At 39.8% G+C, this 72,089-nt stretch overlaps 2 protein-coding genes and 2 pseudogenes across 2 annotated transcripts; 1 reads left to right on the forward strand and 3 right to left on the reverse strand.

Annotated features, from left to right (window-relative positions):
* Positions 1-24,131: 24,131 nt before the first annotated feature.
* Positions 24,132-24,932, reverse strand: LOC148020396 (uncharacterized; annotated as a pseudogene).
* Positions 24,933-33,070: 8,138 nt separating this feature from the next.
* On the reverse strand, positions 33,071-33,730 carry LOC148020397 (uncharacterized; annotated as a pseudogene).
* Positions 33,617-35,006, reverse strand: LOC148020398 (uncharacterized). Its single transcript, XM_087699688.1, has 2 exons — positions 34,074-35,006; positions 33,617-33,878 (listed from the first exon to the last, which is right to left on the reverse strand). Exons 1-2 carry the CDS (start codon positions 34,904-34,906, stop codon positions 33,617-33,619), a joined length of 1,095 nt encoding a protein of 364 aa, XP_087555814.1. The 5' UTR covers positions 34,907-35,006.
* An 11,586-nt stretch (positions 35,007-46,592) lies between these two features.
* On the forward strand, positions 46,593-49,183 carry LOC148020399 (uncharacterized). The gene is made up of 2 exons (XM_087700962.1): positions 46,593-47,319; positions 48,794-49,183. The coding sequence occupies exons 1-2, from the start codon at positions 46,720-46,722 to the stop codon at positions 48,992-48,994; spliced, it is 801 nt and encodes a 266-aa protein (XP_087557088.1). The 5' UTR covers positions 46,593-46,719; the 3' UTR covers positions 48,995-49,183.
* The last annotated feature ends 22,906 nt before the right edge of the window (positions 49,184-72,089 follow it).

Below are 72,089 nucleotides of genomic sequence, written 5' to 3' on the forward strand. Positions count from 1 at the left end.
GAAGTAGCTACCTGATTCGAAAGGTAAAAAATAAGTGACAGAGGCCAAGGTAATAGATTTTGATGCTAATGTAAAGAGATGCAGGATCTAGAGCATGGGAAATGCTATGGTGGATGGAAGATGAAGATTAAGATCACGATGACATAGACAAAGACTTGACCTGTTATACAAGTGAATTAGGTTCCAAGATTAAGACTTGGACTCATAAACACAATCTTGTGTATAAGACTGACAATGACCAAGACATTAACTAAAATCAGAAAGCATCATGATATTGCATTCATCATCTATGAAAGTAACAACCAAGTACAATGTTATATAGAGATGGCTAGGTGCTAGTCTTTCTCTCTATGCCTATGGGATTCCTAGAGTTTGCATGTCCTCAGCCCATCTACTCTTAAAAAAGAGGCAGCATGGATGTGATTGCAAATCTCAACACCTGTCCTCAATCACAACCAGAAAGTACAAAGTGTGTAGAGGCTTTAGTGAAAGCAACACCTGCAAAGTATGGGCACACCATAAGCATGGTAGACATCCAAAGGTTGTAACAGGGGCCTCACAAAGTGTACAGAGGCTGTAGTACAAGGCTATCCTTCTCATGGTGGTCTTCTTATTCTTCTTCTTCTTTCTTTGCCCCATGGTCTTCTTCTTCTTTAACTATAGCTAGGCCTTTTGGGACCTTTTTTTGGTGTGGCAGAACTTCTCGGTGTGTGCCATCCTTTTGCAAAAATCACAGAAAAGCTGGTCCTTCTTGCCTTTGTACCTATTGCCACCATATAATGCTTGTTCATCTCTAGAGGTGCTTGGTTCTTCCTTGGTTTTTTGCTTCTTTTCCTCCTCTAACAATGATGCCTGGATATCAACAATCTTAGGGTTTGGCATATTGATTAAGGTTGTTGATACATTATTATATTCAGGAGGCAAACTTTTAAGCAAAACACCAATGCAAACATCTTCTTCCAATTTAATGTTGATTCCTGTAGGCTGGGTTAGGAGTTTGAAAAATTCAAGCCTAAAAAATGCAATCAAGAGACCATACTTTGATGACTTAGACTGTGCACCAAACAAAGTGTCAAGTCTCTTCCATGTATCATGTGAAGTATCACAGTTATCCACATGATGGATATAGTCATCGTCTAGCTCCAATTTGATAATGGCATGAGCCTTATCATCATTCTTTTGCCGAGTGACTGCTAGGTCTGCATCACGAGGCACTTTTCTTTGCCACTTGTGATGGCCTAGAGACCCTTCTTCATTAGGATAACCCTGATGCGAGTCTGCCATGTATGAAACCCGACCCCTTTTAACTTGACGATGCGAGAGTCTTTTCCCATGTTGGAGTTGCAAAGGCAGCAGCAAATCAGCTCCAAGAGTTCTAAGTTTTTACCTCAAAGGTTGATCTTGAGTGTGCACAAGTGTCAAGAGACACTAGATGAGTAGTATCAAGAGATACTAGTTATGACAAACTGAGTGTTGTTTGCCTTGTTGGACTTGAGGTCTTCAAGAACCTTCAAAAATCTACTCCAATCTCCTCCAAATATTCCAAATCCCCTCCTTGATTTGATGTTGGTCTAGTTTGGTAGTAGATTCGAGTGACAAGGTGAAAAAACAAGCTTATGAAGGGCTATGCTTCAAAAGATTTGCAAGAAAAAATCTCCAAAATATTCCCTCCTCAATGGTTTGAGGATAAATATTGCTGGAGTCTTCAATGGGTTAGTAAACCAGAGTGACAATGTCTTAATCCAAGTGGTAGGAGAGAAAATGAAAAAGAGGAAAAAGCTTGAGTACTCTTGGCTATGGAGGACTAAGTTAGGGTTTCAGAGAGCAGCCTGGTTTTTTACTTAGTGTGTATTGTTCACTCAACCATTTCAAGAAATTTTTATATGAGAATGAATCTTGGTTAATGGGCTTCCAAAGCCCTATGATCCTGGGCAAGATCACAGCATAATGCAAGTACAATTGATGAGAATGACTGATGGAATGAGTGTGAGGATGAGTGCCTTTTATAGGCTTACAGTAGGTGGTATTGGTAGGTGGAAAAAGGTGGAAAGGGACCATGGTAATCACCAACTGTGATTTTAATAAACCATGCATACATAACCTAGTCTAAGGCTTTATTTGAAATATGTTTATTTGCCTTATTTTTTCCATACAAAGAGGCTATGGTGGATGTGATTGCATATTTCTCAACACCCCTCCTCAATCACAACCAAGAACGACACTGAGCATACAAAGGCTATCATGAGTAGAACCTTGCTAAGTGTAGACATGGAAAAAACCAACCATACAAAGCTAGATGTTGTTACAAGGCCTCACTAAGTGTGTAGAGGTTGTAGTGTGCAGAGGTTACATGAGGAGTATAGAATCTTATGGTGGGAACATTAGGCAAGTCCACATTTTAAACTTTAAAAAGTCTATCAAAAAATGAGCTACAAAAGAGGGACTGGTGAGTCCTATCCTTTTGTTCTTGGGGTTCTTCATCATCTTCTTCTTCTTCATTGTTGTCTTCATCTTCTTTGACTATAGCAAGATATGCTCTTTGAGACCTTTTCTTAGCATAGCAAAATTTCTCAATATGCCCAGTTTTTTTACAGAAGCCATAGACTATGCTCTTCTTCCCTTTCACATAGAGGAGTTGTTGGTCTCCTCTTGGGATGCTTGTTTCTCCCTTGTTCTTGTCTTCTTTTCCTCTTCCAGGAGAGAGGCTTTGATATCCACAAGCTTCGGCTTTGGCATGTTAATTAATGTGGTAGACACATTATCAAACTCAGGTGGAAGACTCTTGATAAGCACTCCAATGCAAATGTCTTCATCCATCTTCAAGTTGATTCTTGCAAGTTGTTTCAATAGGATTTCCATATAATTCAAATAAGTTGCAGTATTACTTTTCATGTCAAGCCTAGAAAATTCAATCAGTAAGCCATATTTGGAGGATTTTGAATGAGCTCCAAACAGGGTTTCTAATCAATCCCATGTCGCATGAGAGGCTCCACAATCATCAACATGAAGAATGTAGCTGTCATTAAGTTTGAGCTTGATAATAGCTTGAGCCTTATCATCATTTTTATCCCATACGACTAAAAGTGCAGCTTCCCCTGGTTTCTTCTCTTGACTACTTGTGATTGACCACAAGCCTTTCTTTGTTAGGATCACTTTGATCCTTGTTTGCAATGTATGGAATGCGACACCATTGAATCGGGATATCGATGAGTCCTTGCCCATGTTAAGGTTGCAAGATCAACAACAAATCAGCTCCAAAATTTTTAGATTTCATTTGAGCACAAGTGCTGAGAAGCACTAGGTGATTAGTATCAAGAGATACTAAGTGATTCGGTGACTAGTATGCCCTTTGAACTTGGGATATTCAAAGTCTTGCAAGTTTGAGTCTTCCCCTTCTTGATTTAATACTGGAGTAGCACAAAAAACTTAGGTTTGATCAGAGGAAAAACTGATTGTGTTAGATAACATAAGTACTAGAAGCACTAGATGAGTGTCAATGGACACTATCCTTGGATTGCTTGCAAATTTGTCAAGATCTCCTCTCCTTGCTAGTAAATTACTTGAATGCTTGCTAAAATGAGGTTGTGGTTGTTGAATATTGAGTAATTCTTAGTAGCAAGGACTTGAGGACTCTAGTGAGTGAGAATAAAGTGGAAGATGCAGCTTAGCTATGGAGTCTGCGATTGGGGTTACCATACCCGACTAGTTTTTCCACTATTGCAGTGCGTACATGCTATTACATGTAAAAATATTTGATGGGGAGATAGCTTACATAGTAAGCCTCTAAAGCCCTATGATTCTCAGCAACATTGTAGGGCACACGGGCTGAATGCAATGTATGACTAAGGCATAGGCACAAACAGGCTACAGGCTAAGAAAAACACAATGTTGGAGCGACGGGAGGCTAATGTCATCATGCGAGGTGAAAGGCAGCTGCGCCTGGAGCTAAGGAGTATTTTCCTAGAAGGAAACACGAGCTAAAATGGCATGGAGAGGAAGTTTCAAGTCCTCCACTGAAGCTAGTTAGCTATGGAGATAGGTGAGAGATTCATGGGAAAGTGGAGGGAGCCAAAAAATCAAAGTGAAGTGACCTAATGACTCATTACCTTGAAACTGGATCTAATACCATGTTAGAACATTGAGAATGCATGCTATGGAGGATCACTAAAGAGCAAATAGACAAGCATAATGAAGCATAAGCATTGACAAAGAAGAACAATTGATATTATCCAAGCATATGCAAGTACAACTGATGTGACTGATGGAATGAGCGTGGGGATGAGTGCCTTTTATAGGCTTATAGTAGGTGGTATTGGAAAGTGAAAAAAGGTGGAAAGGGACCATGGTAATCACCAACTATGGTTTTAATAAACCATGCATACATGACCTAGTTTAAGGCTTTATTTGCAATATGTTTCTTTGCCTTGTTTGTTCCATATAAAGAGGCTATGGTGGATGTGATTGCACATTTCTCAACAAAGGGCACATCAAACCTTAACAAATATGCAAACAAGATTACAAGGGAATATGCAGTCTTTGATGGAAAATGATATATTATTGACTAAGAAGGATAGGGAGAACCAGAGCCTACAACAAGCAATGTCTATCATTGAAGATGTTATTCATGCTACACACATGTAGAATATGGAGTTACATTCCAAAGTTATGGACTTGGAGAAGGAGAATCGAAACATAAAGAAGAAGCTCACTAAAACTTTGGAGATTGAGTCCACTTTAAAAACCAAAGAAATACGCCGGCGCATATGATTAGTTAAACCAATTAACCAAAGGAAGTGGACAATATCATAGATGGATATGGTCAAAGTCCTAAGCAAGGATATGGTCAAAAATCCATTAGAAAATCGTAAATTAAAGGACATTGTAGATGGTGTCACAAGTGAACATCTTAGGGATGTGAGCAACTTGTTTATTGCTACAGATGCTTAGGGATTATGTGACAAGGTGAAAATGAGTTCTGAGTCATACAATATGCTCTATCAACAATTGGATACATGTTTTAAGTAAGTCTTCAAAATTAAGTGAGTAATGTCTCTACCAAAACCATTTCACATGAGGAAGGCTTGAAAACAATTAAATGAGAAAGTTTTAGAGCTAGTTGGTGAGCCTACGCATGTGGAACACGCATACATATTGAAGTATGGTTCCAAATAAGTTGCCTCTATATTGAATATATCCAAGAACTTTGTATTGGATATATGTAGGGTTCAAATTGCTATGGTCAAGTTTTAGAATATATCTATGGAAGAATGTAGAGGCAAGCTTAAGTTTGTCCTCAAACTTGATGAGAGTGAGATTATCAAGGGGCAAAAACTTGAATGTGTGAGTATAACACTTTTGAATCGAGCATTGGATCTCAACATTGATGAAAACCATCCTTTATACTTCACTATGAAACCAGAGAATGAAATATGGTGGCTTGCAGGATTTGAAGTACCAAAGGAGGACCATGAAGTACCTAAAGTTTTTTTAAACCTCACTAATATACCAAGTGTTATTCAAAAGTAAAATAATGGAGCAATTTTACACATTGAGGGGTTTGGGAACTATATAGTTGAATGGCATCTTGTAGGTGATTTAAGAACATTGAAGTGTATGTTTGGTTTATCAAATGCAGCGATGAATGCAAAATTTCCGTGCATATACTATGCAAACTAGGAAGAAAGGGAAAGATGGAAAGAAATGATGGCTTGCCAAGGCATGACAACAAGGTGCTCCAACATGTGATCAGAAAGTCATGAGAAATGGAATGCTAGTTCTAGTGGATCCAAACTGGCACTCTATTTTGGAAATACCACTAACAAGGATTCACTTTTGCACATTGCATTTTTTGGTTAGTGAGAGCGGAATTTTGGTGCCAAGAAGTGCTTAAAAATAGCTAAAAATTATGAATATCAAGGAAAAAATATTCAACGTCGAAGGCGGCGGCTCGATCTAGGACGATTTTAAGCGTCAAAGTGCTTTAAAGGTGCCTGAGTGACACTTGTTGCTTTTTCATAATTTTTCAGACTATCGTGTGGGTTGACAAGAGTTACCGGCCAATGCAGGATGCCAAGCCGGACGCCCAAAATTTTTCAGAGCTCAATTCCGAGTCCGGACGGGGAAATGGTCATAAAATGGTCAAGATATGAAAAGGTGGACACTTGGGAGGCCAAAATTGAGCATGCCTTTTGAGTTTGGACCCCCCCCCCCCCCAAAAAAATTTATCCCTTATGAAGCAAAAAACGTGGAGAGAGAATGAATATGAATGAAAAAATGTGGAGAAAACGTGGAGGAAGATAGCACTCGAAATTTGCGCCATGAATGGATGAGAGGCATCATGGCTGCTGCAAACAACCCCCCCAATTGATCATGGGGCTTGAATCCTCTCTGTCTGTGGACTCTATCACCGTGCTTCACTCCTCCAATGGCAGTCTCTATGAAGAATTCTGATTTCCGTCTTTCTCTCTCCTCCCTCTCTCTCCCCTAAAGGCAGATTCATGTGGTGAAGAGGAAGAAGAAGAATGGGTGATGGATGCTTGTACAATGAAGACCGGGTTGTTCCATGGTGTAAGAAGATTGAAGATTGCTGAATGTGGACTGTCATGAGCATTAATGGTGGCTGGAAATCAGTTCCGAGATATGGCAAATAAGAACCCGCAACCCGCAAAAGAACGGTAATCTCATTTTTACAAAGGAAAATTGTGTTTTTATGCAATTTGCTTCATGAATTTTTGTTTCCACGAGATGATTATACATTATAGTGTTGTTTGCCATGTCTTTCAACTGTTTATGATCAGAAAATCAGAAAATCATAAGTGTTGTGTATGAAATTAATAGTGTAAAACCCGTAAATATGCAAAATATGGGAAAATTGGGTGTTTTTGAGATATAAATGGAAAATATAATAATTCACACCAACTAAACTTGTCTTTTTTCTACAAATGAACCTAAGGTCCACAGCCCATAGCCTGTTTTGAATTTTCAGTAATTAAAAAATAAAGAAAAATGGAGAAAATATAAGAAAAATGGGGAAAATAAGAGAAAAATAGGGGGAAAATGGATTTTGAGTGCCGAAAATTAAGGAAAAATAAGTTTCATGTTTGTGGATGTATGGGGGGTCTGAAGTATGAGATTTAGCCTCAGTTCAGCCCTATCTTTATGTTTTAGTGAGTTTTTTTTTGCTTTTTATGCAATAAAAATGTGGAAAATGAACCCTAAACCTATGCACCATGCACAACCTAAACGGGTGAGGGGGTGGAGTGTATGAAAAGTGTGTAAATGTTGAAGGAAATGATGAAAAGCTTGCTGGTTTTTTATGCATATCATATAGATTGGACGATATTTAAAGATTAAGGACCTAGTAGCACGAGGGTTTCTCGGTGCTAGGTTCATGCAATGCTGCATACGAGCAATAGTGAAATTCATTGAAAGAAATGCTTTTGCACTAAGCACCAAAGCTGATTTTCTTAATTGTTTGAGCACATGGACATTCACCATTTGTATGAAGCATGAAATTTAAAAGTATCATGCAATACCTCCTGGATGCATGGCAATTGCTTTCTAGAGACATGACCAACATTGAGTGAGTAAGGTTGTCCTAAGCTGTAGGCTAGGCGTTAGGTCTAAGGGGAAAGAAAGTGAGGAAGCATGGTATATCTCCTAGAAATACGCGAATCATAAAAGAGAGAAGTTTGTGTTCGTATGTTATATATGTTTAGCGACGCATCGAGGAGCCAATCCCCAAGGTGTACGAGAGTCGCAGTGAGGTAGCGGCATTCAGCCGTTGGAGGACCTCCTATGTTTGTACTTTGCGCTATTTGGCAATGTGCTGGGACTCCCTCTGAGGAGTGTTGATTAGGTTAGAGTTGGACTACAAGATGTCATACAAACACAAGATGCTTAGGAAGATAATGCATGTGTCATCCACGCTCCTGGCCGCGAGGCCGTGGGGTTGTTGAGTGCATGATAGAGGTATGGCTAGTGCATGAGCCAGTGCCGGCCCGTTTTAGGTCCCATCAGTGGTGCGTCTGCCGGGAGCTACCGATAAGTGGCAGTCTTCGAATCTTGGTCTCATAAGGGACCTGTTAGTTCTATTGGTCGATAGTCGCCTTGAAGCGGTGGATATCAAGTTAGTCTGATAAAAACCTTGGTCATTAGTATGACGATCAATCCAAGAAATCCCCAACACCCAAAGGATACTTTGTCTATCTTGAACAGTCTAGTGGGATCTTTGACACGTCGGGTGATTGACTATTTTACCCTTTTCCCTGAAAGTGATACCATGCTTGAGTTTGGGTCACTATGGGAAAACACCCATGGAGCTATCTCTAAGATTAACAGCCCATGGAGATTAAAGAAAAGGGAAAGTGAAAGTAGTGCTAAGATGACACATTCATCTATGATAATTCATGATGATAATGTCATAGAAAAGACTGTGACAACGATGGTTAATATGCACATAGGAGGACATGATGATTATGATCTAAAGATACATCCGATGCTAGTGCCTGATGTAGTTGGATACCGTAGTGTGATTGCCAAGATTGATAAAGCATTGGATAATGTCCATGTGTGTGGAAAACCCTTGTTAGTAAGGAAGATTTCATTAGGAACTATCCTAAGTTCTAGCAAAGTGGTGGTAGATGAGAATAAACTTACTAGAACACCACTAGCAGATGATGGGATAGATTCCCTATTGCATGGTGTTGGACTCCCTAAACCACTTCGTGAGTTGGCGGAAAGGGAAGTTCATGGAATTAGTGACTCTTCCACACCAGTAAAGGTGGAAATGGAAGAGATTAAAGACCCTAACACACTGATATTAGGTCAAGAGGAATACAAAGATTTTGATGACCCAGTCTTATCCCAAAGGAGAGGACTAAATGCCCTCCTCTTGATAGGGATCTCCCAGTGTTTTATGGGTTGCCAAATGAGGATCCGATGATTCATTTAAGAGAATATGACCTAACTTGCATTGCAAGTGGGTTTGACGATATACATCGGATGCTTGTATTCCCAAGTACCCTAAAGGGAGAGGCAAGGAAGTGGCACTGGAGCCTCCCAAGAGGGTCGATCAAATCATTTGAGGAGACTTGTGATAGATTTCTAGATGAGTATGAAAAGGAGCTCCCTATGATTCATGTCTTAGGGCAGCTTATGCAGTTTAGACAAGAGTCTTATCTTTCCGTTAAAGAGTATGCTAGAGCCTTTGATAGTACTCTTAGGCTTTGGCCAAGAAGAGCCAGTGCACTACCAAATGATGTGCTATGTGAGCTCTTTCTGAATGGCTTAGAGATTAATACGCAAATCCAAGTGGGACTACGGAACCCTAAGTCGTTAAGGGAAGCAAAAATACATGCCATCGATTATGAGGGTCATTTCAGAGATGGTGGAAAAACTTTTGAAGTTTTCCCCGCTCAGTACAAGTGCACCCTAGCTTCCAACCATTTCTGCAAGAAGACAGCTCAGTTGTTGATACCAAGGTCGCCTATGAGGGGAACCTTGGTGGCCAAAATCTCAAAGCAGAAAATGGCCATCCTATGAGTAGTAATGGCATGTCTCTTAGTGAACAGGTGCCAAGCCATGTAAGTCCCAGTAGGGCTTGCAGCACTTCCACGAGAGATATTTGTGATGGAAATATGGATCGTACCTATGGGCCTATGAGTGTTGATAAGCATTCTGTGTGTGGTTCTAATTTTGTTGCTAGTAAGGCTCTTGAGAGACCTTTAGTGTCGGAATCATGCTTCCGTGTGGATGTTGTTCCCTTTAGTGAAAGCATGGTTCTTATGGAAGAAAATTTGCAGTATGGACGAAAACAAGTAAAGACATCTTTTGTAAAGAGGATGCAAAATGCTAAAAGTCCACCTGTGCTTCACAAAGGTCATAAGGATGTGAGGCCATTTAGCCATAGGGATAAGTTTGCATTGAGTTCGTTAGACCAGTGCAGCAAATTGAGGGAGTGCAAGAATATTAAGGGAAATGTGAGATGGGTTTGGAGACCCAAAATCTCCAAAAGTGTGGTAGGAATGTCGGATGCAAGGCCAAGGATCCCATCTGGATATATTTTGTCGAACCCCCAAGAGGGTAAGATTGGATATACATCTGACAATATACACTGCCTTGGGATACACCCATGTGATGTGCTTAGGCTTAAAGTTCTACCTAGTTTGGGTCGCAGCACTGATCTATGTGAAAACCCAAATAGAGGAGGTTCGAATGAGTACAAAGCTATGATTATTTCTCCCAAAGGAGCCACTCAGCCGCTTGAACGGCCATTTTATTCAGATTACAATAAATGTGGGACATGCGAGCCCACTAAGGCCATTCATTCAGCTCATAGTGCCCAAGAAGGGATCGGTCTTATTGATGAGTTATTTGTGGAAAGGCTTGGACTTGTAGCTCTACAAAACCTGGAGATTATAAGAAAAAAAACCATACAAGATCAAGATTTTAGCTAACTTACATGAGTAGCATGGGGCTAATCGACCTATGATATGCTATCCTTGGCACCCTGGGTAGTCTGAGAGGGTGTGATGTATATGCCAAGGACATCAGTATTACGTGGACTCAAATGACCTATCTAGTTTTAAGCTAAGAAGGCTAGCTGCTTTGGAGATTACGTTTAGATCTCGTTAGGCCAAGAGGGCCAGTTTTCCGTTTAGTGCAGGTGCGGTTAATGGTTTCTTGTTTTAGTTCTGTGCTAGACAGGTTTGAAGAAGAGCTTGAAAGGAGCCTTTTGTTGCACGGAAGCTTCTTGTGGCCCTCTCCAGGTGATATCTTTCCTTTATGAGTACTGTGGTTTTTATACTATACATGTTTGTGTACTTGTTAAGGGGTTTTTCTTTTCTTTTTGGGGACAGGCGTCCAAGGCATGAAGTCCCGAGGTTTCGGTTTAGTATGTTCAAGGGAGGTCTACGTAGTCGTTGCCTCCTGTGAAGACATTGCCAGGCATTGAGAGACCTGTGTTAGAAGGGCTGAAAGCCAATAGTGATAAGATACTGTCCTATCTTGTCAGACCATGCTCTAGGTGCTTGCTTTAAGCCATACAAGGCTTTCTTCAACCTGCAAACAAACTCAGGAAGAACAGCATGCACATAACCTGGTGGCTGCTCCATATAGACCTCTTCTTGCAAATCACCATGCAAGAAGGCATTCTTTACATCCATCTGATGTAAAGACCATTCCTTTGATGCAGCCATAGCAATGACTGCTCTTACGGTTGCCATCCTTGCAACCGGACTGAATATTTCTTCATAATCAATGCCATATGTTTGTGCATACCCCTTGACTACTAATCTTGCCTTGTATTTATTCACAGAACCATCTGCATTGTGTTTCACCTTATAAACCCACTTACAACCAATTGCATTCTTATCTTTAGGCAAAGGTACCAATTCCCATGTAGCATTTTCTTCCAAGGCATCCATTTCTTCATCCATGGCTTTCTCCCATTTTTCTTTTCTCATGGCTTGCTCAAAAGAAGTGGATTCTGGTTCCTGTATACTTTGACCATATATGCATAGTGAATGGCTGTAAATCCATCATATTTCAGCCTATCCACAGGATACCTAGCTCTGGTAGACCTGCACAAAGTAGGTTCACTCCCAGTGCTCTCAAAACATCCCTGGTCTTCCTTACTCCAGGTGTAACAATAGAAGGAATACCCAACTCATCATCAATGCTCTGTTCTAAGCCACTGGATTCACCATCCACATAAGAGTGACCTGCATTCACATCAAACATGGGCTAATCCACCTTCTCTTTTCCTTTTCGTAATACCTGCATACCACTATCTGCATTGCTTTGAGAAGATTCTCATGATCTCAATCTGCCTGTCCATGGCAAAGAATATGAACCACTGCTAGAGGACGCTCCAGGTCCACTAATATCTTGTGACTGCTGCTGTGAATTCTGTGCAGCATTACCATTTTATGCATCTACATTATCAATCACATTTACTGGTTTATACCAGCTACTCATCTCATCAAAAACAACATCTCTGCTCACTGTAAACTTACGAGTAGAAGGGTTATAGCATCTATACCATTTTTGCTCTATAGAGAGTAACCAATAAAGATGCACTTCTCAGTTTTTGGATCCAACTTGGATCTCAACTCATCTGGCACATGAACATAGGCAATGCAACCAAAAATTTTCAGATGAGAAATATCCGGTTTCCTACTAGTATACCTCTCCTCTGGAGTCATCCCATGTATCGCTGCAGTGGGAGTCCTGTTCATTATATAGACTGCTGTAGTAACTGCCTCAGCCCAATAAAAATCTGGCAGGTCTTTTTCATTGAGTATGGCATGAGATACCTCTCCAATATGCCTGTTTTTCCTTTCTGCAATTCCATTTTTTTGTGGGATATGACTGCATGAATATTGCTGCTTTATGCCATGCTCCTGCAGGAACCTTACAAACTCATTTGAGAGGTACTCTCCCCCTCCATCTGACCTTAGGCATTTTATTTGTAGGCCTGTTTCTTTTTCAACCATAGCTTTAAGAGTTTTGAAATGCCCAAAAACTTCACTTTTCTTTTTCATAAAATACACCCAAATTTTTTTGCTATAGTCATCAATAAAAGTGACAAAATAATGACAGCCTCCAAGAGATGCAACTTTAGTAGTCCACACATCAGAGTGGATTAATTCCAATGGCTTCTTACTCTCTTGAACATGTCTAGGAAATGGTTTCCTTGCCTGTTTTCCAAACTGACAGGCTTCACATACCTTATGCATTTTTGCAACCTTGAATTTAGGCAATCCTGCAACAATATTTTGGGCTTGCATTGATTTAAGTCGCTGTACATTAACATGACCAATGCGTTTATGCCAGATATCAATATCTGCAACTACACCGGTCCCATGTGCAAACATTGCTGCACTCAATTCAGGCATGTCTGCATCCAACGTAAACATTCTGCCCTTCTTCTTTCCTTTTGCTATCAAGTGACCTTTATTTTTCATATCCTCAACAAAGCATCCATGAGAATTAAATCTGACTTGCAAGCCCTGCTCAACCATTTGACCAACAGAAACTAGGTTCTTGGTGATATTCGGGACATGAAATACATCCGACAGGTATTTCTTTTTCCCATCCTGCATAGACAAAGGAAATTTTCCAATCTGCACAATAGGATATGCAGTATCATCTCCAGTCTCCACAAATCCTGGTTTTTCCATTTTCCTTGCATCTTGCATCCATTCTGCATGACCTGTCGTGTGGTTTGATGCACCTGAGTCAACATACCACACATCGTTGCTTTCTTCTGCACTTGTCACAGAATTGGTCATGTGCTGCACCATAAACAAATGCTCATTTCTGTCATCACCCTATCTACTAGAAGATACATAATTCCCTTGTTGCAATTTTCCACTCATGATGTCATTCTGCTTTTTATAGTAGTCTTTAGCCATATGACCCATTTTACCACAGTAGTAGCATTCAACATTGCTGTTTGCATTTTGGCCTCTTTGCCATCCACCACGACCTCTTTGGCTCCCCCTGCCTCTAGAGTTACCATGTCCTCCTCCATAGGACTGGTTTTCTTGAGTTTGCTGCATATTCTGATTTCTACCATGGTCTCTAGTTCGGCATCCTCTACCTCTGCCTCTACCTCTTCCAGCATTTGAGTAGAAGACAGCTTCTTTTGAAGTTCCTCCTGAAGAAGATGCACCACCATTTCTTTGCTCCTCAGAAATTAGAAGAGCAATCAACTCCTCAAAATCAGGAAATCTTTCGCGGACAAAAATGGATGTTCAGAACTGTGCATAATCCTTTCCTAGACCATTCAAGGTCACGGAAACTAAATCATCATCTTCCACTGGCAACCCAATGGAAGCAAGTGCATCTGCGATCTTCTTCACCTTCATGTGGTAGTCATTGATGCTCATACTTTCTCTTTGTACATTGTGCAACTCTTGCTTGAGCTGCATTTTCCTGGCTTGCGTATTTGTGCTATACATTTTTGACAGAGTATCCCATGCCTCCTTTGGCGTACACAATCATAGAGTCTGAAATACTGATAAACAGCCAGTACATAACTTTTATGGCTCTCTCATGCCATGCTTTAAATGCCTGCATTTGCTATTGATTGGGAACATCAGGAAGAACTGGTTCTTCTTCATTTCCTGCAACAAATTCCCAATATCCTTTTCCCATAAGGAAATTCATCATTCTAAACTTCCATGCTTGGAAGTTGTTCTTGTCAAGCTTTTCAGTAACAATCTGTGAAAGAGAATCAGACGCCATTACAGAACACTGCATAAGATTCTGTCACTGCAAAAAACACAGCTTCAGCCTCACAAGGGCAAATATGCAAAACTGACGAAAGTGGTACTTGATCACACAGTCACTTCCTAGTGACGATTTTGCATCAACATGCAACAAGGATGATTCTGTAACTCCCAATGTCTCTGTGCACAGGCATACGATGCAGTTTCTGCAGTAACTTTCCACCGACCTGCAGAACAGTGGTCGCGCAGCATAAAACAGGGCCTTTTCCTGAGTGCGTGCAGAAAACTTCCGCCTCCAAATCAGGCCCCGAAATGGCCTCAAATAAAAAAAAACAAGGATTTCTTGTAGCTTTCTTGCTTGCATAATGGGGGAATACACACAAGGGTGGAGGTTGAAAACAGTTTTCCTCTTCTTAGTTGTGTAAGCCAAAAGAACTCAAGTACATAGAAATAGAAGAACCCTATATATGGGTCTCAAACCAAACTCAACTAACTAAGGTGGCATACTAACTGAGCCACGAACTAGAGTAGATAAGGATAGCTGTCATCTAGCTATTATTCATGGGCGGTGTACCAACCGCATCTGCAAACTGAAAAGTCGGTGACATAAATGCACAATGGTCACCCTGGCATATCACGAGTGGAGCTCGATATCTCAACACCAAATTCATAGTGGCATGGACAATGAATAGACCAACTATTACACAAGTGAATTAGGTTCCTAGATGGAAGCTTGGACTCATAAACACAATCTTCTGTAAGAGACTGACAATAACGATGACACTAACTGAAAGTACAAAGCATCATGATATTGCATTACTCACATTGAAAGTGATAATCAAGTATGTTGAGAGTGGCAAATGATGTATGCTCTAGGAAGAGATGTTCAGAACTCCATATGCACAATGTGGATAGTGATACTATCCAAAATCTATATAAGCATGTACTTGACACTCATTTCAAATAATATATGGAACTATCAATTTGAGTTACTCAAGACTATCTTTATGAGTCCAAGCTAATCTATCATGGAACCTAATTCACTTGAGTTACAATCTCTCATTCTGATAATATATCATGTATTTGATTTGCGTCCACCATAGCTAACTTGATCTAGATTTGTGTTTCTCAACATGGTATCAAAGCCATGGCTAAGCTAGTTGGCTAGTGTATGTGTACTTTCGTAATCTTCCTCTCTCCCATTCTCTCATTCTCTCCATCACTCAAAGTCATCCAATGTTTGCTCTTCATTTCAAGATTAGGAGGTTCAAGTATTGAGGCCAAATCCTTCTCTGTTTTCACGTGATAAGAAGGACATCAGGTTTTTCTCACTTAGCCATTCTGTAGAGATCACATATTGGCTACTCTCTGCAGGCACTACCAGATTTTATGCCATGGGAGCTGCTAGAGCTAGAAGAGGCAAGCCGAAGAGTGCCAAGTCGGTGTCTCGTTTGCAAAAGGGTGTCTGCAGTTTCCGGTGGGAAGAATCACTCGATTCCTTAAGAAGGGCAAGTATGCTGAGTGTGTGGGGGTTGGGGCTCCCATCTACATGGTTGTTGTGATGGACTACCTTGCGGCCGAGGTGCTGGAGCTTATGGACAATGTAGCACGAGACAAAAAGAAGACAATAATTATCCCTTGCCACATCCAGTTGATTGTGAGGAATGACGAGCAGTTGAGCAAGCTACTAGGAAATGTGGTAATTGCCGATGGAGGTGTTCTGCCAAATATTCTACACCTTGTTGTTGGCCAAGAAATCTATAGGCTTCATGGTCACTGCCCCATTAGTCTATTATCAGCTTTCGAGTATCAGCATGCACTTGGAATCTCTTTCCATCCTCAGAGTGTTTTCTTCCAACAAGGTATGGTATCTCGATGGAGGTTTTTCCAGGATTAGACCATGGTGCATCACTGCCTTTCTTTCAAGTTCACGATCTGGTAAGAGAGTATGCAGCATGTTTGGAGCAGCCCCATTCCCATCGACTACAGGTTCTGATACTCACACTCCCAAGCTAGCTGCACCATTACTTAGTTGTAGGACATCCTCTCAACTACAAGGGAATCGACTACATTTATGATGATCGAGGGGAGATTTTGGAAATCTGGTAGTTTGAAATCGGTGAATATGCTTTCATAAGCTGGGTTGGTGTTCCATCTTCACCTGCTTGGCTTCCAAATTACATACTTATCAAGTCAGAGAAGCTTTCTTACATGAGGACTTGAAGATGATAGATTTGTAGCTTGGAGATCAGCACATATAAGCTCTTCAATTGGACAACTCAATCTTAGTTCCATTATGCTGTGAGGTGACTTAATGTTATCAGTTTGGGAACCTTCAATAGGTGTTTCCTATGACCTCTTTTTAGAAGTAAGCAGATTATTCCCTTCACAATAGAATGTATGGTTTGATAGTCCAGTCTACCTTGTAAACTTGCATGTAACATTATATTAATGGTTGCAATGCTCCTCAGCCATTTGCTAGAAAGGAAAATTAAGTGGCAGTGGAATTTATTGTATCATATGGTCACTTAAAAGTGAACACAGAATAATTCATTCCCTTGATTGCATCCAAAGATCTGCATATTTTCTAATAGGTGCGAAAGAAGCACAAAGAAGATGAAGAAAATATTCTCCACTGTCGATAACAGAAAATCTTCCCATAGTGGATCCTTATTTCCCATAGTGGATTTTTGTTTCCCATATTGGATGTAACAAACCCTACCAAGATATAAAGTTTCAAGACTTAACTTGACTAGGTTACCAACAAGAGCTAGTCTCTTGGTCCATGTTCACATGCACGAGGAAAAAAGCCAAGAAGGATAGAGACTCATCATTTGAGGGGGGTTGTTGAGAATAGCAAATGATGTATGCTCTAGGAAGAGATTTTCAGAATCCCATATGCACAGTGAGGAGAGTGATACTATCCAAAAGCTATATAAGCATGTACTCAAAACTCATTTCAAATAATATATGGAACTATCAATTTGAGTTACTCAAGATTGTCTTTATATGGAACTATCAATTTGAGTTACTCAAGATTGTCTTTATATGGAACTATCAATTTGAGTTACTCAAGATTGTCTTTATAAGTCCAAGCTAATCTATCTTGGAACCTAATTCACTTGAGTTACAATCTCTCATTCTGATAATGTATTGTGTATTTGATTTGCATCCACCATAGCTAACTAGGTCTAGATCCGTGTTTCTCAACAAAGTACAATCCTTTATAGTAGTTGGGTTGTTCCATTCTCCTAACTGTGCATATGGGATTCAAGAGATCTCTTCCTAGAGCATACATCATTTTTCATTTCTCAACACCCCCTCTCAAATGATGAGTTCCTACACTTGCTGACTTCCCCCCCCCCCCCCTACATGATAACATGGCTCGGGAGACTAGCTCATAGGAAAACTAGTAGAATTAAAGCTTAAAACTTTACATCTTTGGTAAGGGTTTTGTTTTACAAACCAAATCCACTATGGGAAAGATAGTTGCTTCAAAACAATCTGTCAAAGTTGTTGATGACGAAAGCATCTTCTTCTTCTTCTCTTTCATTCATGAACCGATTCTAGTGGTTACCATTCTGCTTCTGTTGTGCTTTTTTACTGTGGAAACATTCACTGGCTATATGGCCAGTCTTACCACAATAATGACATGTCATTCAATCTTTGTCAGGGTTGAATCCTCGGTCTCTTCCTTTGGATCCAGCAGCTCCTTTGGTGTGTAAGAGATTTTCCCTAGATGATGGGGCACCATCTTTTGGATTTTTGTTCTTTTATTTATTCTCTTCATCAAGAAGAGAGTGCTCAATATCTTTAAGTGAGAGACTTGGAACATTGCTTAGGGTGGACACAAGATTCTCATATGGATCCTTATTTACACTTGCAAGTAATATAGCTATGGCTTCATCTTCATCAATATTCTTCTTAAGAGTTGCAACCTGGGTTTTTAGGTTCTTGAACTTGTTAATGTGTATGGTCATGGAAGCATTGTCATTTATATCTAGTTTATAAAACTGCATGAGTAATTTTACCTTTGAATTCTTTCCTTGGGTACCAAACATCCTGTCAAGTTCCTCCCAAGTATTTCTAGCATCTCTGATGCCAGAGATATGATGTAGCACATCATCGCTAGTCCCCATGCAATGATGCCTAGAGCCTTGTTTTTCATCTTTTTCCACTCCTTTGTCTTGAGATAGTCTTCTTCAATGAACCCTTCTTCATCATCGTCCTTCTTGCTATCTAAGCATCATCCTCAAACAGGTCCCACAAGTCCTTTCGCATAAGGTGGTACATGGTCTTCTCCTTCTAGGCATGAAAGCCTTCTCCATTGAACTTGGCTATTTGCTCAAGTTCAAACATTTTGAAGGAGGTCTTACCATGAGTGTACTTGGGCAGTGTCTATCCTTTTACAATCAATTGTGCATTCCACATTAAAAATCTCCATGTTTATCATTGCAAAAACCAACAAATGAATTGTTCTTGGATGTGTGAAAAAACACAGGTGCCAAGAAGCACTAGGTTAGTATCAAGAGATACTAGCTTGATTTTAGACTTGATGTTGCCTAATTTCAGGTAGTCTTATTGATCTTTAGGTGGACTGATTGAATTCAAGTGAGTTGCTCCAGATCTTCTTCTTGAAGTTGCACATGCTGGAATTGATCAAATTTGAATGACAAGAACTCTAGTTGACTGAGAAGGATGAGAAAGTGAGGTGACAACATGGAGAGAAGCAAGGGGTAGCTCATTGCTTGTCGCTGTCTCATTAGGGCAGGGAGGTGGGTGCACAATGGCTAAGCTCTATGTTGCCTCTACGCTCGAATCGAGTGAAATCTTCTCAGTCTCCCTCTCAAAGTACTCTAGTTGTGGCCGAGAGGGTGCATTGATGGCTTCGTCACTATTTCTTGCACCTCAGTGCACAAAACATATATGGCAAAGGCTGCATCGCCCTCGATGAGATCCATCGTGGCATGGTCCTGTCAAGGTGGACATTGATCTAGAGCGGAGATGTTGTTCCACATGCACCAGGGCTCGATTTATCACCTTTGCATAGCTTGATTTGACATGTAGACTATACAAGAAATCTATGGGAACCCACCTGAGAGTAGAGTCTAAAATAGAGTAAGTGAGAGGGTTTGCCGCATCACAAAACGATGCCACTATACTAGAGCTAGGATGATCTACGGCAAAAAGTGAGCTCTCTAGACTCAAGGTTCTGCAAAACCTAGGGTATATCTAGTCTCCTATGTGCGCGTAGCATGTGTAGCTAATCCATGCAACGAAGGCGGGAGTGATAGCTATGGCACATAAGAGAGAAGGAAGGAGAGCACAAGTGTAAGGAAGTAGAGAATGAAAGTAAAAATGAGTTTGGAGTATGTATTTAGGATTTTAAATAAAGGTTCTTATAAAAAATTTAACGCTAAAGTTTTAAATTAAAAATCTTATCTTAGTTTCTTTATTTCAATACTTTAAAGACATGTTAAAATTACTCATACAAATAAACGATTCATTCTACATTATTATATCCTCAAATATGCTTGGATGACTGAGTATATTCGAGTCCAACTAGAGAAAATATATAATTTTTTAAAGAAAAAAATCTAAAAGACCTTCAAAATCCCTTTGGATCCAATTTAATATTTAAATTTAAGAAATGAGTAGAATAGATGAGCTACAATATATCATTATGCAAAGACAATATTTCATAGATTATAAAACTCTAGCATGCAATTTAATTCTGATTTTAATTAGTACAATTGACTAATTACATTATATATTATCGCACACTTGGATCACAGTAAACTAAGGTTATCAAAATTGAAAGTACTAAGAAGTTCAAAAAAGATTTGTATTCGCTCTTTATACAAAAATTTTACAAGGATTCCACTATCTCAAGGATATGTGGAGAAGCACATTGTTTATATATCATGGATTGCTCACTCTATGAATCTTGACTTTTCTACTATCTAACTTGAAATAGAAGTTGTAGAGGGGCTCATTAGATATTAATTGGATTTCTTGTCTCAGAAAAGAAATAGGCCAATGACTCTCTGTGCTGACTATAAAAGGATTATGACCATTCCACAAGATAACCACATCTATGAGAGCTATATGTGTCTCATCTCGAGTATCTTAATCCAAGCTGATCCACTCCCCTTGCAAAAGTCTCCATCTTTTATATCAAAAGCAATGCAAAAAGTTTATCTAGTAATGAAATACATGTAATAAAAACAAAATTAATTGTAAGTAAATGCAACTAACACAACAATTCATCTAAGCAAGACCTATGTCAATTAAATCAAGGTATGCAAAGTAGTAAAAGAAATTTACTTGAATGTAAGATCAGATTGATTGACCTTACACTCAATCATCTCATAAAAATGTGTTCTTTTGACTTGCCAAGACTCACCCAATAGCTGACTCATCCATTCCTCAAATAGATACTTACATTAATAAGTAATCTTTGTTTTCTTCAGAATGTCACATGAACCAAGCAAATGTGCAAACAATGAGAATAGAATAAACCAACTAAGATGCACACCTTTGGAGCCTGTGGTGGGTTTCATAACACTATTGATATCAAATTTTATCTTGGACTTACATGCTCCCCTAACAACTCTAAGCTACCGATCAACCATTCACACACTAGATAGTGGTAGCAATGGGACATGCTGCAATCTCTGGCTTTGTACTACATATAATGAATTATAAAAAAATGATATTTTGAGTTGTAAGTTAACTTGTAGAGTTATTATCATAGATCAAAGAACATATGTCTTCATGCCAAACATGTATATTGCTACTCAAACATTCCACATTCTTCCATTCATGCAAAGTCGATGGATATAGAGCTGTTAGTAAAACAAGATTGAATTAGAACACTGCAAAGATTTTTAAAAATAAATTTGATGCAAAAGAATAAACAATTATATAATTTAAAAACTTACTATTTTCTTTATAATTTGCAATGTAGTTCTCATCGTGTACATAGCTTTTTTTGTGCGTATAAACATGTTGGATCAACACTTTTGTTACTGTACTTGTTCCATTAAACACTTTTCTGAACTCTAAAATTTTACCTTTCCAATATTTGATGGGGTTTGCAACATCCTTACGATTGACCTTGAAATTCCCTCGAGTACTTGGGTGCATCAAAATCCAATCCAACTTATAGTACTTATCACAAATCCAATTACCACCACTATCTTTCCTATTTTGAAGACCTCCACTGCAAGTATGTTACTGATGTTTTTCCATCATGAAGACATCTATAATAACCAAATATAAAAGTTACCTATCAACATGTGTATAATTTGTAAACGTTTTCTCCAAAATGAAATTAAATTTAAATGGAGAAATTTTTAAAAAGGTACATGTAATTCTTTTCACAAAGAAGCCCAAAGATATTGAACAAGAAGTTGACTTATAACAAGACTATCATTCCATTGATAAATTCCTGGAGTACAAAAACGAAAGAAATCTCGAGTCAAAGTATACATATAAATTACATTGGCTTTGTCCAAATGAGTTGAAATTTAACCATGGAGCAACATCAAAAAATAACAATATACATATGGCTCTATTTACAAAGAAGTCCAAAGATACTAGAGAAGTTGAGTTTTTAGAAAATCATTGTTATTCACCCTCGGAGATTCTTGGAGTACAAAAATAAAGGAAAGCTCAGTATGAATATAACTTGTATACATTTTGTCCAAACGAGATAAAATTTAACTATAGAGCAACAAAAAAACAAGGTAGCATACCTATAACTTTGTTTACATGGAGAAACCCTAAGATGTTAAAGAAGAAGTTGAGTGTTCAAAAGATCATTGTTCTTGACTGTAAGAAACTCCTAGAGTACCAAAACAAAATAAATTATATGTCAGAGAATGCACATAACTTGCACAAATTTTATCCAAACAAGATAAACTTTACCATAAAACATCCATGGAAGAGAACAATATACCTGTAAAGTTTTGTGAAGAAAATCTTAGGGCTTTGGTAGAACAAGCTCTGCTCTCATAAAACATGTGAAATTCACTCTGTGTTTATGTAGAGGAAATGAAATTTCATAAGGTTACAGATAGGGCAAGCAACAATGAGGTTGTAAAATTTCGTCAAGAAAGAGATATGATAAATTTGAGTTCCGCCTAAGAAAGAGAGGAAAACTAAAAAGAGGAGAAATGAAAATTCAAACATAAAAAAATAAGAAAATGATCATTCGAGTCACAAACTTCCACGAAGTAACAGCATTGTATTCCCCACATTTTTCCTTATTTTACTGTTGAGGAAAGATTTGGACCAAGATATAGCTAGAAGATTCATGTTACATGAATTTGGAATCCCAACTCTCTCATTGGTTAGGTCTATATTTGTTTATTCACTCCTTAAGGGACAAAAAAGAGAGTCCACATGGACCACGGTACAAATTAATTTTCTAGAGTAAAAAATTAAAAAATATAGCATTTTATATAGAGAAAATTAGAAAATATCAAAAATAAACATTTGGAATAGAGAAAAATGAAAAAAAAATTATTTTAAGGGTGAGAAAAATTATTAAAAATTAGGGGAAGGTCGGTGAGTGTATAATGAATGTAGGTCATGAGGTTGGTCTCTATTTACACTTACTTGTGTGTTAAATTGGTAATTTAGAGGGTGTTTTTATGAAAAAAATATCATGAAGTATAGGAAACGTACTACGTAAATAAATGAACACATAGAGAAGTTGAAATGTTAAGAACTCTACATCGAAATATAAGTGTTTGTGCATTGAAACAAAGCATATCGGGTTCGTTCAATATTCCAAAAGAGACAATAACACAGATTAGTGTGGTATTGTTTCCAAGCAATGCAACGCTATATTAGAAAGGAAATCATTGAAAGAATGTTTTGTGCATGACACGTTGGCTATTCTTGTGGTTAATTTGTTTAAGCACTATATGGCATTACACATTGCATCTACATTTAAATATGATATTAAGAAAAAATATCTTGAATGCATGGCACTTGATTGCTAAAAAAATTGACCAATGATGAGAGTATGTGAGGATTTTCGAGCTATAGGATAAAACCATTATCTTTGGGGACTCTTATGTGAGGAAACAAAATTATCTCCTACAACGCTTTACCAAAAGAGTGGACAATGTTAGGATTGTGCTTTATGTTTAGAGAGCACATCCTAGGGCCAATCCCTAGGGTGTAGGAGAGTCGTAGGAGCTACAACAATCGACTAGGGGGTGCTATATATGTGTGTGTAACAAGGTGCTAGTCACTTATATGTGTGGTATACTCCCTTTTTTGGAGTTGAGATAGGAGAAATCGTTGGACTTCAAATTGACACAAACACGTGATTTAGCTAGATCATTGTGTAGCCTCTAGACGCTCCTGGCCGCTGTCAAAGAGATCGTGCAAGGGCTGCTGAACACGGAGTTCAAGGTACAGCAAGGAAAGAGGCTAACAAGAAGATCTCAATATTTGATCCCAAAGTTCACTATATAGCAAGAGAAGAGTCAAAATAAATGTCAAAGTATGACAATCTGTCCTCAGCTTAACAATAATCATAAGAGCTTGGTTTTCAGGGCACCAAATAAATCAATTAGATTCTGGATTTAGTCATAACCAGCTTGTTAAAACTCCAGGACCAACAGATTAGTCTTCTGATAAGTACAATCATTAGCTTCAGACATATATACAGCACAGGTCAGCAACTGTGACCTATTAGAGAGAGAGATGCTGTCTATAATAGCTTTTAGGGTATATTCTTGAATTTACTGCATCAAAATTCCATATTGAGCAAGGAAGACTTGCCATACATTATCGACTGCATCATTTCTGTCTTATGGAGTGCAATATAATGAAGTTCTGTAGGCAGCCTGCTAACTCCTCCTCTTCTCCTCCTCAAAGTTGGGCAAACTCAACCTTTGTCTGCTCCCAATATGTGTACACAAGAGGTGGTTTACCAACGGACAGATCACAAACTAAAGGTAGAACAAAGGAGACACCAGTGAAAACAGTATGCTGCCTCCCATTTAAAGATGAAAGCATCTGAAAGGCATCCTCTTCATCTTTTGGCTTCTCTAACACAATTCCATCGAGTTCAACCACGGTATCAGCTCCTATGACAATGTCCACTTTGGAATCATCCCTGTGGATCTGCTGAGAGACTTCAATCGCTTTATGCAAAGCAATTTTTGCAGCATAATCCTCTGCTGATGGAAAGGAGGACTTTTCAAGGTTTTCATCAAATGTCGATGGGATCACTTCTACATTCAGTCCAAGGCTACGCAACAGCTCGGACCTGCGAGGGGAGGCGGATGCAAGCACGATCCGTTTGGTGGCGAGAAGAGGCAGATGTCGCAATATCCTGGTTTGCAGGAGTGATAGCAAGTATAAAACAGTTTGGATTGTCAACATACGAGCGAACCATGTTTTCGATATCAGCAACTATACTTTCTGGTTGCCCTCATCAGCAACCTTTGTTAGGCCAGGAAGATCAATCAATGTCAAGTTTACAACATTAGGAGAATAGATACTGAGGTGGATTGGAACTGGCGAGATCTGCTTGCAGCGACCAGTCATCCTATCGGTTTCATCAGATATCTCCTTCCTCACAGCATCAAGATCTGCAAACCGTCTCTTCGGCAGATGGAGGAATTCGGCATACTCTGAACCCTTCTCCGTTCTATACAGCTGCAGCACAAAGGGCCTTCCATTCAAAAAGCAATCCAGACATGATATCACAACACCACATTCCCTCCTTATCTGGTTGCACTCCTCACAGAAGCGAGTCAATGGTAATTCCACGCTCACGTTCGGCCTTCAGCTTGGCCCTGAACTCCTTGATGAGAGCGACATGCTCTTCGTTGCCCTTGCTCTCTTCCTTCTGCTCGATCAAGGAAACGATGCGCCCAGAGGCCCCTTATCATTGGTGAACGTGATCTTATTCTTCTACCCCGTCGTCTTATCCTCAGCGGAGACATTCAGAATGCCGTTGGCATCGATATCGTAGCAGACAGTGATTTGAGGCACACCACGAGGAGCAGGGATTATCGATCCTACACACCATACAGCATGTGCTCCACACCACAACTGCCAGAAATCTTGTTCAGAGCTATATTCATGTACCCAGCGTCCAGTAATAGAGTCGTAGACTTCAGTGATGCTATTAAAAACCTTGGACTCCGCTGGTCCTGTTACAATAATTTTATAGCTGTTGTTAGTTTTGACAGTGACCATTCTGAGGATGTCAATGTGCCGGACTTGAAGTGGGCTAGGAAGAGACCTTTGGCATTTAGTTACTGGATTGCAAACCGTAAGACTTGGATGCTCTGTATTGCGACTTCTAAAGCACAGTAAACCCCCAGAAGATGCCATTAGGAGCACCTGCTGAGGGTCTAAGGAGCATTTGGCAAAAACAGGGATATTACTCCAACTATTTGAAACAGGACTGTATGTTGCAATAGCATTGGAGTTGCAATAAACTAGGAACCATGAGGCACGTGGGGATACCCTGGCCCATAGAGTCAAAAACCTGTTGGAGGAAAGAACTGCCCTCCACTTTTTGCACACACACTAACACTGCAGGAGATCGGTCACTGACAAGAGAGCAAACACCTTTTCAGCAAGATCTTGATGCAGTTTATCCCACTCACTACCGTATCGTAACACCCTCTTGGTGCGCTTGCATGTATCTCTCACCAGGGTTAAGCAAAGGCTATCTTGAACTGCAGCCATTCTGGTCAAGACTATCAGTTATCAGGTTATGTTCTCTGCCTCCGAAACAAAAGAACTTGCTTGCTCACGAAACCTGTGATTAAATCCAAAAAAAGTGTGCAAGAATCTTCATGCACAGCTTCCCATGCACAACTTTTGGGTGGTTTACACACTTCGAATGCGCAGCAATACGACATCCACCCCCTCTAAACCTGCGCATCCTCCGGATGTGCCAACTATCCAGGATCATTCAAGTCCACAAACAGGTCAAGTCCATCTTCTGATTCTAGTAGACCTGTTTCTCCATCGGCTTCATCATCTATGTCTTCTGTCTCATCAGCTTCTCTTTCTCCTATCTGTTCTTCTTCTGTCAATGCTTCAAGTGCATATTCGTCATCTTCTCTTCTCTTGAAAATCTTGACTCGTTTTCCAGCAATAGGCACCCTCAATACTGTTCCATCTAATTCAGCCAGCTCATAGGTACCATTGTCAAAAACCTTTTTCACTTCATACGGTCCAAACCATCTTTGAACCATTTTTCTCATGCTACTATGCTGATTTTCTAGACTACTGTCATAGACTAGAACCCAATCTCCTTCTTTTATGGCTCTAGGCCTCAAGCGATGCCTTAAATCAAACCTGTCCTTATTTCTGAGACGGGCTGCCTTCAAACGGTCAACGGCTAGCTGCACATCTTCTGCCCTTCTCTCTAGTTGACGAATCTGAAGGGTTAACAGCTCTTCCCTTGATAAATTCTCATGCCAAGGAAGAACACTCCAAGTGAGAGCACAAATTTCAGTAGGCATGACAGGTTTTTGCCCATACATCAACTCCACAGGCATGTATCCAGTAGTCACACTATGTGTAGAGCGATCAGCCCACAATGCAAAAGGAAGTAATCTCGGCCAATCTCCAATCCGACCTCTACAAGCTTTTGCCAATGCTTTAACTATTGGCGGATGTCCTCTTTCACTTTTGCCATTTCCCTCTGGATTATAGGCAGTAGTAAGAGCCAATTTAATCCCAAGCCGTGAGAAGAATTCTCTAGCTTCATCAGCATCTAGCTCTCCACGATCAGCTGTAATCTTGCCTAGACATCCATACCTGCAAAATATTTCTTCCAACAAGAATTTACATACTGTAGTGGTGGTCTTTGTCCGCAATGGTCTACCTTCAACATAGTTTGTAAGATCCTCCCTAGCCAAGACAAGATATCTCATCTGCCAAAGTCCCACTGGCAAAGTAACCAAGTCTACCACCCACTTGTAATGCATACATAGTGGAAAAGTCGGATGCAGCTCATCACGATGTCGCACTAAAGAGTAAAGCTGGCAATCCCTGCAAGTCTCCACAAAGTGAGAAACATCTTTATACATCCCTTTCCACCAGTATCTTTCTTTGATTTTCTCATAGGTAGCCCACACACCTCTATGTCCAGCCCATGAGCTCTCATGAAACTCTCGCATAATCTGTATCTGCATCGCTACATCACAAACTACTCTCAAGGGCAAGCCTCCTCTCTTTCTTGGATGCTTCCAAAGAAAACCATCTTTCAAGAAATACCCATAAGCCTTCCTTCTGATTTTCTTGAATTCATCATCTGTCCAATCAGCTCTTCGAGTCAGTGAACTTAGATACTGTCCAATTTGCAGCCACTCATCAACATAAAGTTCTTCAATAAAGGCCTCAACAGTAGATACATGACAATCATGAATAAGGACAGAAGCAGCAAACTCTGTCTCATCATCTTCTGCAAGCATTGACTCCTCATCCTCATATCTCGCTCTAGAAAGCATGTCAGCAACTGGATTATCTTTCCCTGCTATGTGTCAAAATTCTGGATTCAATGATTTGATATAGGCAATCCACCGAAGCATCGCTATATCTGGAGTCGAGCAACTAGTAATCATGCCAAGCAAAGGCAAACAATCTGTTTCCACAATAACTGAAGCTCCAATAAAATATCCTTTGTCACACTTCAGTGCAGTGACTACTCCCCACAACTCTCTTTTAATCTGCGGATATCTCCTTTGTCGCTCATTAAGAACTTTAGCTCCAAAGCGGATTGCATACCTATTTCCATCAGCATCATCCTGTCCCACAGCCCAACCTATGCCAATAGGGCTAGTATCAACTGTCAACATGATAGGCCGTCCACACTGATAATCCGCCTTGCGTAGAGTAGGAGCTGATTGCAACAGCTTCTTGAGCTTACGCATGGCTTTTGAATGCTTCTCATCCCAATGAAATTTCTGCCCCTTTCGAAGCAGCTGATAGAGAACATCTGCAATATGAGCAAAATGAGGTATCCAAATCATGTAAAATACACAAGCTCCCACAAATCTTCGCACCTCTGAAGTAGTCGAGCAATACTTTGCAATCCTGTTTATGGCATCCACCTTTGCAGGAGAAGGTTTTCTGCCATAATATCCAACCATATGCCCAACTATGATGACTTCATTAACAGCAAAGACAGATTTCAGCCCTGAAAGTGTCAAATTTACCTCCTCTAATCGTGTCAATATTTGTTCACAAGCATTCAAGTGATCAGCCACAAACTGTCTACATCCACGCAAATCAAGACTTTCATTCTTTTCTTCTTCTACACAACCCTTAATAGGCACATCATCTAGAAAAGGCATGGTAAACTGCGGAATATAGTCTCGAAGAACTCTATGCATAGCATTCATCATATGAGCAACTGAGTTTGTAGCACCTTGTGGCAAGGTACACATCCTCACAAGACCAATAGGTGTCCGTATAGTAGTAATATCCCTGCTTTCCAAGGCAAGCTGAAATTGATCATAACCTGAATATAAGTCACCTAGTGAATAGATGGCTCGTCCTGCAAAAGCCTTAGCAAATTCATCCACAACTGGACCTGTTCCCACATTCCTGATTGTCACTTTGTTCACGGGCTGCATATCCTGAATAAATCTCAAAGTACAATTCTTCTTTGGTACAGTAAACCACCTGTTAGAATAAGGTGCAGAAGAGGGTTCCAAAATCCCCATTTTAATCTTCTCATTCAGCAACTCTATCAGCTTTGGCAAGTGTGCTTTAGGCACAGGTATAGGACGTATATTCCATGGTACATGAGGAACAGTGAAGATGACCATGGGTGCAACCAATTCGGGACTAATGCAGCCAATTTCATGTGAAAAGAAAGCAAATGCCTTACCATGACGTCCAAGCATCTCTCTAAAACATTCTTTTTCCACTGGAAGCAAAAAAATCTTCATTTCCAATCTTCAATTCTGCAAGAGTTTCAACTGTAAACTTATGTCCAATATTTGCAGGATCCCTCAACATAGGCTGCTTCATAGCTTTTTCAATCTGCTCATCACTATCAGAAGGAAGCGGGCCTGCAACCGGCTTAACCTTCTTATCAACTGTTTTATATTTTGTGTCAACCTTGGCATCATTCAAGCACTCTTTTCTTTGCTGCAATTTCTGCAAATTTTCAGCATCTTTCAATTCTGTTGGCTGAAAAATTTCAGCCTTTAGCTCTATGGACTGCATGGGTGCAGTCTGAAACTTTGTATGCAGAATTTTTTCTGCATTCAACTCTGTTGGCTGAATGAATTCAGCCCTTGGCTCTATGGACTGCATAGATGCATCCTGAAACTCTGTATGCAGAAATTTTTCTGCATTCAACTCTGTTGGCTGAATGAATTCAGCCCTCGGCTCAATGGACTGCATAGATGCATCCTGAAACTCTGTATGCAGAATTTTTTCTGCATTCAACTCTGTTGGCTGAATGGATTCAGCCCTCTGCAGTTCTATTAGCTGATCAAGATCAGCCATAAATTCAGTTTGTTGAGTTTTCTCAGCCTCTAACTCTGTTTGCAGCATAAAACCAGAAATTTCCTGAAACATATCCAAGGTTTGCACAGGTATAATCTTTGAACCCTTGCATACATCAGTTTTCAGCATTGCTCTCATCTCAAACAATGTATCTGCATAAGACATCCCTTCATACAATCCATCCACATGCTCTTCTGCTTGCAAAATACCTGCATTCTTCAACTCTTTCTCCTTACGACCAATGTACTGCCTGGCAGCTCTAGGCAAATCTGAAATTTTCTGATAACTTACTGAACTATCTGAAGTAATCCCAACAAAGTTATTGGAGAAAGACTGGCTGCCAGGAGGCGAGATCTCCTCTTTTCTCCGCTCCGTACCACTGGCGTCTCGCAAGACAGCGGTACCTAATGAAAATCCAACTCCTTCGCAGGTAGTGGTGCCTCACGCAAGGAGTCCCTGTTCCTCGGATGGTTTACCCCAACAGTCATAAACTGAACAGATCGCATACCATCTTTACTGCGTATCCGCGCATAAGCTGATCCGTCATCCATCACTTTTGTTTCCATTCTTGCTTCTGTAATGAAAGGCTGTCCAAGAATAATCGGATAAGAGCATGAATCCTGAACAAAGCAATGATAATCCTCTTCAACATTACCAATAGAAATTCTGATACTCGGACAAGCAGCATACATATCACCAGAAGTATTATTGGCGGCTCTCATGCGCCAGCCATGCTCTGCATCCATAGGCCACTTGCCACTCTCATAAACACCTCGAGCAATAAGATTAATTTCAGAACCATGATCAACCAAAGCGATCAAGGGAATTTGTTTCCCTCCAATCCTTACCACTGTTTCAGTGGTTGCTCTAGCCCAATGACTTTGTGAAAAATGGCTACGAGGAATGAGAATAGGGGTCTCATCATCTTCATACTGCATAGGCTGCACTATTTTCTCCGATTGCGGATTAACAGAAGCATTCTCAACCATCACTGCATCATCATGCTCTTTCCCAAGAGCTCCATGCCACAAGCCCTGTAAAGCAGGTCCTTCCATCGCATGCCGTTTCCTCCGCAAAAGATCCTGCATCTGATCCTGTATTTCTCTTCTAGCAATCCCAAGAGCCTCTCCAACAGTAAAAGTGACTTCACTATTCAAAATTCTTTCATGAAAAATCTTACTCATATCCGTTTGCATATCAAGGTCTGACAAGAGCTTGAATCCTGGCTCTTTTCTTGGTTGCCTCTTTTCTTTCTGCTTGTCTCCCATTGGTTGATCAGAACCTGTTTGAGCTGGAGAATTTGACATAGGTGGAGCTGTAACAGGTGGTGAAACAAAGTCACCCCCTCTAGTCTTTTTGGAGGAGCTAGGACCCTCCTCATCTCTTCTTCTCTTTTCCTCAACCATGGCATCTAAACCCTGCATTTTAGCAATATAAGAAAAAATAGAATACCTGTCAACAGGAGAATCCCATCCTGTTTCTCCTCGGATGCTAGAGCCCACACAAGTCATAGTAGAAGTTTGAACTTTCTCTCTTCTCGCTATCTCCAAGGCCGAAGACCATAAAGCAGAGTCTCCATCAAATTTCTGCTCAAGCTGGACTCCAAAAGCTGAAGCATCTCCTCTAACACTCACATAAGCTGATCGCGCAGCCATATCATCAACAAGCTTCTTCATACCTCCCTTACCAAAGTTCGTGTCAAGAGGAGCGCCAGTCTCTGTCAGCCATATCTTCCCATCTTGTCCCCAGAACACTACATTCTTCTTACGTGCTTCCTGAAAAGCATCACAATCTCTGCAGTGTTGGTGCTCTGTACTATCACACCAAATACATCGTCGCCCTTTTCTTTGACCAGCTGGAAAAGCAGTCACTGGAGCAGGTGCTACAGCAGGTACTGACATAAGTTGCTCCTTTAACTTACCAACTTCAGCTTTGACTGCTTCAATCGTCAAATCCGCCAAGCCTTTAATAACATCATCTACAGATAAGGGCACTGAAGCAGCAGGTACTGGTGGATTCACAACAGGAGGAGTAGGCTTAGGCAAAGAAGCTGCAGCAGGGGTAGAAGAAGAAGTCTCCAAAGATTTTTCAGGAACTGATCCTGTATTTCGATGCAATCTGACTCTCCTGCGCTGCTTCTTGACAAGAGCATTCACAGCATCAATGACATGTCTCCACTCAGTCTTTAAACCTGAATCAGTAGCTTGATCTTCCAAAAGATCATCCAACTTTTCCTGTAAATCAACATCTGCAGCTTGCAAAAATAACTCCACTTTCTGCATCTCCAAAGCTTGCTGTTCAGTCCCATCCAACTGATCATAACGGCTTTCAAACTCTCGCAGAAGAGCGGTAACAGAAAGTCCCTTATTAGGCATAGAAACCCATGCTAAAAAATTCATGCGATTCATAAGACCTGTATCCTCCAGGAAATATTCATCTTTTAATGCCTTTTTAAATTCAGCCCAACCTGCATGTGCCTCTTGAATTTCTGCAATTCGACCTTCAAGAGCGCGCACCACGATCCGCAAGAAGTAGCGGCTCCAAACATCTTGAGAAACCCCAAAAAACTTCATCTTTTCTTCATACAAATGCAGGTAAGTTGACACTTGCTGGCCATTAAACTGCTTCATCTCCTGTTGGACAGCTTTCAAAGCCTCCATAGCATCACTGTCTCGTTTTGCATGAACTTGCTGCTGCATATACATGGTAAATGACTGAAACAGGTTCTTCATGACATTATCATCTGTCATCTCTTCTTGCGAGTCTCCCATCTTGCTGATGACGCAGCACTTCACGTCGGGTTCACCAGAAATGTCAAAGAGATCGTGCAAGGGCTGCTGAACACGGAGTTCAAGGTACAGCAAGGAAAGAGGCTAACAAGAAGATCTCAATATTTGATCCCAAAGTTCACTATATAGCAAGAGAAGAGTCAAAATAAATGTCAAAGTATGACAATCTGTCCTCAGCTTAACAATAATCATAAGAGCTTGGTTTTCAGGGCACCAAATAAATCAATTAGATTCTGGATTTAGTCATAACCAGCTTGTTAAAACTCCAGGACCAACAGATTAGTCTTCTGATAAGTACAATCATTAGCTTCAGACATATATACAGCACAGGTCAGCAACTGTGACCTATTAGAGAGAGAGATGCTGTCTATAATAGCTTTTAGGGTATATTCTTGAATTTACTGCATCAAAATTCCATATTGAGCAAGGAAGACTTGCCATACATTATCGACTGCATCATTTCTGTCTTATGGAGTGCAATATAATGAAGTTCTGTAGGCAGCCTGCTAACTCCTCCTCTTCTCCTCCTCAAAGTTGGGCAAACTCAACCTTTGTCTGCTCCCAATATGTGTACACAAGAGGTGGTTTACCAACGGACGGATCACAAACTAAAGGTAGAACAAAGGAGACACCAGTGAAAACAGTATGCTGCCTCCCATTTAAAGATGAAAGCATCTGAAAGGCATCCTCTTCATCTTTTGGCTTCTCTAACACAATTCCATCGAGTTCAACCACGGTATCAGCTCCTATGACAATGTCCACTTTGGCATCATCCCTGTGGATCTGCTGAGAGACTTCAATCGCTTTATGCAAAGCAATTTTTGCAGCATAATCCTCTGCTGATGGAAAGGAGGACTTTTCAAGGTTTTCATCAAATGTCGATGGGATCACTTCTACATTCAGTCCAAGGCTACGCAACAGCTCGGACCTGCGAGGGGAGGCGGATGCAAGCACGATCCGTTTGGTGGCGAGAAGAGGCAGATGTCGCAATATCCTGGTTTGCAGGAGTGATAGCAAGTATAAAACAGTTTGGATTGTCAACATACGAGCGAACCATGTTTTCGATATCAGCAACTATACTTTCTGGTTGCCCTCATCAGCAACCTTTGTTAGGCCAGGAAGATCAATCAATGTCAAGTTTACAACATTAGGAGAATAGATACTGAGGTGGATTGGAACTGGCGAGATCTGCTTGCAGCGACCAGTCATCCTATCGATTTCATCAGATATCTCCTTCCTCATAGCATCAAGATCTGCAAACCGTCTCTTCGGCAGATGGAGGAATTCGGCATACTCTGAACCCTTCTCCGTTCTATACAGCTGCAGCACAAAGGGCCTTCCATTCAAAAAGCAATCCAGACATGATATCACAACACCACATTCCCTCCTTATCTGGCTACACTCCTCACAGAAGCGAGTCGATGGTAATTCCACGCTCACGTTCGGCCTTCAGCTTGGCCCTGAACTCCTTGATGAGAGCGACATGCTCTTCGTTGCCCTTGCTCTCTTCCTTCTGCTCGATCAAGGAAACGATGCGCCCAGAGGCCCCTTATCATTGGTGAACGTGATCTTATTCTTCTGCCCCGTCGTCTTATCCTCAGCGGAGACATTCAGAATGCCGTTGGCATCGATATCGTAGCAGACAGTGATTTGAGGCACACCACGAGGAGCAGGGATTATCGATCCTACACACCATACAACATGTGCTCCACACCACAGCTGCCAGAAATCTTGTTCAGAGCTATATTCATGTACCCAGCGTCCAGTAATAGAGTCGTAGACTTCAGTGATGCTATTAAAAACCTTGGACTCCGCTGGTCCTGTTACAATAATTTTATAGCTGTTGTTAGTTTTGACAGTGACCATTCTGAGGATGTCAATGTGCCGGACTTGAAGTGGGCTAGGAAGAGACCTTTGGCATTTAGTTACTGGATTGCAAACCGTAAGACTTGGATGCTCTGTATTGCGACTTCTAAAGCACAGTAAACCCCCAGAAGATGCCATTAGGAGCACCTGCTGAGGGTCTAAGGAGCATCTGGCAAAAACAGGGATATTACTCCAACTATTTGAAACAGGACTGTATGCTGCAATAGCATTGGAGTTGCAATAAACTAGGAACCATGAGGCACGTGGGGATACCCTGGCCCATAGAGTCAAAAACCTGTTGGAGGAAAGAACTGCCCTCCACTTTTTGCACACACACTGACACTGCAGGAGATCGGTCACTGACAAGAGAGCAAACACCTTTTCAGCAAGATCTTGATGCAGTTTATCCCACTCACTACCGTATCGTAACACCCTCTTGGTGCGCTTGCATGTATCTCTCACCAGGGTTAAGCAAAGGCTATCTTGAACTGCAGCCATTCTGGTCAAGACTATCAGTTATCAGGTTATGTTCTCTGCCTCCGAAACAAAAGAACTTGCCTGCTCACGAAACCTGTGATTAAATCCAAAAAAAGTGTGCAAGAATCTTCATGCACAGCTTCCCATGCACAACTTTTGGGTGGTTTACACACTTCGAATGCGCAGCAATACGACACCGCTCCCTAGTTGCAAGGCCATGAGGATGGTTTAGTGAGCATAGGAGCCCACAAATAGAGCCCTAGAGCTAGTGTTTTTTTGGTCCCGACAGTGCTGCATATGATTTATGGAAGAAGGTATGTGATCTTTATGACAAGCAAAGTCTTGCATCTCAATTGTATTGGTTGAAGAAGCTTGTGGACCTTTGCATGAAGGAGAGAACGCCTATATCTACTCATTTGAATGAGTTCCACTCTATTTTCAGCCAGCTTATCTCACAAGACATTCACTTTGAGAATAATACTATAAAGTCTTTATTCTTGCATATTACACTACCAGAGTCATGGAGTACACATTTTGTACTATTATGAGTGCTAATCCTTCGAAAGATGATGATGTAGAGAGTGCTTTACTTACAGAAGAAGTAAACTTGAAGAATAATAATGTAGCTTGGACTTCTCATGAACTTATAGTTAGAGGTAGAAATTGTATAAATGGGAATAATAACTATGAGATAGAGACTCACATCCCAATAGGGGCAAATCTCAATCTTGTGGCCAGTCACATAGTAAGTCCCATATTTGTAAGTCCTCTTTAACATGTCATTATTGTGGGCAGCAAGGTCACGTTAGGCTATAGTGGCATAAAATATGCAATAAAAAGGGCAAAGGGAAAGTACATGATAATGTCAAATCTTTTAATGATCATGGCATTTTTCCTAATTTTGGCATGAAGATAGAGGAGATAAATGTCTTGGAGTACAATTTCGATGACTATATTCTTACTGCTTTATCACTTAATACTACTTAGTTGATCGATACTCCATCTTCTTACTCTCAATTTTGGCTTACTCTCAGTGCTTCATCACTTGATGCTACCCAATTGATGATTGATGCTCCATCTTCTTATTCTCAGTGTTGGCTTCTTGATTTGGAGGCCTCACTTCATGTTACCCTGCATTGTCACTAGTTTCATAACTACCGTACTGTTATGGGTTTTGTTAGACTCAAAGATGACATTGCGTTGGATATCATTGGTATAGGTAATGTTAGACTACAGTTTTGGTACTAGTGCTCCTTTTGTGCTTCATTATGTACCTCATGTCCCTACTTTGACTAAAAGCCTTATCTCAACTAGACAATTGAATGATGATAGGTATCATGTCTCTTTTGGTGATTCTGTATGGAAGACCATCTTGTATGCACAATTATGAGTCTTTGCATGTGAGGCTTTTTGCCATATTCCCAAAAAAAAGCATAATAAGTTAGATCCAAAGTCTATCAAATGCATCTTTCTTAGATATGGTGATGTAGGTGATATGGGCTATTGCCTTTGAGATATGCAGGCTTGGAAGGTTATTCATGACCATAATGTTATATTCTATAAGGAAAAGATACATAAGAGACTAGAGTAGGTGATTAAGGTACGTAGGGTGATCTTCTAGGAGGAGCCTCTTGTTATGGCAAAACCAACCCTATTTAGTAGACTGTGTGCTACAACCATTAATGATATAGTGACCTAAGATCCGCTTGTTGTACAAGATCATGTGGTTAGATAGAAAAAACATGTCATATAGATCCCATAGCCATTTTTGAGATGCTCCACTATAGCCTCATGTCCTCTTGATCATTATGAGCCCTCTATGGACTATGCCATGGTGAAAGACTCTACTGAGCTACTTACCTATGAGGAGGCTATGCACAGAGGTGATTCTTATTCTTGGGAGAGAGCCATGCAATTTGAGTTTGATTTGTTGAAAAAAAGTTGTATAGGGAGCTGATGGGACCTAAAATGGGCCGGCACTAACTATGGCACTAGCCGGACCTCATGCATACGACGACACACAACCCTACCACACAGCCTCACGGGCCAGGAGCGTCTAAAACTCACTTTGCACTGAATGCTTATGACGATTTTGCGTTTGTATCCAATATGTAGTCCAACGTTCATCTTCCCTTCTCCTCAGAGGGAGATCCCATAACATATAGGCATAATGCCTCGTAATACATACATAGGGAAGCACCTCTCTGCTGATTGCCGCGGCTCCACCTGCGACTCTCCTACACCTCGGGGATTGGCCCAAGATGCATCGCTAACACATATAACATTCACACAAACTCCACTCTTTCATAATTGAGCATTCCAAGAGATTTTTATTTGCCTCACAAAACTTTCCCCAACAGAAGCATCCGTCTAAACCTACAGCTTAGGTTTCTTGTCCTCTTAGCATTGGTCAAAGTTTATCAATCAAGTGCAATGCATTTCAAGAGGTACCACATGTCATGCTTGATGTAAGGTGTATGAAAACTGTGCACAACCATTTTATGATTTAAAAAAACCAGCCATATGACGTGCGAAAAACAGCCCTTTCATGAATTTTAACTAAGCGTTACGTGCTACGCTGCTTTAGGGACTAGCACCAGAACTTCCGTACTACTAGTCACCTATACTTAATTATGGAAAAATCCCTAAATGCTATGCACAAAGAGGGAAAACAGAATTTATATCTTTTCAACAATTAGATCATCGCACAAACTTCATTCCCCCCTCACCGTTTAGGTGTTGCTGCGGTGTATATATGTAAATGGTTGTTTTGTATCATTTTTGTATGTAAAAAGCAATAAACACGGACTATAACACAAAGGACAAGGCCAAATTGAGGCTTGACCTCATGCTTTAACCTTGCCAAATATTTAGCACATAAATCTTATTTTTCCATATTTTTTAGCATGCAAACTCCAATTTTCTCTATTTTTTACTATTTTTTCATGTTTATTATTCATGAAAAATAGGTATTTTCTGATTTATTTGTATTGGCTTATTATTTTGATTGAAAATTAATATTTTCTTTGATTTTTTTTCTATTTCCACTCCTTTTGCCCAACTCAAAATCCAAAAAAACACTAATTTCTATTAAAAATGCCATTTTGCGGGTTTTAAAGAATTAATAACGACTCTAAATCATTATGGGTTCTACAATTATGTAGTTACAGCCCTCAAACATGATGCAAACAAGGTTCAAACAAAAATTCATCGCATATGAACAACATTTGGACTATGAAACAACAAAAAGAAGCAAATTTCTTCATAAAATTGGAGCATACCGCGTGTCTTGTGTGTTGCGGGTTTTTTAAATAATTATTTTAGGCATACCATAGACTGACCAGCAACCATTCTTCAATACTGAACCTCTTTCCTCAGCCTCCTCTTCATCTTGAAGCAATCTGATCATGGACAAGCATTCTTCAGCCCCTCTTCTTCTTGATTTCTTGCACATGAATTGCCTCTATGCAAGAGAGAGATGGAGAGAGAAAGACTGGTTTTTGATCTCTTGACTCAGTGCATCATTTCTTGATCCATTTGTGGTGATGGAGGGCGAAGGATAGAAGCATCTCAGGGCCAAGAGGGCTCCTCTCCATTCTCCTTATTAGAAAATCATGAAAGATGGGGGGAAAATGGGGCGCAAAAAACTGATGCCCTCCCCCCCCCCCCCCCCCCCATCATTTCATTTTGTGGCTATTTGGATCTTAAGCTCTTTGTTAAGAGCTTTTAAGCTCTTAATCAAATTATCTAGTTCATGCCTTTTTCTTTCACACTTCCGGTAAGTGGTTTTTCGCTTTTGGAGGGGCAAGCGACATCGAATTCAAGATCCGTCTAGACGACTGGTTCCGTGGCATCGAAATCTACAAAGCTCGGCCCTGTGACCCTCTTTTCAACTTTCAGATCCAGTAGCTGCTTCACAACCTCGAACCTTGTGGGGATTAAATGGGGGATCAAACGACCTCGGAATTGAGGTCTGAGACTTGCGTTGGATTCCTGACGTCGTTTTGCATCTACGAAAACTCCAACTCGGCCATCCACCATCATTTTATTTTCCATGAAAATTAGCACTGGTGCTTTAGGGACTTGCCGCTTAAAATCGTACTGATTGCCACCGTCGCCTTCGACGAAGTCTATTTTTCCCCAGATATTCATAATTTTTTGTTATTTTTAAGCACTTCTTGACAACGAAAATCATCTGTCATTGGTGACCACGAGATAGGGTGACTCAGCCCGTCGAATCCCACGAATAGATCTGCACATAAACAACAAAAAGGAGCATCAAGATAATACAAAATAGATACATAATACAACATATCACATCTCATACCCTACCCCCTGACAAAACCAAGGCATGAAATCTACGAGAAGTAGGCCAGCATAATCTGATAGAAATTCTGAAGCCAGTTGCTAACCAACTGCTCCAACACAGCCAAGCTAAAAAGAACTATCAAAGAGGTCCGCCCTAAGTGGTGGTCTGAACTACCTACCTAACTAAGAACAACTCAACTAGGAGCTCCTACTAGGCGAGAACTCCTATAGCCTGATCAAAAGGTATTATCTTTTTTAGCACAGTTTTTCTCTTTTAGGTTTTTATTTTCAATACTCGGGCATGTAAAAAGGAGGGAGCTAAGCGTAGTGACCCAAGGAGAACAGGGCATCGGCCTCTGGTCCTATCTTGGTACCCAAGAACCTACCAGGCCCTCGCAAGGCGACACTTAATCCTTTTCTAACGCTCACTTTTATTTTCGCTCCAACCTTCTTTTATTTTCTTTTTTTTAAATGGCAAGATGTCACCCCAAGGAAGACAAGGCATCGGCCCCAGATCTTGTCTCATCCCCAAGAACCTACCAAGCCTTCGCAAGGCGATAAACAACAGCTCAAGGATTTTTCTTTCTTTCCTTTTCTATTTTTATAGGGGTTAAAACTCATGGAAGTGTTGCAAGCCTTGATGGGACTTACTAGGCTTGGAATCTATTAATAATGATCACAAGAGACAAAACATAAGTAGTCAAGTGGTGGTAAATATTGCAAATGACTTAGTGCTTTCATTCCTTTAAGGGACATGTGTCCAAGATGACGATGCCAAAGAGATACATGAGGAAGATTTGTCACTACTAAAACATGATCCATGGAGCTAGATACAAGCAAGGGGCACAGGTTGCCAACCCTGGCACCTCTAGCAAAAACAAGTCATGAGTAATCTTCCATGAAAATTTATCAAAAGAGACATGGTACCTATCATCATCCAACTTTCCAACATAGCTAAAGCTTTTAGTCAAAGCTAGGACATGACATACATTATGAAGTACAAATGGAGCACCAGTACCAAAATTGTAGTCTCAAATCACCTATGCCAATAATATCCAATGCAATGCCATCTCCCATTCTAACTAAACTTGCAATATTACAATAGGTATAAAGCCAATCATGATGCGGGGTAACATGAAATGGAGTCCCAAAATCAATCAAGTGAGTAGCATCAAGTGATGAAGCCCCAAGTATGTGATTATCTGAGCTACACTCCAAGGAATTTACCTCTTTTATCTTAACATTATACTTAAGAACAACATTGCAATCATTAGAAGATTTGTCATTATCTTGCAATTTTGCTTTGTCTTTTTTTAACCTATCATTGTGCATCTTATGGCACTGCAACCTTATGTGACTTTGCTACCCATAATAGTGACAAGTAAGAGAGGACTTAAGATCACAAGACTAACTACATGATTGTCCACATTCATCTTGTTTACTTCTTCTATTAGTAAAGTATACTCTACATCCTTGAGCTAAAAGCCCCCTTCAGGAGGATTTGCACTCAAGGTAGTGAAAAATATATCCTATGACTCAAATAGTGTGACACCAGTACTTGCCAAATCTAAGTCTTCCAATACTAGAAGTTATTGCCATCTAGCTTCTCTATGTTGAAGATATTAGTGTCATTTGAAGCATTTGAAGAACTTGTCGATATGTATGCCAAATATAGAGAATTCAAGCTATTGTAATAATAACAAGTTAGCCCCAAAACCAAGCCAAAATAACTGTAGGAGGAGAAAGACTGAGCCAATATACTATTGTCCACAAGTAGAAAGAACTAGAGTATTGAAAGTGTATGTTCTCAAAATATATGCTCAAAACTGACTTTTCAATATGGATGTCCATAAAACTACAATAAACAAACATGTGACTATAGACAAACATACAAAAGAATAGGCTGTCACTACTACGAAGATCCAAGTAGCAACCAAGATGTACAATGCAACTAGTATTGTAGCATAAGCCTACGAGTACCAAAGACTATCAAAGCATCCAAGGTGTCAAGTACATAAATGCATGCCAAGCATGTATCCACCACTGACAAGTAGTACAAGGTGCCCAAATCAAAGGCAAATCGGCCCATAGTAATAAACGTCTACAATGATGGTATATGCATATACCAATAGAGCATCAAAGAATCTCCCATTAACTCAAATGATCCAAGCTCTATATTTAAAAAACCAAGTGCTACCACTAGAGAAAATCCGGAGTATCCAAAGTAGTAGAGGAAGATCAATGGATAGAGCTCATAGCATCTAGGTGTCCAACAAACGTAATGTATACATCCGAGATGAGTATATACCTTTAATAAGTCATCAAGCTTGCAAGTGAAAATCACTAGAGAAAATATTCACTATCCAAATGCAACCAACCAAGCTCAAATCCAATATGTAGAACTCCACATAAGCATATCTAGGCATATGTGGCAATGCCAAGCATCAACATAACCATGTAGCATATCCCAATAGCATGTAGGCATTCAATACATAGACATTAACTATGTATGCTTGCTGTTCAAACTAAAACTATCCTATTCTGTGTGAAATTGAGAACTTGAAACTATAAAATATTAACTTGGTGATTTCTCAAATCTATTGTTCTTATCACACTCTTTGTTTTGAGCTATAGAACGCCTCAATTCGATACCGTGCAAAAGTTACGGCCAAAATATGAAAGTGATATCAACCTATCATACATGTCTGTAACTTCTACAACATGCACTATATCCACTCAAAATGGATAGAATGCCACTTCTTAACTCTATAAGCACTCAATAAGGTTCAACTAAGCCCTAGGAAGCTCCTCAAGCAAACTAGAACAAGTATTGAAGGTAGGGGGCATACCTCAAATGGACTTAGATGGGGCTTTCGTGAAAGCTGTAAGTGAAGCTCTCTTCCCAAGCTAAATGAAATGTGGAAGCTCCTCGAATGACTACTCTAATACTAGTTGAAAGGTGAAGCAAGAGTAGAAGCACAAGCGAAAGCGAGAGAGAAGTAAGAGCTATAAAGATTCAAGCAAAAGAGAATAAGATAGTATGTGGGAACTCCAAAGGTCAAAATGTGTGACACACCTTCCCTTATCCTATTGTCATGTAAACAATAAAGAATAAAGTGATAGTGATGGGCGTCCACTACCTAAAGTATACATGTGTATAAACAATAAGTATAAGTAAGTGTAAATGGCTATGCATAGGCGGCCTTTAATCCCCAATACATCTAATCATATGATCAATCATCTTGAATGGTTTGTAGAGATGTAGGATTTACAAAGTCCAAGTTATATAGAGATAGATGATGATTCATGCAGTCTAATTTCTTACATTGAAAATTTTTCCTTATCCTTGCATGATGGTCAAACAAAGTTTTCTTATCCTTGCATAATGGTCAAACAAAGTGTTTATCATATGTATTACGTATCCCATCCATCATAATGAATTTGGTGTCAATTGGTCAAATGGTAAGGCAAGGATTATATGTTAGATTTAATATGAAGGGTTGTTTTGTTGAAGGTTTTAACAAAAAGTACAAAAGGAAGCAAAGTTGACCACATGTTTACTTTGGATGCTAGAATTCTTGCTATAAATACTACTATGTATACTAAAGGCTAGAATGTGATTGTAGACATTGAAATATAGCACAAATGTTTTAGACATGCAAATGTGCAAAGCATGAAATTAATGTAGTCCAAAGGTTGGTTATAGGTTTACCTATATTTAGAGTTGCAAAACTACATAAATATATCAGCTTGCGAAGCAAGCAAGACAATGTTTTTTGCATGATAAAGATGCAAGCAAGAATATATTTGTTGCTGCGCATAAAGATGTTTGGGGCCTATATAGAATGTATGACTTAGTGATAGCAAGTATTTTATTACATTTATTGTTGATGATTGTTCTAGAAAGCTATGGATATATTTCATGCAAAAAAAAAGCTAAGTGTTTGAGCACTTTAAAACTTTCAAGGCTATTATCAAAATAGAAATAAGCTTGAAAGTTAAGTGCTTGAGGTCAGATAGAGGAGAAAATACATCTCTAATGAGTTCAGTAATTTTTCAAGGTCTCATGGGATAAAGTAACAATTTACAAGCAAGTATATCTCAAAATAAAAAGGGGTTACAAAAATGAAAAACATGTATATTGCAAAAAATTGTGCCATTATATTGATAATGCTTGAAAAGAATATGCCCAAGTATTTTTTATTTAAGGTTATTCATATTGTTGTCTATATTATAAATAGAACTCCCATATTTGGAGTTCATCATATGACCCCTGTTACATGTAGAAAACTTAATGTATCACATTTGAAAGTATTTAACTATATTATATATGCCCATGTGTCTAATGAGTTGAGGAAGAAATCAGACCTAAAGGTGAAAAAATGTGTCTTTATTGGATACTCTATTATTAAGTAAAAAGGGTGTTGCTATTATAACCTTGTTAGTGGGAGTAAGTTTAGAATGAGCATTGATGTTATTTTTAATGAGATGAGCAATTAGTATGCATCTAATAGAGATGCATTGGACGATGTTGGTGATCAAGATAGACGTCATGTGTAAATAGAAAGTAAGAATCATGGAACCTTTCTATACCAGAGATATCAGTAGTAGTAGATCTAGAATTAGTCCTTGGTTTGAGAGACTAAGAAACAACCCCATGCCTTCAAATGCATCTACTAGTCTTGCAGGTAATGAAAAAGGAAAGAAGAAAGTGTGAAATTGTAATGATATATCTACCAACCGTTTAGTGTTTCATGGAGACTTCTAGTTGGGTAAAAAGTGTCAAATTGTAATGATATATCTACCAACCATTCAATGTTTGATGGAGACTTCTAGTGGGTTAGAGAGTTTGGATGACAAGCTTGGTATTCCATTAGTCATGCACCAAGTGTACAAAGAGCACATGGTAATGTAGAGCTCCATTGAGTGATTTAGTGGTACACAAGTCTAGCAGGGTGTAATACCCTGCTAAAAGATTTTATTTTGAGGGTTATGTAACTCACCATTATGCTTATATGGTAAAATTAGCCGAGGATGTTGAGCCACTTATTTTGAGGAGGCTATTGGTCATCATTGGGATGCAATAATCGATGAGCAGATGGTTGCATTAGGGGCCAACAAGACTTGGGATCTAGAAACATAGCTGAAGGGCAAAAAAGCTATTGGCTATAAGTGGTTTTATAAGATAAAGCATAATGTAGCATATATAAGGCCATGTTGGTTTTGAAAGATTATGGAGAGATATATAACATAGACTATGAAGAGACATTCAATCTAGTTACTAAAACGACAATTGTCAAATGTATGATTGCTTTGGTAGTAGTAGTCGAAGGTTGGAGTTTAGAACAGATGGATGTGAAGAATTCCTTCTTGCGTAGTGATTTGCAAGAAGATGTGTAAATAGAGTAGCTAGCAAGTTGTGAGGATTTAAAGCATCCATGTATGTGTGCATGTTAAAGAATATGCTTTATAGGCTAAAGCAAGCACTAGACAACATCAAACAATATCTTGTCCTCAACATTGGCTTTTATATTTATGATAGAGATTACTCACTATCTGTGAGGAAGGGTGATGCAAGTTCTGTCGTTATAGTCATCTATGTGGATGACTTAATTATTGCCAATGTTTGGGTGAAGGATTTGGGTGAGCTGAGGTACTTTCTTCATATTGAGCTAATCAAATATGCTAATGGTATATGGCTATCCCAAAGGCATTATGGCTTGGATACGTTAGCTAAGTATGGTATGATGGCATATAAGCCTCTGTCAATGCCATTGGAGTAAAATATAAAGTTAAATGCTGATGTTGGGAATGAGATAAATGACCCTTCTATGTTGGAAATGAGATAAAAGACCAAACTTGAGATATGTTGTTGGACTTGTGAGTAAATTTATTTAGGTATCTAGGAAACCTCGTGTAGATATAGTCAGAGACTCATATTGAGATATGTGAAGTCCATCTTGCATTATGGACTTTTTTAGGGGGCAAATAAGGATGTATAGGTGTTTGAGTATACAGATGCTAACATGTCCGATAGATCTATTACTGGATTTATGTTTTGTGTTGGTAGTGCAATGGTTACTTGGAGTAGAAAAAAGTGACTTATGATTGCTTTATCGAGTATAGCGGTTGAGTAGAGAGATGCTGCTATGGCAACATGTGAGGTTGTATGGCTACAAAAGTTATTGGCTGGCCTGGATGTGCTAGGAGATGGTCCAATTGTCATTCACTATGATAATAGGAGTAGTATATAGTTAGCTAGGAACCCAGTGTTCCATGCTAGGACAAAACACTTTGAGATGCATTACCATTCTATGAGAGAGAAGGTACTTGTAGGCGAGATCAACTTGGTGTATCTCAACACATAGAAACAAGTAGCTGACATTTTCACAAAGACCACAGAGGTTAAAATATTATTTTGTTACTGACATTTTCATGAAGACTATGGAGATATCATTACAAATGATGTATAACAAAATGTAGTTACAAAGAATGTAAGTCAAGGCTAGTAGCATCCTCTTCTAGTATATCTACTAAGAGACATAGAATGGTAGATTGCATGCAATTGTCATAGTTGTCATTGCAAGAAAAGGTTGGGTCATGCATCAAATGGATGTAAAGAATGCATTCTTGCATGGTGAGCCACAAGAAGAAGTGTAGATAGAGCAACCATAGGGTTATGAGGAGTTAGCTAACTTAGGGGAGAGCACCCAACTCACACAAATGGTTGCAATAGCAAAGTGCAAGGTTTGATAGCCCCTAGAGTAGTAAATTTATCATGTTACATACTGGGATCAATAGAGAAAGTAGCAAAAAATGCACGAAGACCAAGGGCTTATTCATCTTGATACCATGTTAGAATGTGATAGGCAATAGAAGCAATGGAACTCCAATGATAAATGAAATGAACAATGAGAAAAAATCACACAAGAACTTAGAGAATGGAGAAACAAGTCATAGAATCCACATACAAAAGCAAGGCCAAAGCATGAGAATAATCATTGTAAGTTACATGGACGTGATTGACCATCGGAGTTCCTACAATCTCCCTCTCTCCCTAGGATGAAGATGTGCAATAATGACGCTGCAATGAGAGTTGCAAACCTGTAATCAAGGTGGCGCGTTGTAGGGCAACCCAAAAGAGGATTATTTGGCCCCCCATATTCAAGTTTGGGATTTATGTCAGCGCCAAACCTATTTCATGGAAGCGAAGGAGGCAGAGAAGATTGTCATACGTAAATAATACTCACCAAGATAAGAAGATGTACAAACGGGACCGATGGATCTGCCGGACGAATGGATCTACGCAACTCCTTTCAAAACGAACCATGCCGGATCTACGCCATGCCTTTATACGAACGCTCTAATAAATTGCGATGGTCCTCGCCGAGCTTGTCCCGTGCCTCTCTCTCTCTCTCTCTCTCTCTCTCTCTCTCTCCGCGCGCGCGCTCGTATTAGCGTTTCATTATTGCCCGAGTAATCTTCTGTTTCTGATCGTCAGCGTAATTGACCAATATCTGTTCAGGATGCAGGCCCATGATCAGAAACAAAGTGAGCTGACCTCTACCACTTCTGCGCAGAGCACAGCTCTGACTGTGGCGACACACAACGCGGGATCGGGGTCTTCAGCCTCGTCGGGGGTGAACGGGGAGCCATGGCCGGTCTACTTGGCCAAAGCCCTAATGGGCGCCGTCATCAGCGGCAACGCCCAGCCGTCCCAGGCGGCGGCGGTGCTCTTCGCCATCTTCCATCCTATCCTGGACGGCTGGGCGGCCACCCTGGCACAGCTGCGGGACGCCCGGCAATGGCGCGAGGGGGCCGAGGCCCGCCTGGCCGAGGCGGTGGAGCGTGAGAAGAGCTTCCGCGAGACTGAGCAGCGGCTCGTGGAATGCGAGGCGCAGCGCACAGCGGTGACGCAGCAGGCCGCTGAGACACGCCGCCTCTTGGAGAGTAAGATGGAGGAGATGGAGGCCCACAAGAAGGGCTTCCAAGCCACTGTGTCGGAGTGGCAGAACAGGCTTGCCACAGCCGAAAAGGAGGCACAGCAGAGCCTCCGTAACCTCAAACAGGCGGCTTCGAAGAAAGAAGAGCTCCATTCCAACGCCATGGCAGAGGCCTTGGCCAAGGTAAAAACTTAAATCCTTTTTTGTATGTATACACTTGTATGCATGTGTATGTTGCTCTCTAGAACATTTACCTTGGGTTTTGACGACCATAGTATAGGGCCATGACCAAGTGTGTGATCACACGTCATTAGTGTGTATGTGTGACCTCGCTACCCTAGAGCAATCAATTTCATGAGTACTTGGTCACAAGATCAAGTCATGGGTGAGAGTTATATGAGTGGACATATATGAGTGGACATACGATGAAATTTGTCGAGTCGAGCATCACATGTCCTTCAAACTTATTCGTTTCAATTGGTCATAGGAATAAATGTATTAGAAAGCCCAACCAATGAGCAATCTCAAGTCTTTATGTGGAGGTATTGATCTATCACTCATGATTACCTTCCAGAGAAAATGCACTTCCATTGCCTTCCATGTAGAGTAGAAAAATGTGGAGAGCAGTCTACATATTAGCAATAATTTTCCTTACAAAAAGGACATTAAGATAATTCCATTATCCTGTGTAGGACCTAGGCTATTAACGTCAGTCACATGGCAATGTGTTGAATGTATATTCATTGAATGTACTACTTTCTATGAATAATACAAGGCACACATTGATACCCAAGATAGAGACAACTAAAGGAATTTCATTATATTGGTTTTTTGCTAGTACATAGTTTCAAGGAAAATTTAGCCCAATGTGAAAATTACCATCTACAGGTCAAAGTTTCATACTTATTGAGTCATATAATCCACGGTGCTTAATATTAATGGTGAGAAAAAAAGGGCCACATTAATATAGAGGTAATGTTAACAAGATGATGGCCATATAAAGCTCTAAAAGTGTTCCCAAGACAATTTGTTTCACATTTTAATAAGTTTCAATAACTCCAATATGTGAGAAAAATTTGATTAATTTTTTCCACCATATGTATGAAAACTTTGAGTGTGTTTTTCTACCACCCGTAAGGAGTGTGTATTGCATATTGTTTGATTGGCAATGATGTCCATGTATTACATCAATTCTCTCTTTCAAATGAGTAGTCTTTCTTAATATGGCTGTCTCATTTCACTTTGAATTGCATAAATAATGTTTAAGTGATAATCCTATACACATAAATTCAAATAATTTCTCCATTCCTGACATTTCATGCATATGATAATCACAACACCTTCTGTGTTATATCACAATGTTTTGAGTACTACATATGTTGTCTCTTCTTTTAAGTTGTAGTTCTTGTTGCATAATATTAGAGATCACTATTGTAGAACTTGTGTGTCCTCACTAGGGAACCTATAAACATATCACCCACTATAATGTTTACAATGATCTTTGTGTATTTACATAAGTATCTTGCAATCATGGGCACATATACTTTCAATCTACACAAACAAGTTGTCTATTCAATGAAAAAGGTGAAAGAGATTAGAACAAACATACTTCTAGCATCTTGCAATTCATACATTTTTCTTTGTTCATACAACTCAGGCAAAAGAGAATGAAAGACAAATTGCTACCCTCCAACAAGAGCTTCAGACAAGTAAAAATAGAGAGGCAACATTACAAGAAAGAGTATCTGAAAAGGCTAGGGAGTCCTCAAACTTGGAGAGCCGCCTAACAGAGGCAAATAATCGTGTAGAGGAACTAAGAAGGCAAATATTGTATAGAACAACTACTCGAAGATATTGACTATAAAGTTGTCATAATAATCTTCTAGTGTGAACCAAATATATTGATTTGCCATTTCAAAGCCCACTTTATTTGCTAAGTGGTCATATTCTTCTACACTATCAATATATGTAATTTAGTATTGAAAACCTTGTCAATTTATAAAACCATGTCATATATTTGAAGGCAGTTAATGGGTAGCAACTTAAATTGGACCATATTTGTTTGTGTTTGATTTCTCAAATCACAAGGCCAAAATAGAGCAAAAATGTTTTTTTAATTGATTTTGATTGTGCTAATAGATTCTATAAAGAAAAGTTGTGTATACAATTGATATATATTATTAGAGTGTTTTGTATTCTTAGGAAGTTAGGAATCCCTCACTTTCCCAACCAAGTTCCCTATAACATCTACGAGAGAGCATTTCATATGAAAAAATTCTTTTGTACGGAAGAATATTTTGAATGAAAGATGCTTTCATATGAAAGAGTTTTTCCACAAATCATCTTCTTAATCCAATAAAAAAGACCACGAAGCCTAGATCAAAAGTATAGATTACAGACCTTCAAGAGCTAGTTGGGTAGAATTTTGTGGTTCATGTACTTTCAAATTCTATTTGTGTGGGCAAGGTTGCTCTGGGTTATATCTTTCAAGGTTACCATGGGATTGACAAGACATTTGTAGTGAGGCTTCTCACTATTTCTTTGAATTATATTAATGTAAAAGGGAAACTTGCTCATGGGGTCTTTGCTGATTGACTCACTCTAGCATTAAAAAATATGTTTGATATTAGGAAAGTTGAAGTAGTAAGCCATAATGTGATGGAGAAGGTGAAAGCTCTTTTAAAGACTTTATTGACATTCGCCTTTCTTTCCTAGTTAAGAGTATTTGTTATTGAGGAATGTCACATACATACACCCATTGGCGATATTGGATAATTGGATTATGAAGTCCATGCTTTTAGACTCCTACTTCATCTATAGAATATCAAAGGGTTGAAGTTCTTGTGGCATCTTGATTCTTTTTGTCTTAACCCTATGCTAGGTTAGGTTTTGGATCATATACTAAAATATATCCCCTCTCATTTCTATCCAATATTAACCCTTGCAAATAACATCAAAAGTCTTTGCTATAACCTAGATATCCAACTATATGTTAAAATAGCAACCTCAACATGTGTGAACATTGATGATGGAATGTTTGGTCAAATGGGTCCACACATCTACACTTAGTACATTAGTGGTCATTATGATCCTCACATGGCCATTGACTTATCACTTATTATATTTGGTTAGTTACACCTACCTACAATTGCCATAGTTATAGCACCAATTGATTAGTATAGTTAGTTGTATATATTTTGACTTAGTAAGCTAATTTTCTTTATATTATATATTATCTATACTTTTTGTGTACATTGCATTGTTAGAGGAAGAAGAAAGAATAACCAACAAAAGAATATTTTAGCCTCCATTTTTCTTCTTATGTTCTTAAGTGAGCTTGCTCTTGTGTGTATTGTATGTGTTCAATGTCATAGCTTAAGCAAGTCCCCCAATATGCAATTATTGACACTATAGGGCTATCAAGAGATTCCCACAACATATTAGCCTTGATATCTTAGCTCTTTGGAATATAAATGTAATTTTGGTAATGGAAAACACCCATTAATTATGTGATAGTTCTTTATCCTAGCTTAAAGCTTTTGCCTTGGAGTACCTTGCCAATGAGTAGCTTGTAATCCTTGTTGTAGGGAATGGCTTAGCTAATAAGCTCTAGGATAGGGTTTTGAAGGATGCATACATCTCTTAAGTCTCATGCTATTAAAGAATGCTTTTTAGCTTAAGGCATCTACAACCACATTATCCTTTCTTGGTTGATATTAAATCTCAAAATCAAACTCTTGTACTATATGTTGGGCAAAATACCACCAAGTACACCCACTATCACATCCATCACCAAGTACTCCCAATTTCGATAGAAGAAGAATAAGAATAAGAATAAGAAGAAGAAGAAGAAGAAGAAGAAGAAGATAAATAAGGGCTTCACCTTGCCCAATTCCTCACTCTCTCACAACTCAATCCTCACACACAATCTTAAACTCAATTTCTTACCAAGATGGATATGTAAAAAAGTTATCTTAACATCCATTTGATAAAGATCCAAATCCAACTAAGCAACCAAGGCTAATACCAAGAGTAGGGTAGTTATCTTAACCACATGGGAGAATATCTCATTAAAGTCAACTCCCTTTTCCTACTTAAAATACTTAGCAGAAAATCTGGCCATATATGGTGGCTTAAGGCGATTAGGGGTACTCTTCAACTTATAACCCTGCTTACATGGTAATGCACACTTTTCATGAGGCATGGAAACTAAGCCCCTGACAGATGATTTTTGATGCCGAGAAGTACTTAAAAATAGCCAAAAATTACGAATATCAAGGGAAAAATAGACTTCGTCGAAGGCAGCGGTGGCAATCAGTACGATTTTAAGCGGCAAGTCCTTAAAGCGCTAGTGCCAATTTTCATGGGAAATCAAATGAAGGCAGATGGCCGAGCTGGAGATTTCATAGATACAAAATGACGTCAGGAATCCAACGCAAGTCTCAGATCTCAATTCCGAGGTCATTTGATCCCCCATTTAATCCCCGCAAGGTTCGGGGTTGTGAAGCAGCTACTGCATCTGGAAGTCGAAAAGAGGGTGACGGGGCTCAGCTTTGTAGATTTCGATGCCACGAAACCACTCATCTAGATGGATCTCGAGTCCGATGTCTTTTGCCCCTCCAAAAGCGAAAAAACCACTTGCCGGAAGTGTGAAAGCAAAAGGCATGAACTAGATAATTTGATTAAGAGCTTAAAAGCTCTTAACAAAGAGCTTAAGAGCCAAATAGCCACGAAATGAAACGATTGGGGGGGAGCAAGGGGGGGTGTGTCAGTTTTTTTTGCCCCATTTTTTTCCCATCTTTCATGTTTTTCTGATAAGGAGAATGGAGAGGAGCCCTCTTAGCCCTGAGATGCTCCTATGCTTCACCCTCAATCCCACAAACGGATCAAGAGATGATGCATTGAGTCAAGAGATAAAAAACCAATATTTCTCTCTCCTCCCTCTCTCTACTGCATAGAGGCAATTCATATGCAAGAAATCAAGAAGAAGAGGGGCTGAAGAATGCTTGTCCGACTGGTGATCAGATTGTTTCAAGATGAAGAGGTGATAAATAGATCGGATGCTGTATGCTCACGTAGTGAGCGCCGGAAGGTCCCCAAGAACAAAAAAACTCTACTTTTTGCACAAAATTCAAGGTAAAAAGCATGCACGACATGAACAAGAGACCAATTGGGTGCAATCTCCCCCCATGCCTTGTGTGAGCGCTCCACAAAGTATGTATTTTTTATGTATTAATCATCTTCAAGCTCAAATAATAGTCCAAATTACAAATAGCACGCTTTTGGCTTTTGAGTTTGCTTTAGCACATAATAGAAATAAAGCTAATGGGCGGGCGCCCAAAGAGTCGGGCATACTCAATACAATGTCCAAATACAAAATATCATAATCGTGCGTCCATGGGCATACAAAATAATAAATAAATATCCAACACCTTAATAAATAGGCGTGACAAAATATAGGCGCCATGCCTAAGGTATGCGCCCATCAAAATATAAGTGATAACTCGAATACACGCTATCCTCCAATGCTTTCCTCCGCCACTGCTGCTATCTCTACACATCAACTGAAGCATTCACAATCGTTAGTAAAATAATACAATAAAACCGACAAAAGTGAATATCTAGCAGTCTTCAGCTACATAAATAAATCAACTGGTTAGAAATCAATCCTAACCTTAATTTATCATGAGTGCGCACTCTAAACTCATAAACGTTTATTAATTTAATATGTATTTTGCGGAATCACCGCTATGAAATCACCCATGTACACACTAAATTAATGAAACGCCCGAAAAGGATAGGCGTCCCCATCAACTTCTCGCACAAAGAATCCACTTTGTGTATGAGCCCCGATCAACAAAGTTTACGGAATCCACCGTAAAACCTCACGGAATCCATCATGGCACGGAATCGACCGTGAAATATGCCTCTTGGCATCATACCCCCGGGGTGGGATAGCAATTGTTCTCAATTGCTATTAGCTCAATGTGGAGCTAACAGAGTGGGGAAAGCATTTAAGTCTCTAGCGTGCATCCATTGGGCTTCTTCAACAGGATGATTCCTAAACTTGACCAACAATCTAGAATATCTACGGCCAGTTCTAGTGGTCATAAAGTCAGTATCTATGATAGCTTCAGGTTCAAGTATCTCAATCTCTTCATCTAGCAAAGGTGGGTTTTCATAAACAGGGTGTACAAGTAATTGGCCTCTAAAGAGTCGTAATAAACTAATGTGAAAAGTGTTGTGAATTTTCCAATGTGGTGGTAGTTCTAACTTGAATGTATTGTCATTGATTTTGTGAATGATCTTAAATGGTCCATAGAATCTAGGTGCTAATTTCACAACTGGGTGCTTATCTACACTTTGTAATCTACGTTTTTCTATTCTTAACCAAACACAGTCATCAACTTTGAAATTCATGGCCTGTCTTTTCTTATTGGCTTTTTTTGTATATGATTGCTGGGCTTTGGCAATCATGTCTTTAACCTCATCAAAAATAGTAGCGTGCATGTTAACAATATCATCAGCACTCTGAAATCTATTTGCTAAAGATGTAACAGGTGTACACAATCTATAACCATATATCACTTCAAACGGTGCTTTCTTTGTAGCTGTGTGTGGTGTATTGTTATATGCAAACTGCATTAAATGCAAATGTGTGTCCCATGTCTGTGGTTTAGAATTGGTGTAAGCACGTAAAAGATCTAAAATAGTAATGTTAGTAGCTTCTGTTTGTCCATTAGTTTCAGGATGAAATGAGATGAGAAATCAATCTTTGTTCCTAGGTTAGCAAACAAAGTAATCCAAAAATTACTACAAAATCTAGAATCACGGTCAGAAATAATAACTTTTGGTAATCCATGATTAGTGAAAATAGTTTTCAAAAACAATTGTGCTACCTGAGATGCTGTTAAAGTTTTCTTACATAGAATGAAATATGCTTATTTACTAAACCTGTCTACAATAGTCCAAATCATATCATGGTTAGCTTTAGTATTAGGTAAACTAGTAATAAAATCCATAAAAATCTGTTCCCATGGACTTGATGGAATAGATAAAGGCATAAGTAAACCATACTGCTTACCATGATGTCTCTTAACTCTTTGACAAACCAAACATTTAGAAACAAAGTTAGATACATCAGTGTCCATATGTGGCCAATAAAAATCTTCAATCAATGTACGTAAAGTAGATATGATACCTCTATGACCTTGATATGGAGGACAATGAATCTCATTCAAAACAAAGGATCTAAATGGAACTGTAACACATAATCTCTTTTCATATATGTAATGTCCTGATGATAAGTATCTTTCATAGGAGTTAGAGAATCAAATGATATAACAGAGATATTAAAAACTCAGAACCCATTAAGTAATGTTTCCATTGTCTTAAAGCTTGTACAACAGCTAACAATTCTTTATCACAAGTGGAATATTTAAGTTCGGATGGTTTCGGTTTACAGAGCTAGAATAGGCTATAGGATGATTATCTTGCATAAGTATGGCTCCTATTCCAGATTCGCTAGCATCAGTAACTACTAAAAAGAATGGTCTATTGAAATCAGGTAGTTGTAATACAAGAGCATGGGTTAATGCATGTTTCAATAAATCAAAAGATTTCTGTTGATTATCAGACCAATGATAAACAATACCTTTCTTTCAAAGTTTAGTTAAAGGCAAAGCAAGTAATGAAAAATTTCGCACAAACTTCCTGTAAAAACTAGCAAGACCTAGAAAAGAACGTAACTCATGCACATTTTTGGGTATAGGCCAGTTCAATATTGCTTCTGTCTTCTTAGGGTCAACCTTAATACCTTCTGATGACATAATATGACCTAGATATTCAATTTCTGTTTGAAAGAACTCACTCTTTTCCGAATTAGCATACAGTTGATTATCTTTCAACAACTTGAAAACCAAAGACAGATGTTCATAATGCTCTTTCTCATTTTTACTGAATACCAAGATATCATCAAAGAATACTATAACATAATGCTGATATTTCAAAAATATGCGATTCATCATTCTACTAAATGTAGCAGGTGCGTTAGTCAATCCAAAAGGCATCACTAGAAATTCATAATGACCAAATTGTGTTCTAAATGCAGTCTTGAATATGTCAGATCTATCTAATCTCACCTGATGATAATCAGATTTAAGATCTATTTTACTAAATATGGCAGAACCTTGTAGTTTATCCATAAGATCATCTACCCTAGGAATTGGATATCTATTCTTTACAGTAATCTTATTTAGGGTACGATAATCAATGCACATACGATAAGTATTATTATTCTTCTTTACCAACAAGACAGGTGCGCCAAATGGAGAACTACTAGGTCTAATTAATCCTCTATTTAATAATTCCTCAACTTGATTTTGAATTTCTTTCTGTTCAATCTGGTTATGCCTATATGGTGCTTTACAGGGTGGTTGTGTACCAGGAATTAAATCTATTTTGTGGTCTTCCGGACGTGAAGGAGGTAGTCCAGGTGGTAGATCCTTAGCAAAACAATCTTTAAATTGTGCAAGGAAGTCTTTATGCCTAGGGTGTATACGTTTTTCTTTAGCTTGAAGTTCATTCACCCAAATTAGATAAGATTTACTACTTTTGCGTAATGCACGTTTAGCTTGAGTATGAGTAAGCAGTGGAAAAGCATTAGATGCATGCATTCCATACAATGTAATGTGTTTTCCTTGAAAATGAATTTTAATTGAATGCGTGGAATAATCTATGTTAGGATTATGCTGATGACGCCAAGGCATACCTAGGATAATATCACTGGACTATAATGGTATAACTAGAAAATTCCTTCTTTCAGTGTATTCACCAATTTGAATTTCTAAATCATGCACCTCTTATGTTCCATTATACCTTGTGCCTAAGAATGTTGCTTTAATGCGATAATGCGTAGGACCAGTTTGTAATTTCAATTCTTTCACTAACTTTGCAGAAATAAAATCATGTGTACTACCATCATCATGCAAAATAATCTTTTCTTTTCCATGCACTAAACATTCATTGTCAACAAAGAATGTGGAGTTGGCATACCTGGCAAAGTATCCGAAGGAGTAGTAATGTTGTCCTCATCTTCCGTAAAGTCAGGCATTTCTTCATGTTCTTCATCTTCCATTGCTCCAAGATAGTTGGAAGAAGGTCCCATTGCTTTATGGCTTTTTCATGGAATTATGGAGGAAGGAAATTCTGCATAAACTTCTTCTTGAAACTCTCCTAGGTAGTGGGACAATCTATGCTCTTACGAACCACGGTCCACCAAAGAGATGCTCTATCCACTAAATGATTAGTGACACACTTGAGTTTATCTTTTTCAGCGTATATCTCTTCATGAAAGTAATCATCAAACTGACTGATGAATGCAAGAACAGTTTTTCCATCTCGAGTGCCATTGAAAGTACGGAATTTGAAATTTCTTTTACTTATCTTTGTTTCTTTGCGGATGGATTAAGCTTCGAGAGTCGCATCAATGGTCCGTCGGATAAGATCTTCATGTTGTGGTCCATCTTTGTCGGTAGTCAATCGTTGTAATTTGGCCAATTGAACTTGCAAGGCTTGCCGGGCTCTTCGTTCTTCGTCCAACTGCATCATAATTAAATCCAATTTTTGTTCCATGGTAGGTTCAGGAAGATCGCCTTCAGCCATTAAATCATCCATATTTTGTTCCGTCATCCTGTAAAAATTCAAAAGACCTCACACTCTCAAAATCCAATTAGCGAGATGAGCGTAGCTCAAAGTCGGGTGTACAAGGCTTATAGATTTTTGTTTGGCTTTCACGGTCTTTGACTTTTGCAGTTGCGGGGTTTGAAATCTTCGTAAAATCTATGTATTACCTTCTGCATGTGCTGAAATTGGTTCAGCAAGTCTACGTATGCGAACAGAGTCTTCCAGGGAATAACTTTGCAGTTCAGTGTTTCTGCGCAGGAACAGTCATTATGGGAGTTTTTGGCATAAGTCAGTTCTGACTTCTGGGAACTTGACCGACTTGCAGAGTTGCAAAACTTATGAAACTTGATCAATTTTGAAGCTTTGTGTGACTTATGACTTGGTTGACTTAGCTTAAAGCTAGTCTGCCTGGAAACGACGAATTTTAGGGGGGACGTTTTCTCACGTCGAAAATCACGGAATGCTGCCGCCCTGCCGCCGATTAATCAATTTAAAGTACTGAGCTTTTTAAAAGCTTACTTTTAAGCTTTAGCTATAAACTTTGAAGATTAAAGATGAAGCTTATCTCTGTTTTGTCTAAGAAGAAAGGACTTGAGTAGGGAGATGTTGACGTGGTCCTCCACCTCCTCAGGCCGGTCCTTCGCGATCAGAGGCTATAGACAGAGGTTCTTGACCGCCAGGAATCCACCCGTATCGACCGTTCACGATGAGACTGACTGTAGAGCTCGATCGTTCTAGGAGCTCCGCCTTTGCATAAGATGGGTAGCGATTGGAAGCTCTTGATCTCGGCTTCGCTCTGATACCACTGGTGCACAGATCGGATGCTGTATGCTCGCGTAGTGAGCGCCGGAAGGTTCCCAAGAACAAAAGAACTCTACTTTTTGCACAAAACTCAAGGTAAAAAGCATGCACGACATGAACAAGAGACCAATTGGGTGCAATCTCCCCCCATGCCTTGTGTGAGCGCTCCACAAAGCATGTATTTTTATGTATTAATCATCTTCAAGCTCAAATAATAGCCCAAATTACAAAACAACACGCTTTTGGCTTTTGAGTTTGCTTTAGCACAAAATAGCCCAAAGAGTCAGGCATACTTAATACAATGTCCAAATACAAAATATCATAATCGTGCGCCCATGCACATACAAAATAATAAATAAATATCCAACGCCTTAATAAATAGACGCAACAAAATATAGGTGCCATGCCTAAGGTATGCGCCCATCAAAATATAAGTGATAACTCGAATACACGCTATCCTCCAATGCTTTTCTCCGCCACTGCTGCTATCTCTATACATCAACTGAAGCATTCACAATCATTAGTAAAATAATACAATTAAACCGACAAAAGTGAATACCTAGTAGTCTTCAGCTACATAAATAAATCAACTGGTTAGAAATCAATCCTAACCTTAATTTATCACGAGTGCGCACTCTAAACTCATAAACGTTTATTAATTTAATATGTATTTTGCGGAATCACTCGCTATGGAATCACCCATGTACACACTAAATTAATGAAACGCCCGAAAAGGATAGGCGTCCCCATCAACTTCTCACACAAAGAATCCACTTTGTGTATGAGCTCCGGTCAACAAAGTTTACGGAATCCACCATAAAACCTCACGGAATCCACCGTGGCACAGAATCCACCGTGAAATATGCCTCCTGGCATCAAGAGGAGGCTGAGGAAAGAGATTCAGCACTGAAGAATGGTTGCTGGTTGGTCTATGGGCTGCCCAGAATAATTATTTAAAAAACCCACAACATGCAAGACACGCCACGTCGTATGCTCCAATTTTATGAAGAAATTTACTTCTTTTTGTTGTTTTATGGTTCAAATGTTGTTCATAAGCGATGAACTTTTATTTGAACCTTGTTTGCATCATGTTTGAGGGCTGTAACTACAGAAATGCGGAACCTGTAATGATTTAGAATCGTTATTAGTTCTTTAAAACTTGCAAAATGGCATTTTCAATAAAAATTAATGTTTTTTTAAAATTTTGAGTTGGAAAAAAGGAGTGAAAATGGAAAAAAATCAAAGAAAATGTTAAGTTTCAGTCAAAATAATAAGCCAATACAAATAAATAAGAAAATATCTATTTTTCATGAATAATAAATAGTAAAAAATAGAGAAAATTAGGATTTTCGCGCTTAAAAAATATGAAAAAATAAGATTTATGTGCGTGAATGTTTGGTGAGGTTAAAATATGAGGTCAAGCCTTAGTTTGTCCTTGTCCTCTATGTTATATTCCGTGCTTATTGCTTTTTACATACAGAAATGATACAAAACAACCATTTATACATATGCACCGCAACAACACCTAAACAGTGAGGGGGGAATGAAGTTTGTGTGAGATCTAATTGCTAAAAAGATAAAAATTTTGATTTCCATCTTTGTGCATAGCATTTAGGGATCATTCTATAATTAAATATAGGTGACTAGTAGCACGGAAGTTCCGATGCTAGTCCCTAAAGTAGCGCAGCACGTAACACTTAGTTAAAATTCATGAAAGGGCTATTTTTCGTACCTCACATAGCTGGTTTTTTTAAACTTTAAAATGGTTGTGCACAATTTTCATACACCTTGCATCAAGCATGACATGTGGTATCTCTTGGAATGCATTGCACTTGATTGATAAACTTTGACCAACGTTGAGAGGACAGGAAACCTAAGCTGTAGGTTTAGATGGATGCTTCTGTTGGGAAAAGTTTTATGAGGCAAAAAAAAATCTCTTGGAACGTTGAATTATGAAAGAGTGGAGTTTGTGAGACTGTTATATGTGTTAGCGACGCATCTTGGGGCCAATCCCCGAGGTACAGGAGAGTTGCAGGTGGAGCCATGGCAATCAACCAAGAGGTGCTTCCCTATGTGTGTATTACGAGGTATTATGCCTATATGTAATGGGATCTCCCTCTGAGGAGAAGGGAAGATGAACATTGGACTACATATTGGATACAAACGCAAAATCGTCATAAAAGCATTTAGTGCAAAGTGAGTTTTAGACGCTCCTGGCCCACGAGGCCGTGTGGTGGGGTTCTCTGTCGTATGCATGAGGTCCAGTTAGTGCCATAGCCAATGCCGGTCCATTTTAGGTCCCATCAGTGGTGCGTCTGCTGGGAGCTTCCTATAAGTGGTGGTTTTCAAATCTTGGTTTTATAAGGGACCTATTAGCTTTATTATATAGTTGCTCCTTGAAGCGATGGATGCTAAAATAGACAGATTAAAGTTTCAGCCATGAGCATGATGATGAAACCAAGGAATCCCCGTAACCCTAAAGATACATTGTCCATTCTAAATGGTTTAGTAGGATCTTTGGCTAGAAATGTGGCTGATTGCTTTACCCTGCCCTGAAAGTTACACCATGCTGGAGTTTGGGTCACTATCGAGAAATACCCATGGAGTAATCATGAGAGATAGTCCATGGGAACTAGAGGAAAGATTAGGGAGTAAAAGTGATGTTAGGATGGCACAGTCGTTTGTGATCCTCAAAAGCGATAAGTTTTTGAAGGAAAAGACCGTAATGCCATTAGTCAAAGTAATATATGCTTATGAGCAGGAGATACCTCCGATGCTAGGGCCTGATGCAATTGGGTTCCGAAGTGCAATTTTGCAGATCCATAAAGCATTGGATGATATCTACATATGTGGAAAAAAGGTTGGAAACCCCAAGACACTAGAGTTAGGTCATGAATATGAGGAATTTTAATGGCCCAGTGCTGATCCCGAAGGAAAGGACTAAATGCCCTCCTCCTTATAGGGATCTCCTAGTGTTTCATGGGCTGGTTAATGAGGATCCGATGGTGCATTTACGAGAATACGGCCTAACTTGCCTTGCAAGTGGGTTCAATGATATTCATCGGATGCTCGTATTCTCAAGTACCCTAAAGGAAGAGGCTAGAAAATGGTACTGGAGTCTCCCAAGGGGATCTATTAAATCCTTTGAGGAGTTGAGTGATCGATTTTTAGATGAATATGAGAAGAAGGTGCCTATGACCCAAGTTTTAGGGCAGCTGATGCAGATTGGACAAACATTCTATCCTTCTGTTAAAGAATACGCTAGAGCCTTTGATGATATTCTGAGGCTTTAGCCAAGAAGAGCTACTGCATTGCCAGGTGATGTGCTATGTGAGATCTTTTTGAGTGGCTTAGAGATTAACATGCAAATCCAAGTGGGACTGTGGAATCCTAAGTCATTAAGGGAAGCAAAGATGCATGCCATTGATTATGAGGGACATATTCAGAGATGCGGGGAGAACTTTTGGAGTTTTCCCTGCTCAGTACAAGTGCATCCTAACTTCCAACCATTAAGGACTCATGTACCTACTATCATCACAGAAGGAGTATATTCATAAAGTCCTTGAGCGGTTCCATATGCAAGGTGGTAAGCCTATTGGTTTCCCATTACCTTCTCATGTTAAGGCTAGTAAAAAAATTGTCCCTAGTTAGCTGATAAGAGGGCTGAGATGGCCAAGATCCTATATGTGTATGTGGTAGGCAGCTTGATGTATGCCATGATAGCCACTAGACCCTGACGTAGCATTTGCAGTGGGAGTTGTGGCTTGTTATATGGAAACACCTAGAGGTGATATTGGAATGCTATAAAGGGTATCATGAGTTACCTTAAGGGCACTATAGATATGTGCATTTTTAATGGCAGCTAGGATATTGGAGTTGTGGGCTATACAGACTCTGATTATGTAGAATATACAAATATTATGAATTCCACCTTTGGCTATGTTTTTACCTTTGCTAGAGGAATTGTTTCTTGGATGTCTAGGATGTAGAAATGCATGGCCTTGTCTACTACTAAAGCTAAGTATATTATAGCCACTGCTAAGGCTTGCATAAGAAGACCTTGCGGTAAGACTATCCTAGTGGTAGACCTTGTATGACTCCTACATTGCATTTGAGACCTTATGACTGTCATTTAGTTGGCACAAAATCTTATCTTTCATGCAAAAATCAAATACATTGAGGCTCATTATCGTATCATTAGAGAGATAATTAAGGACAAGCAAGTAGAGCTTGTCAAAATCTTGAGTAATTAGAATCCTATAGATTTTCTTACTAAAAGTCTCCCAGTGGAACATTATGCCTTTCTAAGGTAGATGATGGGTGTAGGATGAGATGACGTCTATTCCTCATCTTGTTGTACTCCTATATAGACTTTGTACTTTGTCACTTTTTCTTATTTTCTTTACACTCAAGCACATTCTTCTTTAAGTGAAAGGTTGTTGGGATTAAATGATATATATACCTAGTCATCTACATTTACTTGTACTTACCACCCACACACTTGTACATTGCAGGTGTGGTAGTCGCTTGTTTGTATCACTTTATTCTTTATTCTTTATAAGACAATAGAATAAGGGAAGGCATATTACACATTATGACCATTGGAGTTTCCACATATCATCTTACTCTCTCTTACTTAAACCTCCATAGCTTTTTCCTCTCTCTTGCTTTTTCTTTTTTGAGATGGCAAGCTCAACACGTGCATACATTGATGATGGACTGTAGCTAGATGGGTCTGTATGTCTGCACTTTAGCACGTTGGTGTTCATTATAATGCTCACATGGCCATTGGCTTATCACTTATTGTATTTGATTTGTTACGCCTACCTACAGTTGGTATAGTTATAGCATAAATTGATTATGCATTGTTTAACTTAGTAGGCCACGTTACTTTATGTTGTATCTTATCTATGCCTTACATATATTATATGGTGTGTGAAAGAAGAACAAAAAAATCAGTAAGAGAATGTTTTGGATTCCATCTCTCATCTTGTGTTCTTGAGTGAGCCTGCTCTTGTGTTTATGGTGTGTGTTTCGCACAGCAACTCTAGAAGTCCCACCACCACACGATTCTTGACATGGTATCAGAGTAGCACCACTAAGAGAGGCTAGTTTTGAAGGCTAAAGTGAAGGAGAAGGAGCAAGGATTTGAGCAAGAAATCAATGGGTAAGAAGCTCTCCCATTCTTCCACTCTTTCTCTTGGATAATGCCTATGGAGACATCGAAAGCATGGCTGAGCGAAAATCTCAACTTACTCTGTGAGATATGGTGTGCAAGCAAAGGAGTGCATATTTTGCGAATCAAGCTTTATCTACAAACATGTTGTAGATTACATGTAATGTTGAGCCATTGGTGAAAAATGATTTTTTGTAACGTGTCAGGACCTTGACACGTTTTTGTAGCCCATCGGGAGGGAAATCTAAAGGATGCCGCCTAGCACTCTTGAAGAATGTCACATGTTTAGTTAGATATCGGCTCCTGAGTCTTCCTCGCAATGGAGTGTATAGGCCAACCCTCTGAGGATCGACATGAGTTTTTCTAGGTTCTAATAGAGAGGCCATTCTAGTAGCCTTCTAGTGTTGATGCACTTTGCACAGAACATCTGAACCAAAGCAGACTCGTACCGCCCATGGTTCAAAGAGAATGGGAAACAAGAGGGATGAAATACTAAACCTCTCTGTCCATAGGGCAAAGTCCCGTTCCAGCCCCATAAAATGGTACAAGTCAATGTTCTAACCTAGACATCCTAAGGTCAATGTCTTTATTGACTTTTCGAGAAGCCTCCCGGCTCACTGGGACCACCCAACCATTGGGCGTATCTGTCTCAGGGATTTGCACCCACCCGCTTCCCTTGGCAATAGGAATATTTTTAGTTTTTTTAAATTACCTAAGAGCACATTAATGAGTACATATACAAATAGCTTCATTTGATTAGTCCTATTAGATACACATTCCTTCACGTAATCTTATGCATTGACACGAAGATAGTATCAGACAAGTTTTTTCAAGAAAGAGAATCCATCTAAAGTACAAGTTTCCATCCACTATACAATCCCACAATCCCTAAGAATGCTGTTTCATTTTTCCTCCTAGATTCCACCCTTGCACTAGTAACAAGGTCCTCAAGTATCCATCTCGAGTCACATAGACCATTTGAGTAAGACTCGAAGGTTGGGAATTTATAGCCAAAGTCCCCCCCACGGCACCCAAGCGTCCTCCTATGATTAAACTAATCCATGGAGAGACCTCTCGTGGTAGGTTCGGTCCACATTCCAATCACGGTTATTTAGAACCCCTTGGATAGGGTTGGCAATGGGCTGGGGATGGCTTGGCATGCCCCTCTAGGAATTTAACCTGATTCATTATACAAGTTTCTTATGAGAGCTTTGGTCAAACAATCCTTTCACAAGGGTGCTCCTAAAATTACAAGCACAAACAATAATGTGGGCAAGTGCTCAAATCACCTGCTAAGGTGGAGTTCCTTTTTGAATGCTTAGCATTCAACCTTCGAATTTTTCTTGCCTTGATGTCAACTGCAATACCCCACTGTGGGGGTAGGGAATACCTTTGTTTCATCCCTCATTCTTATGCAATAAGAATAAGAATTTACGCAATCAGACTTACATACAATTGGCAACACCCATTAATTTTCGAATGGCAAAATTTTCCTAAGTTCTATAGCTCTTGGGTTGGGTTTTCGGCAAGTTCTAGATAATCCAATCTAAGATCCACAAGGACCATTTGAGGGTGGCTCCATCCTCTTGAGAATCCATTACGAATTTCAATTCCCCTCTAGCTTCTGTTAAGAGTTTTTCCCCTTTAGGGTTCAATGGTGGAAATCTTGTGCTTAATCCTCTTGCGAGGGTAATGGGTAACCTAGTTCCTTGTAATTAGCTCTTGTCCAATTGCAAGCATTAGGTACGTTATTTGATTAGTGGAGAGGATGCTTCCTTTGATGTTTGATGCATCAATTTAAGTGGTATCATGCCCATAAAGTTTGTCTAGAGAGATTTTTGAATCTAGTATCAGCTATTGACAAGGGTTAATCTTTTTGCTTATGTTGGTTCAACTAAAACTAGTTCGACTTTGTAACATTTTTCGATCTATCTTGTTGTTGAATTCTTAGTTTTTTACTGTCAAAAGAATGGCCTAACAAATTACAAGTTGTACTTTAAATAACTCTAATGTCATGCACCAATCTATTCAATTCCATGCAAGAAAACATGATCATTTCAATAGACCATTTCAATGCAAGGAAGTATGATCTTTTGCAAAAGGAATCTTTTTCCTTTATTTACTATTTGCTACATAGGAAAGATTACCAATAGCACCTAGTTATTCAAGGATGTATTATCTACACCCGAACCGCCTCGACTGGTAACTCTGTTGGTGTTTCAGCACAAGGCAATCTTTGCTTGGGGGCCATCCTAGGATACCTTTCCTAATAAAGATGAATACTCGAACAACCTTTGATCAAGGACTCAATCAATGGGTCAAGGTAACTTGAAATCGCTCTCCTTGCGTGTGCGTCCTTGGTAGATGGCTTACTAATTATATGCCTCACAAAATTAGTGCGTGGGAACCCCTCTCAAGGGGGGAAAAGCTTAGAAACTTTTGAAAATTTCTTCTCTCTCTCTCTCCTTCTCTCTCTCTTCTCGCCTGTGCAGTTTGATAGGGGGAGGGTAGGGTATCGCATTCCCCACCATAGGGGGGGGGGGAAGGTCTTTATAGGGAGAAGGAGGAGCGGGGGTCGTATGGGGGTGGTGAAGCCCCTCTCCTCACCCTCCATGTGATAGCTTGCATGGCGATGGCCAGTTTCGGACTGCCCAGGTGGAGGAGTTAGGGGAGGGATAGTGGGGGAGGGGGGAGGGAAGTGGTGCACGTGTGCCCCTCCTCCCTCATTTCCATCATCGTCTTCTTCTTGATTGCTTCCCCTCCCTCCGGCCAATTGGCAGTGTCAACAGGGGGGAGGGGGAGTAAAATTTTAAATAAAATTAATGAAAATTATATTAGAGAGAAGGGGGGTTCCTATGGAACACACAAAGGGGGGGTTTTACATGTTTGGTGTATTGTACTATTGTGCACTTATTGTAAAAGGTTGCATAATACTTGCTTGGTTTTCTGTATTGATTTTGTGATATGTTAACCGTCAGACAAACAAGGTGGAAAATTTGGAAAAGCTAAAGCAGAAGACAAAGGCCAAGGCAAAGTGAAACGGAAGACAAAGGCGCACCAAGAAAAATCTAGAAACACAAGAAGCGTAGAAAAGTCCTAAATAAGGGAAAAAGGCACATAAGGAAAAGCGCAAGTTAATACTCTTGTAAAAGAGCACAAGCACAAAGGAGCGTCGGGCTCTCACCCGCGTGCAATTTGTAAATGTAGACGGGTGGTGGAAAGGAAGCTAGGAAGATAGAAGGACAATGGGAAAAAGGGTCCGGCCATGTAAAGAAGGGGATAAGGGGATGACCGCCCAAAAGAGATTTAGGGTTTTGTATATAAAGTTGAAAAGTGAATGAGAAGCTCATTCTTGTGTGTGGCCAAAAGTCGCTCTCCTCTTCTTCTTCTTCTTCTTCTTCTTATTTCTTGATTGAGCTTGTGCTTGTGAGAGGGAGTGTGAGAGTGTGAGAGACCGGGGAGGAGAAGCTCTCTATCTTCTCCTCTCTTCTTCTCTTCTCTTCTCTTCTCTTGTCTTGCTTGCAGCGATGGAGCTGTTGAGATGACAAGCTCAACACATGCGGACATTGATGATTGACCGCCTAGTTAGATGGGTCCACACGTCTACACTTAGCATGTTGGTGGTCATTTTGACTCTCACATGGCCACTGACTCATTACTTATTATATTCAGGTTGTTACACCTATTTACAGCTGGCATAGTTATAGCGCCAGTCGACTAGTATAGTCGGTTATGCATTGTTTGACTTAGTAGGCCACTTTCCTTTATGTTGTATCTTATCTATACTTTGTGTACATTGTAAAGAGTGTGGAATAAGAAGAAGAAAACAGAAAGAAAACGTTTTGGCCTCCATATCTCTTCTTGTCTCTTGAGTGAGCTTCTCCTTGTGCATTCTGTGTGTGTTCGGCGCATCATCTTGAGCAAGTCCCCCCATCATGCAATTCTTGACATGGTATTAGAGCCGCACCACTGAGAGAGGCTGATTTCGAAGGATGAAGCGAAGGAGAAGAAGCAAGGTTCGAGCAAGCAAGCCACGAGTAAGAAGCTCTCCCATTCTTCCACTCTCTCTCTTGGATAGTGCCTGTGGAGGCACCGGAAGTAGGGTCGAGCAAAAATCTCAGATTGCAGTGAGATTTGGTGTGCGCGAAGAGCGTTGTGTATTCTGCAGAAAAGCCCTTTAAGGCTTACTCGCAGTTATTTTGGGCATCTGAGGCCGTTTCAGGCCCCGTTTTAGAGCCACAAGGTTGCGGACAGCAGTTTCAGGGTACACTGTAACTTCGACTGTATTGGCCGAAAGTGGGTGCACAGGTTACAGATTTTAGATCTATAGGTTCAAAGGTGTTTACTAGCGAGTAGACACAAGGTTTATGTACAAACTGGTTGCAGATTGCATGTATTGTTGAGCAAACAGTGAAAAAGGCTGTCTGGTGTATTGCTGTGCACTACAGGTCGAGGGTTGCAGAAGATTTGCTTGCTGTTGGTATTAATTTTATGATAATGGCAGAGAACAGTGGAAGCCCCATCATTGAGAAGCTCGACAAGAAAAACTATCCTTCATGGAAGTTCCGTGTCACGAACTTCCTTATTGGAAAAGGCCTCTACGAGTTTGTTTCAGGTGAAGAAAAGGAGCCGGAGGTGAGTGATCCTCCAACTGTAGAAGAGACAAAGGCACGGAAGGAATGGAATGCAAAAGACAAGAAGGTCATGTATTGGTTGTCTGTAGTAATTGACAATAATATGCTGTGACACATTAGAAATGCAGAGAATTCATATGCATCTTGGACCATACTTGAAAGTATGTTTTCTGTAAATACAAAGGCACGAAAGATTCAACTCAAGCAAGAGTTAAATACATTGAAGAAAGGGAAGATGTCTATCAATGAGTATGCACTGAAGGTAAGGAGCATTGCAGATGCCTTGGCAGCGATTGATGCAATGCCCGATGATGATGATTTGGTGTCGTCTACCTTGGGTGGACTTAACAATGAAAAGGCTTGGAAGTCTTTTGTAACTTCCGTATATATTAGAAAGCCATTTCCAGATTTCGATGAGTTGGTCTCCCTTATGATCACTGAAGAGATCAACATGCAGAGTGAAACATCTGAAAAAAGTGGTGAACAGGTCCAAGCTTTCTACTCCAGTTCAGGAAGGGGACGTGGCAGGTTCTCTTCAAGAGGCCGTGGTACAGGACATGGTAGTGACAACCAGCAAAACAGATTGAATCAGCAATTTGGCGATATGCAAGTTTCAGGAGGTCGTGGTAACTTTAGAGGTAGGGGAAGCTTTAGAGGAAGAGGTGGATGGCAAAATAGAGGTTCTAACAACTCTAGCATTGTGTGTCACTACTGTGGCAAGACAAGTCATATTGCAGCCCAATGTTATGCTAAGAAAGATGATATTCGCAGTGGTAAGTTGCAGCAAGGAAACTATGCATCGTCTTCACGACAGAATGAAGACAAAAATGAACGTCGGTTTGTTATGCAACATATGGTGAATGCTGTTACAGGAAAGGGATCACATGCAGATATACCCCACACCAAAATGGGGTTGCAGAAAGGAATAACAGGCATATTGCAGAAGTTGCAAGTGCCTTGATGGCTAAAAAGAATATGCCTAAGAATTTTTTGTCTAAGACTGTTCATACTGCTGTTTATATTATGAATAGAACTCCCACAACTGCAGTTCATGGGATGTCTCCTGAAGAATGTTTTACATGTAAGAAGCCTGATGTCTCACACTTGAAAGTGTTTGGCTGTATTGCATATGTTAATGTGCCAGATGAGTTGCGGAAGAAACTGGATCCAAAGGCTGAAAATTGTGTCTTTATTGGATACTCTTTAGAGCAGAAAGGGTATCGATGTTATAACCCTGTCACATGTAAGTTCAGAGTGAGTAGGGATGTTATCTTTGATGAAATGAGCGGTAGGTATGCATCTAGTGGTGATGCATTGGATGATGATGATGATCATGACACTCATGTGCAGGCTGAAAAGCAAGAATCATGGACTCTTAGTGGACCTGAGACATCATCTGGTAGTCCTTGGTCTGGGAGACTAAGGAGTACCTCTACATCTTCAGGTGCATCTAGTAGCACTACACGTAAAGACAAAGGAAAGAATAAAGTGTCAGATGGCATTGATGCAGTCCTTGATGGAGACTCCAATGGCTCAGAGAGCTTGGATGATGAGCTTGGTATTCCTTCTGTCAAGACACCAGGTGTACAGAGAGCCCATAATAATGTAAAGGCTCCATTGAGTGATCCGGTGGTACGCAGATCTAGCAGGGTCAGATACCCTGTTAAAAGATTTGGTTTTGAAGGTTATGCACCTCACCATTATGCTTATATGGTGAAACTAGTTGAGGATGTTGAGCCCACATGTTTTGAGGAGGTTGTTGGTCATGCTCATTGGGATATAGCAATGGATGAGGAGATGGCTGCATTAGAGGCCAATAAGACTTGGGATCTAGTATCATTGCCGAAGGGAAAGAAAGCTATTGGATGTAAGTGGGTTTATAAGATTAAGCACAATGCAGATGGTTCTATTAGTAGGTACAAAGCTAGGCTGGTTGCAAAAGGCTATGCCCAGACATATGGTATAGATTATGATGAAACCTTCAGTCCAGTTGCTAGGATGGCAACTGTCAGATGTGTGATTGCTTTGGCAGTAGCAGCCAAAGGTTGGAGGTTGCAATAAATGGATGTGAAGAATTCCTTCTTGCATGGTGATTTGCAGGAGGAAGTGTATATGGATTAGTCAGCAGGTTATGAATATTTAGAGCATCCCACGTATGTGTGTAGGTTGAAGAAGGCGCTCTATGGGCTCAAGCAAGCACCTAGAGCATGGTCTAACAAGATCAGAGAGTATCTTGTCAATATTGGCTTTTATGTTTCTGATGTTGATCACTCACTTTATGTGAGAAAGGGAGATGCAGGTTTGGTCATCATAGTCATCTATGTGGATGACTTGATTATTACAGGTGATAGTGATAGTAGGATTGCTGAAGTCAATGATTTTTTTTGAAGTTTGAGATGAAGGATTTAGGTGAGCTAAGGTACTTCCTTGGCATTGAGGTGATCAGATGTGATGATGGTATATGGCTGTCCCAAAGACAGTATGGCTTGGATATGTTGTCCAAGTATGGTATGACAACATGCAAACCACTTTCAGTCCCGTTGGAGCAGAATGTAAAGTTGAGTGCTGATGTTGGGGATGAGATAGAAGACCCTACTATGTTCAGGAGGATAGTGGGGAGTTTGATCTACATGACCATTACAAGGCCAGACTTGAGCTACGCTGTTGGACTTGTGAGTTAGTTTATGCAAGTACCTAGAAAGCCACATTTGGATGCAGTCAGATGCATATTGAGATATGTGAAGTCCACATTACATTATGGACTTTTCTATGAGGTAGGTACAGATGTACATGTGTTTGGATACACAGATGCAGATTGGGCTGGTAGTATGTCTGATAGAACATCTACCAGTGGATACATGTTCTCTCTTGGTAGTGCAGCAGTTGCTTGGAGCAGCAAAAAGCAATCTACAGTTGCTTTGTCGAGTATAGAGGCTGAGTATAGAGGTGCTGCTGTTGCAGCATGTGAGGTAGTATGGCTACAAAAGTTAATGGCTGATTTGGATGTGTAGGTGGAAGGTCCAGTTGTCATTTATTGTGACAACATGAGCAGTATACAGTTGGCTAGGAACCTTGTGTTCCATGCTAGGACAAAACATATTGAGGTGCACTACCACTTTGTGAGAGAGAAGGTACTAGCAGGTGAGATTGACTTGGTGTATGTTAGCACACAGGATCAGATAGCTGACATCTTCATGAAGGCATTGGGTACAGAGAAGCTTCAAAAGTTTCAAAGATTACTTGGAGTTGCAGAGATGCAGTTGAGCTTGAGGGGGAGTGTTGAGATGACAAGCTCAACACATGCGGACATTGATGATGGACCGCCTGGTTAGATGGGTCCACACATCTACACTTAGCACGTCGGTGGTCATTATGACTCTCACATGGCCACTGACTCATTACTTATTATATTCAGGTTGACTTAGTAGACCACTTTCCTTTATGTTGTATCTTATCTATACTTTGTGTACATTATAAAGAGTGTGGAAGAAGAAGAAACCAGCAAGAAAACGTTTTGGCCTCCATCTCTCTTCTTGTCTCTTGAGTGAGCTTCTCCTTGTGCATTCTGTGTGTGTTTGACACAGCACCTTGAGCAAGTCCCCCCACCACGTGATTCTTGACAGGAGCTTGGAGTGTGGAGCTTGAGTATGGAGCTTGCTTGAATCTTGCACTTGGATCGTGGAGCTACCGGAGTGCGTGGGAGAGGAGATAACTCGATCGGCATGGAGGTAAGCTCACTACACCCGTAGATATGGATGGCGCATCGGCTATGTGAGAGGTAGCCATTAGTGCTCGACTTGGAATGCTTGAAACAATAAGCGGTCCATGGGTCTTGGCGGTTGAGCGTGAGCTTCCACATTTTGGTTCCATTGTCGGGACAAACGGATTCAAGCCTTGAACGCTTGCGCGCTTCGAATCGAGCATTGAAGTAGGGTTTTCCCCGAACTGGTGCTTGAGGTAGATAGGTAGGAAGTGAGGGAGTTTGAAGAGGTATTTGATCTCCTTAGCAAGTAGGTTTTTGTTGTTTTGAACTTGGGAAAGTATGATGGAGTAGTGTAGATATTTTCCTTATGATTTTTTCTTGCATTTAGAAAGGATAGGAGCAAAACATTGGAGCAAACAGTAGGGTTTTCTACTGCTGTATAACAGGTTGAAACATGAAAAAGAAGGGCAAAAAAAAGAAAATTTGGGTTAAATGTTAGTAAGGAAAGCAAGATTAAGGTGAATGCAGGCCTGGGCACAGGGTGATAAGGAGCTAGGAGTGGCAAGAAAGGCCACATTATGCATTGTAGGGTTTCAAGAGAGTAGGAGAGAGGGAGAAAGCTTCGTCGCGTGGATCCGCTTCAATCTGGCCATCTAGGAGTTATTTGCTTAGCCTAGGTAATTGCATACCTTTCCCTACATGAATAGGCTAGATCTAGAGGTGCTCAACAGGTAGGAAGCCCTCAATCGCTTGACGCGACAAATTCTTTGAAGTCCGTCAAAAATTGCCTCGCTCTCGGCCCGTCCAAGTAACGTCAATTCTAGGCCGAGTCCCAGAATCGGCCCTCAGACCGCTCGGCCATTCGTCCCTTGGACCATTCGGCCATTTGGCCCAGTACCACTCGGACCACTTGACTCAGACCACCTGACTCGGACCACTCGACTCGGAGCGTCGA

Source organism: Lygodium microphyllum, chromosome 19, assembly GCF_053477565.2.
Source record: "Lygodium microphyllum isolate KBCC chromosome 19, Lygodium_microphyllum_v1.1.10, whole genome shotgun sequence".
In the NCBI taxonomy this organism is placed as follows: Eukaryota; Viridiplantae; Streptophyta; class Polypodiopsida; order Schizaeales; family Lygodiaceae; genus Lygodium; species Lygodium microphyllum.

What these genes read in the sequence shown, in the direction of transcription:
- LOC148020398 (XM_087699688.1), bottom strand. Translation starts at nt 34,906, where the DNA reads ATGGCTGCAGTTCAAGATAGCCTTTGCTTAACCCTGGTGAGAGATACA. An exon ending in AAGGGGCCTCTGGGCGCATC is followed by an intron (nt 33,879 to 34,073) that starts GTTTCCTTGATC and finishes TTTGAATGGAAG; the next exon opens with GCCCTTTGTGCTGCAGCTGT.
- LOC148020399 (XM_087700962.1), top strand. Translation starts at nt 46,720, where the DNA reads ATGCAGGCCCATGATCAGAAACAAAGTGAGCTGACCTCTACCACTTCT. An exon ending in TGGCAGAGGCCTTGGCCAAG is followed by an intron (nt 47,320 to 48,793) that starts GTAAAAACTTAA and finishes CATACAACTCAG; the next exon opens with GCAAAAGAGAATGAAAGACA.